This window comes from Hibiscus syriacus, unplaced genomic scaffold (assembly GCF_006381635.1).
Source record: "Hibiscus syriacus cultivar Baekdansim isolate YM2019G1 unplaced genomic scaffold, ASM638163v2 tig00110647_pilon, whole genome shotgun sequence".
In the NCBI taxonomy this organism is placed as follows: Eukaryota; Viridiplantae; Streptophyta; class Magnoliopsida; order Malvales; family Malvaceae; genus Hibiscus; species Hibiscus syriacus.
The window spans coordinates 1,105,155-1,177,243 of NW_024062811.1; the positions used below are offsets into that span (position 1 = coordinate 1,105,155).

The 72,089-nt window shown below is 33.8% G+C and overlaps 6 protein-coding genes, 1 long non-coding RNA gene and 1 pseudogene across 10 annotated transcripts; 2 read left to right on the forward strand and 6 right to left on the reverse strand.

The window, feature by feature from the left end:
• The first annotated feature begins 957 nt into the window (after positions 1-957).
• LOC120137079 (protein DETOXIFICATION 40-like) lies at positions 958-3,792 on the forward strand. The gene is made up of 7 exons (XM_039152935.1): positions 958-1,497; positions 1,579-2,210; positions 2,648-2,704; positions 2,807-3,045; positions 3,119-3,237; positions 3,303-3,389; positions 3,483-3,792. Exons 1-7 carry the CDS (start codon positions 1,138-1,140, stop codon positions 3,549-3,551), a joined length of 1,563 nt encoding a protein of 520 aa, XP_039008866.1. The 5' UTR covers positions 958-1,137; the 3' UTR covers positions 3,552-3,792.
• A 13,121-nt stretch (positions 3,793-16,913) lies between these two features.
• LOC120137089 lies at positions 16,914-17,349 on the reverse strand. Its single transcript, XM_039152941.1, has one exon. The coding sequence runs from the start codon at positions 17,261-17,263 to the stop codon at positions 16,925-16,927; it is 339 nt and encodes a 112-aa protein (XP_039008872.1). The 5' UTR covers positions 17,264-17,349; the 3' UTR covers positions 16,914-16,924.
• Positions 17,350-18,971: 1,622 nt separating this feature from the next.
• Positions 18,972-21,378, reverse strand: LOC120137095 (annotated as a pseudogene).
• A 1,933-nt stretch (positions 21,379-23,311) lies between these two features.
• On the reverse strand, positions 23,312-40,279 carry LOC120137096 (derlin-2.2-like). Its single transcript, XM_039152947.1, has 8 exons — positions 40,020-40,279; positions 39,467-39,566; positions 38,811-39,025; positions 38,628-38,711; positions 38,369-38,422; positions 37,783-37,968; positions 23,784-23,787; positions 23,312-23,323 (listed from the first exon to the last, which is right to left on the reverse strand). The coding sequence occupies exons 1-6, from the start codon at positions 40,116-40,118 to the stop codon at positions 37,786-37,788; spliced, it is 735 nt and encodes a 244-aa protein (XP_039008878.1). The 5' UTR covers positions 40,119-40,279; the 3' UTR covers positions 23,312-23,323; positions 23,784-23,787; positions 37,783-37,785.
• Positions 25,271-26,047, reverse strand: LOC120137097 (ARM REPEAT PROTEIN INTERACTING WITH ABF2-like). Its single transcript, XM_039152948.1, has 4 exons — positions 25,969-26,047; positions 25,636-25,764; positions 25,474-25,542; positions 25,271-25,331 (listed from the first exon to the last, which is right to left on the reverse strand). The coding sequence occupies exons 1-4, from the start codon at positions 26,032-26,034 to the stop codon at positions 25,278-25,280; spliced, it is 318 nt and encodes a 105-aa protein (XP_039008879.1). The 5' UTR covers positions 26,035-26,047; the 3' UTR covers positions 25,271-25,277.
• Positions 30,830-31,915, forward strand: LOC120137099. Its single transcript, XR_005517406.1, has 3 exons — positions 30,830-31,097; positions 31,293-31,369; positions 31,596-31,915. It is a non-coding gene; the product is annotated as an uncharacterized LOC120137099 (long non-coding RNA).
• Positions 40,280-43,044: 2,765 nt separating the features above from the next.
• LOC120137072 (tobamovirus multiplication protein 1) lies at positions 43,045-46,682 on the reverse strand. The gene is made up of 11 exons (XM_039152930.1): positions 46,401-46,682; positions 45,912-46,002; positions 45,753-45,805; positions 45,337-45,429; positions 45,170-45,241; positions 44,893-44,965; positions 44,708-44,753; positions 44,556-44,619; positions 44,319-44,372; positions 43,371-43,448; positions 43,045-43,285 (listed from the first exon to the last, which is right to left on the reverse strand). The coding sequence occupies exons 1-11, from the start codon at positions 46,551-46,553 to the stop codon at positions 43,193-43,195; spliced, it is 870 nt and encodes a 289-aa protein (XP_039008861.1). The 5' UTR covers positions 46,554-46,682; the 3' UTR covers positions 43,045-43,192.
• A 3,778-nt stretch (positions 46,683-50,460) lies between these two features.
• LOC120137034 (CRIB domain-containing protein RIC10-like) lies at positions 50,461-52,683 on the reverse strand. Of its 4 annotated transcripts, none has more exons than XM_039152908.1 (6): positions 52,285-52,683; positions 51,864-52,016; positions 51,629-51,726; positions 51,440-51,524; positions 50,828-51,010; positions 50,461-50,792 (listed from the first exon to the last, which is right to left on the reverse strand). In XM_039152908.1, exons 2-5 carry the CDS (start codon positions 51,919-51,921, stop codon positions 50,886-50,888), a joined length of 366 nt encoding a protein of 121 aa, XP_039008839.1. In that variant the 5' UTR covers positions 51,922-52,016; positions 52,285-52,683; the 3' UTR covers positions 50,461-50,792; positions 50,828-50,885. The 4 variants fall into 4 exon arrangements, with proteins under 4 accessions (XP_039008839.1, XP_039008838.1, XP_039008835.1 ...); XM_039152907.1 differs by having other exon boundaries at positions 51,864-52,019; XM_039152904.1 differs by having other exon boundaries at positions 52,281-52,683.
• Between the last annotated feature and the right edge of the window lie 19,406 nt (positions 52,684-72,089).

Sequence of the window (72,089 nt, forward strand, 5' to 3'; positions counted from 1 at the left end):
GATACAGAAATCAAAGTATTTTCAGAAGCACATACAATTACACATAGTCATAGTACATGAAACATGTTATTCAAACACCTCATAGGTAATTCAGAAAACAACACCATAATATCAATCAATATTTATTTAATTTTCGATTTAATAAAAGATTATTAAACAAAATTTAAAACAATTGTAATACGATAAGACACGCACCTATTTAGCAAAAAAAATCGTTATTACGGTGTTGTTTATGAGTTACCAATTCAGGAAAAAAAACTATTAAACATAATTTAAAAAATATTAATGGATAATATTTATTTAAAAAAATTTAATCATTAACCAGACACGTTCTTTTATCATAATTATTCAAATGTAATATCTCAGTAAAAAAAAATAGTACTACGTTTTACAGCTGCAGACTAATCAACTTGAGAAGGGTTTTCGGTACAAAATACCTTCCAACTGCTTTTTTTATATGTAAAACGTATCTGGCCGATCATTGTTTCTAAAAGTGATGTTATGTCGGTTGATGATCTGCAAAAATAAATGGTATAACCGTACATATATTTTTGGATGGTGTGGTAAGCAAGACAAAAGCCGCGGGGAAAGGGAAATTGCGAACTAATTACCGTATTCCTTTCCTGGGCAAATTTGAACAATTAACTGTTCGGACGATTTCTGCCTTCCTCTGATCGTCATATTTATGATATGATTAAAAATTATGTAAACCAGTAATATATATATATATATATATATATATATATATATATATATATATAGATGTATAAGAAAATATCAAAGTTAGTTATGATTATATTATTACTATATAATTATAAAAAATTATGCTAATTAATTAAGTTTTTTCAAGCTACCAATTAACCGTATATGTACAGTAGTAACATGGGTTGCGGAAGAAAGTGGGATTCGTTTTTGGAAGTATTATTATCTCATTAATATTCATTCATCCAGCCATAAAACGATCAGGAAAGAATCCTGACAATGGCAACTGGCATCCACCATACATCACTTCATTGCAAACAAAACCCTATATGAATATCAACAACAATAATCTCTAATTCCATACAATTTCCCTGAAGATCAATTAATATTTTCTCTGAATACAATCAACCAAACTTATAACTGATAGGAAAAACCATGGATTCCCAACAGGAGCTTAATCAGCCAATCCTGAATAATTCCACGCATGATGATGATCATCAGCAACAGCCGACCTCACACAGCTCATCAGGAACTTGTCATGGCCATGAAGTCGATCCCAGGCTCGAGGAAGTTTTGTCAGACACGGAGCTGCCTTTCTTCAAGCGTCTCCGATTGGCTTCGTTGATTGAAATGAAGTTGCTTTTCAGCCTGGCGGCACCGGCGGTCTTCGTGTATTTGATCAATAACGCCATGTCCTTATCCACTCGTGTCTTTTGTGGTCATCTAGGCAATCTTGAGCTCGCCGCTGCCTCGCTTGGCAACAGCGGTATTCAACTCCTTGCTTATGGCCTCATGGTACTAAAATTTAACCTACTCTATTCTTGACATGGACCCGTCACTTTATCTAACTAGGCTAGGGTAACTAACGTTTTGCAGCTAGGAATGGGGAGTGCTGTAGAGACCCTATGCGGACAAGCTTATGGGGCGCTTAGATACGACATGTTAGGGGTTTATCTTCAGAGATCAACCATTGTCCTTACGTTGACAGGGATTCCACTGATGTTGGTCTATGTGTTTTCTAAGCCAATCTTGATCTTGCTAGGCGAACCTGCGGAAGTTGCGTCTGCGGCTGCCGTTTTTGTCTATGGTTTGATCCCACAAATCTTTTCTTACGCTGTGAACTTTCCCATACAAAAGTTTCTTCAATCCCAAAGTATTGTGATTCCGAGTGCATACATATCAGCTGCCACACTTGTGGTGCACCTTTTGCTAAGTTGGTTGGCAGTATACAAGATTGGTATGGGGTTGATAGGTGCTTCTCTGGTGCTCAGCTTGTCGTGGTGGATAATTGTGGTGGCCCAGATGGTGTATATCAAGACGAGCGACAAGTGTAAGCTTACATGGTCTGGGCTGAGTTTGAAGGCCTTTTCTGGGCTGTGGGACTTCTTGAAACTATCGGCTGCTTCCGCCGTCATGCTGTGCTTGGAGACTTGGTACTTTCAGATACTTGTTTTGATCGCTGGTTTGTTGGAGAATCCTGAGCTTGCACTGGACTCCCTTTCTATTTGGTAAGATACCTGGAAAGTCTATTCCTTGATATTACCAAAATGATCGTATCATTCAGAAAATCCAGTGACTCCAATTACACAGACATTATAGCTAGTGATAACGGTTCATTTGTCTTTTACTTCAACTTGTTAACCACAGTCGTTATAGCTAGTAATTTTCTTTTAGTTTAGCTTGTTAATCAAGTTTCCAAATAAAGAACATAATGAAACAACAGTACATGAAGTAAGGAAGTGGAACGCCTTCTCACCGAAGAGTGAAAAAGAAGGAATAGTAGAAGCGTAAACCTAAACATTTTTACCGCCAAAGGATTATATGGTATTTTCTCTGTTACACTAAATTCCATGAAATTTATTACGTCGTGAAACACAGCCTAATCATTTTTCCACTTTTCCTATCGCTTCTACGTTTTTAATTTGGTCATTTGCTATGGGTGCAGCATGGCTATAAATGGGTTGATGTTCATGATTTCAGTTGGGTTCAATGCAGCTGCAAGGTTCGTCACGCTTTTACAACCCCATTAGAAAAATAACAATCAATAAGTAGTCCCTTTAATATCACTCAAATATTGCAAGTGTTTCTGTTGCCGTTAAAACAGTGTTAGGGTCAGCAACGAGCTGGGAGCGGAACATCCCAAGTCGGCGGCATTCACGGTTACGGTTGTGACTTTGGTTTCCTTCATCATTGCTGTTGTGGAAGCTATCATCGTTTTAGCTCTACGAGATGTTATAAGCTATGCATTTACCGAAGGCGAGACGGTGGCCAATGCAGTGTCGGAGCTCTGCCCATTCTTGGCTGTTACTCTTATTCTTAATGGGATTCAACCTGTTTTGTCTGGTAAGAAAATCCCCATGCTTCAGATTCGAGGTTACAAGTTTGGGAAAATGAAACGAGAATCTGATGTATGCAGGGGTGGCTGTTGGATGTGGATGGCAAGCATTTGTAGCCTATGTAAACGTGGGATGCTATTACGTTGTTGGGATCCCAGTGGGATGTGTTCTTGGCTTTAAGTACAACCTGGGTGCAAAGGTAAAGTCTTGCTTGAATTAAGGCACTCGGTAAATAAAATAATCTTTTTCTGCGTCTTTGAGCAGGGAATATGGTCCGGGATGATAGGAGGAACAATGATGCAAACCCTCATCTTATTATGGGTTACATTCACAACAGATTGGAATAGAGAGGCAAGTCCTTTCGAAACATTCGAATTCGATCGTCTAAATTTGTTTACAAACTATGTCCCCTCGTAATTGATGAACCACCTACCGAAATTTCAGGTGGAGAATGCCAGGTGGCGGCTAGACATATGGGAAGACAAGAAGCCACCTCATCAAGCTTTGCAATAACTCTCCACCCACCACAAACTATATTGACAACCAATAGGCGTCCCCCACAATTGGGACGACCCCATAAATACAATTAAACCTACCAAGACATGGTGCTCCTACTACCATCAAATGGTTTGTTTACCAGCTACGAGCAGTTCTGATGATTTTTTTTTCATGTGCCATATAACCTTTTGAAATAAGGTAAAATAAACTATGTTCCCTGTTCGGTTTTTCTGTATAAACTTCTTCCTGCTATTTGGAATTTGGATGCAAATTACTTAACAAAACAGTCCAAGTGGCATGCGTAGTCATGTAAACCAACTCAACTTTTAGTTAATCGTTTTACGGAAAGTTTGTTTATGTTCGTTTATTTATTAAACGAACGAACATGAGCAAGATGTTATTTTCGTTTAATTAAATGAACGAACACGAACAAAAGGTTCGTTTGTTCATTTACGTTAGTCAATGTTAGAGAACCGTTTGTTTATCTTCGTTCATTTATGTTCGTTTGTTTATGTTCTTCAGACTCGTTTAAAATATAAAGACTTAATAAATTTTAACCTTAAAGTCATTAATATTTTAAAACTCAATTAATTTTAAACCTAAATAAAAAAATACTCAAATCAATTAAAGAAAATATAAATCTTAAAATTATTTGAAAAGAAACAAAATTCTTCTCAAATATAAACTCAATTAATTTTATATTCATTGTTTGTATTTGTATATCATTCAAACAAATGAACATGAACATACATGAACAAATTAAATTTCTTAATGAATGAATACAAACAAGAAATTTTGTTCGTTTAGTTGTTCATGTTCATTCATTTGTTCGGTTAAATTTAAATGAAAGAACATGAACATATCATCGTTCATATTCATTCGGTTATTTACATGACTAGGCATCCGGATTTTAACTTTTTCCATTTTTTTTTTGGAACTCACAAATTAATTAAAACTAATTTTAACAATAGTTAATGCAATTTAAAAATAAAATTAATTAACTAAAATTTTAATGTTTAATATATATATCTCTAATCCAATATCCAATAATGTTCAAGCCCACAAATTTTAATACCCAAATTTAAGATTTCAAACCCAACAGAATCAACTGAAAGGGAAAAAATATATAATTTGGAACTTATTTTGTTTTTATCGGGATAAGAATGAAATTTCTTTCCATCCAAAGCAATTTAACTGCTACAATGTACAGCAACCGTAAAGAACAACTAAAACAGCTCTTAAAAAACAATTAAAGGATACAAGAGAACTATCTACAATCAGTAACTCTCTAATCTACACAAAGATACATAGTTCCATGATCCACTGGATTAATAATTTTCCCAAGTAATTTGATTTGCACAACTTCTTTAACTTCCTTCCCCATATCATTTACAGAGAAAACAACACCATAAAAATCCCATCAGATCATCAACAAAGTAAAGATGATTTAGTTTTTACCTTTGCACATTTAGCATGAAATTTAAAAATCCCTTGAACGACAACACAATAAAACAACTTCGAGAGAAAATCCATCACTATGGCAAATAGGTATGGAGAGAGTGGATCTCCCTACCTAATGACCGTGGCACCTTTAAAGTATTTTACAATCATCCAATGAGTGAAATTGAAAACCTAGAAGTGATACATGGCTCAATCCACTGAATCATCTTACTAGGAAATCCCGTTACAATAAGTATATTGAGAATAAAAGATCTACTGATCGAATCGAAAACTTTTTGTCAATCTACTTTAAGAGTACACTTAGGGAATAATTGTTTTTTAAAATATTTTAAGTAGTTCATGAGCTAACAAATAATTATTGGTGATTTTTCCCCTGAATAAAAGTTGAATGACTTGGAGAAACTAAGTCTAACAGAAACCAAGTAATCATTCTTACCATCATCTTTGTTACACATTCATAGATTGTGGAGTTGCACGAAATTGGCTGAAAATCTTTGAGTTTATCAGGATTTTGACACTTGAAACCAAGAATTAAATGCAGGAAGGATGTTGGATGTTCTGAAGAAATATTGGATGGCAATAGTCATACTATCTGCAACAATACTCCAAGCAGCCTTGAAGAACCCTGCAGTAAATTCATCAGGCTTAGTGGCAGAAGCGGAACGATTTGGGAGGATCATGACCAATGAATTTGGGAATATTATCATTAAACTCCTTGAACTTTTAAAACTTTTATTTGATCCCTAAAATTGTTTTTAATTTTATCTTCTTAAAATGGTTAAAACTTCACATCAATAGATATATACTTATATCCCTTATTATCAAATATATGTATATATATAATTAATTAAATTAACATTTTTCATAATATAACTTAGTTTTCTATCTATAGAAATCACACACATATAAATTTAAAGTTATTATTAAACTATTAATTTATCCGACAAGTAAAACTCCACGCCTAATAACAAATTAATAAATAGGCTTAAGTATACAAAAGGTGCCCAATTTATGTCAGTTTTTTTAATTTAGTGTCTAACGTTTATTTAGTTCCAGTATGATGGCTAACGTTTCATTCTATTTCTTAAAATAGGTAAAGTCGTGACGGACAGTTAAGTTTGACCGTTAACCTATTAAAAATGTCACCTAACATATTTTTTAATATTAAAAAAAAGGCTCGTCGTGCTATGAACATCGTTGCTCTCCCTTCTTCCTCCTTAATGAGGTTGCTGAGCTCAATTATTCAAAATGTCAAAATGGGAACGAGTTGTGCATGAAGGCAGAAAGTAGTGAGAGTGGTTCTAGGAATGAAAAGAAATGATGGTGACAGTACACCAAACAGGAAAAGTATGGATCATTTGATTGGTGGCATTGTGGACATCCAATGTATTGATGGGAACCAGAAATTAAAGTAAGCACAAGAAAAAGTCTTCATCTCAAAATGAATTGGATGGCCTTGATTCGTCGAGAAGGGATTCTGGAACTGGACGAATTTTGATACCGGCAACTTCTAGTTCTTCAAAGGTTTCCGGTTCTCGTAAAACCAGAGGAAATTTTGAAGAAGCAAGGGGTTCACCGGTTGAATCAGTGTCTTCATCACCAATGAGGACTTCATATCCAGAAAAGCTTGCATCAACTACTGGTTCAGGGAAGGATGCTGAAAATTGTGGCATTCCTTCAAGTGGCAAGTGGCAATCTTGGAAGATGTAGGAATGGAGAAGCCACTTTTGAGCTTGCTCAATCTGGTGTAGAAACGAAAGAGAAAGTGTCAGTTGATTTTAACCCTGGATCCCATAAATCTTCTGCCTTGGCTTATGGGGATAAAGATTCTCTTTGCAAAATCAGCATTAGGAGTAAACCTTCTTCTTGGTTGGGGAATAGCCATGTGCTCAATGTTGATTCCCATTCTGCTGAAAATGCGAAGCATACTGTAGAACGTTCCCATAGTGAGGATAGATTGAACAAGGAGTGTGGTGGCAATGCATTATCTTCTCATAAATATAAGAAGGTTTCTACTTCACAGACAAAAGACAATAAAAGAAGTTCTGCTGCAGATAAGATGAAACGTAGCGAGGACGAGAAGAACTATTCTGGTAGGTGGAATCCTTCAGGACAACCATCAAGTGGTAGTAGAATGGGGACACAGTCGAATAAAAAGCATGATGAATTCGATGAAAAATCTGCTGCTCCATGCAGAAGGGGAACAATGTCCCTGAGCAAATGTGATCCAGGATTTTGGCGGTCAAACTAAAGTAATGCGAGTAGAGGTAAGAAGAGGAATGCCAAAATCATCCTTGCATTCTGAAACTGAAAGTTGGCGAGAGAAAAAAGGTCATCGAACAGTACCAGAAGCAGAACAGGGAGTTGTCAGGTGGGAACTGGGTTTTGAAGAATTGAGCTCAACAACCTCATTAAGGGGGAAGAAGGGAGAGCAACGATGACTAGAGCACGGCGAGATTTTTTTAATATTAAAAAAATATGTGAGGAGGCATTTTTAATGAATTAATGGCCGTCAAGGTTTGACCTAGTTTGAGTAACGGAATGAAATGCTAGGCACTAAACTAGAACAAAATAAACGTTAGACACTAAACTAGAAAAACGTAAATATATCGAATACATTTTGTATACTTAAGCCTAATAAATATAATTGATATACACACACAAACTTAGGCAAAATTAGCACAATAATGTTGACGTCAAAAATAATTTAAAATATATGTGGTAAAAAATTATTTAGTGATCTATAGTATTTGCTACAATGATTTAGAACTTGTCACTCTTTCATGACATTCGTGACAAATTTAATAAAAAAATATATTTTATGGTTTCATCTATGAAATTTGTCGTACTCTTGTGACGAATTATAATAAAAATATAATTAATTGAAACTCGTGATCTCTCAAATGTAAATTATTACAACAAATATCATAGATCCCTAAATAATTTTTCACTCGCCGCAATTTCCTAATTTTTTGTCCTCCCACAATATTTTTCTAATTTTTCCTAAAATCTTAACCTTTTTTTCTACGTTATTATTTCAATATTATTTATTATTAATTCGCAAATCCTGACTCCCTTTATTTTCCTATTTCTATAATTTATTCAATAAAAATAAAAGAATAAAGTTTAATTCAGTAGCAAGCACTTCATTATAAGCCCAACAACAACATCAGTCAGGTGTACCTAAGAGAAAACCAAATCACTTGTTCAGTAATTGGATCGTAAGAATCCAACTTCTCACTATGGATTTAATAGAAGAGAAAATAACCTCAGTGACCAAAAATCCCATATAATATATGATTTTAACCAATTTTTTTCGGATTTGCCAAAATGACCAACAAAATCGCAATGCGATCGCTAATTCGCAACGCGATCTCCATTATCGCAAATTCGCGTTGTATTTTCGCAATGCGATAGTTGAAAATCGCGTTGCGATGGTCTACAATATCGTTGCGATTTTCCCAATTCGCAATGCGAATAAGTAAATCGCAACGCGAATTGGGAAAATCGCAATGCGAATAAGTAAATCGCAACGCGAATTGGGAAAATCGCAATGCGATACTTACTATCGCAATGCGATAATACAAAATCGCAACGAGATACTTACTTTCGCAACGCGATACTGACTTTCGCAATGCGATTTACATAATCGCAATGCGATTTTCAAAGCGCCATTAGTATCCTGGCCAAGTATTTTATTTTTAAATTCCAAACATGAATATTAATATATTGGAACACTGAACTGTCCACAGTATATCCCGTAATCGCAACTCATAACCTAAAACCTAAAATCACAACTCAGTCCCATCTCCATCTCTCACTCTCTCACCCATCTCTGACGAAATCCGTCCCCATCTCCGGCGAAATCCGTCTATCTAAATCTCTCAGAGCCACCCTTACAATCAGAAATGGAAAATCAACCAAATCAACCAACGAGGGTTAGTTTTTTTAATTATTTTCTTTTTGAAATTTTTGCATTATTATTAGGTTTTTCATATTGAAATTGATGATAAGTTTACTGGTAATTTCAATAATAGATTAACCATTTCACTTAGATTGCTTATTAAATCAACCAAGAATCGCAACGCGAAATGCAAATCGCAACGCGATTTTAGTTTCGCGTTGCGATTCTCTCGTTGCGATAGTCATTTTCGTGTTGCGATTACTTCACAGTGTTGCATATTTAAGTTTGAAGAATAAACTACTACTATTTATGTTTATTATTGTTTTTGGTATATCTTCACAGTGTAGTTTTTGGTATATCTAATTTAGTATGTTTATTGTTTTTGTAGAACTTTTATTCGGCTCAATTGACCTTGAGAAATAAAGTCAGCCTGGCCAAAACAATTGCGTCGAAGCTTTCACCTGCACAAAGAAATGTTTGAGGATACATGCTTCGGGCCATGGCTGAAAGTACAACATCCCGGTGGAGATGCGATGTTGACACACCTGTTTCTTCAAACCATGACTAGAGATCTACCAGAGACTATACAACGTTGTGATGAAGAGATATGGTTTGATTTTCCACCGGCGTATACGTGTTTTGGGCGGGAGGAGTTTTGCTTAATCACCGGTCTACGCTTCGGACACGATGATGTAGGTCGGTACACTAGACACATTACCCGCCCATCATGGCTATCCCGGGTTTTTCCTGAGCTGGAGAGGCCGAGTCTACACGTAGAAGACCTGACAAGATTTTTGAATAATAAAGATGGTTTTACTCGGATGGATGATGTCGACGTTGTCCGAGTATGCCTTCTAATTCTTTTGCATGCCGGCTTTTTAGGCAGAGAGGCCAGACAACCTATTCCAAATGATCTAATCAAATTGGTAGAAGACCTAAATGCGTGGAACCTGTTTCCGTGGGGCTCGTATTTATGGAAAGCTACATGGAATAAGTTATCGTCTGCCTTGGATGATCGAAAAAGTTTGCATGGCGATGGTTCCAAATACACTTTGACAGGCTTTATTTGGGCCTTTAAGGTAAGAATTTTTATATAATGTTTCCAAAATTATAAGTAATTATTTAACAATTACTAATGTTTGTTATTATATTGTTTGTAGATTTGGATATTTGAGGCCTTTCCCGCCATGAAGACATATGCAATAAAAACTTCAAATAATATTCCCAGGGCTATTTCCTGGAAGAGGAAACGAACCTTGCAATGGGAAGATTTACTACGGTATACGACAATAAATAATGTAAGTTAACATAAATACTACCATATGTTTATAAACAAGTTATTACTAGTACACATTTAACTTTGTTTGAGCTTTTATTTGTTAGGAGGCCAACACTCCTCTACAGAGGCTGACACCCACGGAAGCTGAGCTTGACACTGATTGGTGGCAAGCTAGTAAGCGTTTTTTTTGATGGAACGGTTGATGAGCAGCCTCCACTTCGGGAGCCATCACCTCGCCCAGAGCTATCACCCCACCCAGAGCCATCATCTGATCGACCCGGCTATACACCTCCACAACGACAGCCATCACCTATTCTGTCACATCATCGAGCCTCTTCTCCACCATCACCGCAAGATAGGCGACCGGCAAAGATGCCACGACGTTTATCTCCCTGTTCTCCACCTCCACCTCAACGGGATGAGTTAGGGGTTACGTGATGAGGTCAATGCCTTGCGTGAGGAGGTCGGTACTTTACGCAAAGACGATGGTGCATGGCGTGTTGAGGTGTCTACATTACGCGGTGAGGTAGCCGCTCTACGTGAGATGGTAGCATCGTTGCAGAATGAGGTTCATACTCTACGCAACGAGGTAAGTTTAAGATTTTTCATACTCGTAATTCATTCGGTTGCTGCCAATCTGTTTTTGTTAGTATTTGTTTTTGGTTTTGTTTTTGTCTTTTGGTTGAAGTAATGCAATCCATTCAAGTTTCAATTTGCAGAAGAAGAATAGTTTACTTTCGCAACACGAAATGACTATCGCAACGCGGAAATGGCTATCGCAATGCGAAATGAAAATCGCAACGACAAAATCGCAACGCGAAATGAAATCGCAACGACAAAATCGCAACGCGAAATGAAAATCGCAATGCGATTTGTGTTTCGCGTTGCGATTTTGTCGTTGCGATTTCATTTCGCGTTGCGATTTTGTCGTTGCGATTTTCATTTCGCATTGCGATAGCCATTTCCGTGTTGCGATAGTCATTTCGCGTTGCGAATTTAAGTTTCGTGTTGCGAAAGTAAACTATTCTTCTTCTGGAATGTTTATATATGTTGTCCTTTTAAATGTTTATATAAGTGCTTACTTCTGGAATGTTATCTGAGCATTTTGTGAACTATGATAGAATAATGATTTGGGTGAATACAATGCTAGTTTGAAACATATTTGTCTTTGTTTAATATCATGTCTATTTATTTACTGATTTATGTATTAATTTTTTTTAGCGGCCCGATAAGGTGGATGCTTTACGTCGGGTTTTCCTTGCACGACGGAGTTCACGCATCAGACGGCGTGGACGTGCTATTACGTCTCCGTTCACCCCAATGGTGCGAAGACTCCGCAAGAAGAAGCCCGACTCACCGGTCATCCCTCAAGAGTCCCCTCCAATCGTTCAAGAGGCCCCTATTCTCACTCAAGATTCCCCCTCCACCGTTCAAGTGGCCACTGTCATCGTTGAAGAGGTCCCTCCCACCATTCCAGAGCCCGATTCATATGGGGTAATATATCGAAGTATTGAGAAACCCCCATCGGTTCCGGACATGATGGATGAGAGTTGGCTCTCGTATGAGTTACCGGCTAGTACCCTTCCGGTATCTGAAGTGGAGAGGAGACAACTACCGGAAACAATTGTGGATAATACCCTTTGGGCTAAGACCGCAGTTGATTTTTATCTACATGAGCGGAGCCAAGGGTGTTACACTGACATCAGCAAACTCAACGATGAAATGTTTTTGTTGCTTGATCGGTCTTGGTGGGGTGTGCTATTAGGGGTTGAAGACAGTGGCTATTTGGATGGGGAGGTAAGACTATATTTGTCTTATATATGATTTTGATTAATTTGTTTAAAAATTAATGTAATTCACTAATATATGTATTTTTTTTATAAAACAGCATATCGATGCGTGGGTGTCACGTCTACTAATAATAAGGAAGCTTAGGAAAAATAAAAAAAATTTGCTATATACAATAATGCCGACGGCTTTTCACGCAGTTCACTTGAAGAATCAACGAGATGAATCATTTTTGTTGGGCAATGGACAAGCTAAACTTTATCCTGCATGGTGGGAGGTCGATAAGGTTAGTGTTTATTTTTTAAATTTTTTAAAGGTGTTAATAAATAAGTGCGCAAATAAATGAATTATTACTTATGATTTCAGGTGTTTATCCCTGTTTTGGAACGTCGTCACTGGCTTCTCGTCCAACTTCAGCTCCCATCCCTGAAGATAATAGTGTATGACAGCATGATCAATTACATATCACTGTCTGATTTGAGAGATATTTTCAAGGGATGGAGCTCTCATTTGGCTAAATTCTTGGATGGGATTAAGTATTGGACTCATTCTGGACACAAGAAGCCAAAGAAGTTCAATGTCACAGTTGTCAGAGACGAGACCGCGCCACAGCAATCGCCGGGAGTCAGAGGGGATTGTGGTCCTCTCGTATGCCTTTGCTTGGCGCGTTTGACGACGGGAAGCACAGAGTTTTTACCTCCCACCGATAGAGATAAAGCTGCAGTAGGCTTGTGGTTTTGGCATTATATGGCTAGAGCAATATATTCGAGACGCTGCCTACCTGCATCCGCGTTATGAAAGTGTCCATTGTTAATTGGTAAGTCAAATGCAAGTTTTGTTAACATATATACTCCTTTTGGTTTGAAAATGTTTGGTTAAGTACCTAGAATTCAATAATAATTGTTAAAAGTTTATACATGTTAATCCTCGTTGCCTTTTTCATTTCGCATTGCGATTCTATCGTTGCGATTTGCATTTCGCATTGCGATGGTCAAATGATTGCCTTTCGCAACGCGATTCTGACTCGCAATGCGAGTTTCAAAGTTCGCAACAGGTTTTAGTTTCGCAAGCCAAATTTTGCGGTCATCAAAGGCATACGACAACTTAGTCCAGGTAGCTTTCCATATATACGAACCCCACGGAAACAGATTCCATGCATTTAGGTCCTCTACCAATAATATTAGCTCCTGAGGAATAGGTTGTCTGGCCTCTCTGCCTAGAAAGCCGGCATACAAAAGTAGTAGAAGGCATACTCGGACAACATCGACGTCATTCATCCGAGTAAAACCATCTTTCTTATTAAATAATTTCTTCATGTCGTCGACGTGTAAGTTCGACTTCTCTATTGACTCATCAGGAAAAACCCTGGATAACCATGATGGGCGGGTGATATGACGAGTGTACCGGCCTACATCATCGTGTCTGAATCGTAGACCAGTGATTAAGCAGAACTCCTTCCGCCCAAAACAAGTATACGCCGGTGGAAAATGAAACCATATCTCTTCCTCACCACGTTGTATACTGTCGGGTAGATCGCTAGTCATGGTCTGAAGCCACAAATGGGTCAAACTAGCATCTCCACCCGGATGCTGTACTCTAAGCCATGGCCCGAAGCAGGTTTCTTCAAACAATTTTCTTTGTGCAGGTGAAAGCTTCGAAGCAATGTAGTGGCTAGGCTAACTTTATTCCTTAATGTCAATGAAGCCGAAAAAAATTTCTACAAAAAACAATAACATATCAAGTTAGATATACCAAAAATTACACTGTCAAGATATACCAAAAACAAAACAATAAACATAAATAGTAGTTTATTCTTGAAACTAAAATTTACAACACTGTTTTTGTCTTTTGGTTGAAATGAAAATCGCAACGAGATAATGAGAATCGCAATGCGAAATGACTATCGCGACCAGACAATCGCAACGCGAAATGAAAATCGCAACCGCGAAATAAAAATCGCAACGCGAAATGAAAATCGCAACGCGAAATGAAAATCGCAATGCGATTTTGGTTTCGCGTTGCGATAGTTATTTCCGCGTTGCGATTTTCATTCTCGAAACTATTCTTTCTTCTGCATTACTTCAACCAAAAGACAAAGCAAAGACAATACTAACTTCACAGGCTAAACAGTTTAGCAGTATTGGCAGCAATCGAATGAATTTAATAAGAAATCTAAGTGAAATGGTTAATCTATTATTGAAATTACCAGTAAACTTATCATCAATCTCAATATGAAAAACCTAAAATAATGCAAAAATTTCAAAATAAAATAAAAAAAAACTAACCCTCGTAGGTTGATTTTCCATTTCTGAATGATTGTGAGGGATTTTTTGACTGTGAATGGTTGTGAGGGATTTCGCCGGCGATGGGGACGGAAATCTTCGGAGATGGGTACGGATTTCGCCGTAGAGAGTGAGAGATGGATGGGACTGAGTGTGTGTTTTTGGGTTTGAGGTTATGAGTTGCGATTACTGTGGACGGTTCATTTTCCGATTTATTAAGAAAAAATACGTGTTTGGAATTTGAAAAAAAAAATACGCGTTAATACGAATGGCGATTATGTAAATCGCGTTGCGAAAGTCAGTATCGCGTTGCGAAAGTAAGTATCTCGTTGCGATTTTGTATTATCGCATTGCGATAGTAAGTATCGCATTGCGATTTTCCCAATTCGCGTTGCGATTTACTTATTCGCATTGCGATTTTCCCAATTCGCGTTGCGATTTACTTATTCGCATTGCGAATTGGTAAAATCGCAACGATACTGTAGACCATCGCAACGAGATTTTCAACTATCGCATTGCGAAAATGCAACGCGAATTTGCGATAATGGAGATCGCGTTGCGAATTAGCGATCGCATTGCGATTTTGTTGGTCATTTTGGCAAATCCGGAAAAAGTTGGTTAAAATCGTATATTATATGAGATTTTTGGTCACTGAGGTTATTTTCTCTTAATAGAATGCTTATGCTTCTTGATAGCCATCATATTTCCTTTACATAATCAATTTATTCTAGCCTTTTACTTAAACCTATATTATGATCAATTTATTCTGACATTTTCAAGTTCAAATTTCTTCTTTTACACTCGAATAGGATATCAGTAGAAAGATTCCTTGATTGAGGTCCTAAAGAACAAATTTGTTGAGCATAAAAAACAGTTGACTAAGCGTACTCAAATGATTCCACATTATTCTTCTTTCAATTACGTATTCGCTTAAAGAGATTATATAGTTGATAGAAATAAAATGGGATCACTTATTTATGTGAAATGATTCGATTCATTCCCTAGATAGATGACCATTTACATCATGATATATTTATATATATAATGAAACTTAAAAAAAAAAAATAGAGAATTTAGGTGAAAGGATAAACCTAATTGAGAAACATACGGTCAAATTTATTAAAAATAGACTTCAAATTAAATAGATCGGAGAAACAATAAAATTAGGGATTAAACCATAAACAATCAAATTACTTGATTAAATATCAAAATGATGTCATTTTATTTTCTATTATTCGAACTTTACAAAATTTAAATCGATTCGAATTCAAAATTAACTCGAATAACTCAAAATTTTAAAAATAATATTTTTTGGGTAAAGTACAAAAATGATATGTCGGTTATATGATACTACTTTATTGAGTCCCTTGACTATTAAAAGTTACAATGGTCACTCAACTATTCGTTATATTTCAAACTCGTCCTATTCCACTAAAAATATTCATGATCGTTTGAGTCAGACGTTAACATTTTGACGGAGATATGATAGTCGTTTAAGATTATGAGATCATATTTTATCATATCTAAGGCATAAGGTTAGCATACAGTTTAGACTGCTGTCAAATTTTTAACGAAAAATGACGAGTTTGGAACATAATGAATAGTCGGGTGAACATTTTGTAACTTTTAATAATCAAGGGACACAACAAAGTAACTCCCTATACTTAGAGGATCATTTTGCAACTTTTAATAGTCAAAAGACTTAATAAAACAATATCATATTGTCGGAGGACCATTTGTGTACTTTATCCTATTTTTTTTAATTAAATTCTACTCACCCATCACGTAATCGACAAACTACGAGAAGCGAAAAACATGGGAATGCCGAAGCCTAATGACTTGAGAAACGTGAGTTTGACATAGACTAACGTGATCCCGTGGTTTTAATAGGTGTGCAGTGCATGAAGAATGATGAGAGCAAGAGAATTAAGTCATCATTTTGATTATTGTTACATTAAATACATATTCACGGAATCACACAATACCAGATTCCGATGAGCCACTCAAGAACCCAAATAGGCAACAAAAAATACTTTAACTTTTTTAATAGCATTAATAGGCCAGGTGGTTGCAGTTGGGTTGACCACAAGCCGATTGGGCACCGTCATCGAGCCGACCAATAATTAAATTACAGTTCATCAGGACAGTCCGGCATGATGTGAAAAAGTAGGGAACTTGTCTGGTTTTTAGATCTTTGAAACACTCTCTTAGGTACCAATAGTTTCCAAAGCTTTGAATGTGCCTGCTTGCTTTATTGCCAACATTTCAGTAAATAAGAGAAAATGCTGAAAGTTGAAACCCATGTGAGTAGAGACTCAAATCTCAGCTTGGGTCAATCATAAATTGCGCTCGGATCTTTATCATTTCTAAGCACATAGCTGGAATTAGGACCACAAAATGATAACCCTCACCTTTTTATTTATTTATTTTGGTGTTCATCAGAAAATTAGAAGCATATCAATGGAACACGCTCTTATTTTGAAATCTAGACAAGCACAACTTAATTATAACCCGAATTGCAAACAAAGGAAAACCTCTTTGGTAGTCCAGGCTTTGAGTTAATCTCAAACTTTATCCTCATAAATTAATCTGCAAGCTACAAAACAGTTGCTTAAAACTCTGGTTTTGATCGAGATATGAAAGGAAAATGTATATACAATAGCAACCTATGTTTTCAAGTGAAGAATGGACGAGGAAGGGTAGCAATGGTGCCATGATGGGTAGCACGTTTAAACAATCGTCGCCATGTCTTCAACTGATTCATAAGCTGCTTGTAAACACCGATTCTTTCTGCCGAAATACTAACCACCGCACTCTTCCTTAGCTTCTTCAATTTCCCCCCGATCTTCACCTTCAGCCTACACAATCTGATTCGTATAAACGATGGTTTTCTCCTACAATCCGCTTGCTCCATCACTTTGTAGATCAAGAACTGAGCTCGTCGATGAATTAACTCCTCCGGGTCTTCCTTATCCACCTTTGAGTATCCATTTGATCTCCTCAAAATCCCCATTTTGTTTTGTTTTGTTTCTCCGGAGAGAATTCTACTATAAGAAGGGGAGTTAAAGAGAGCAAGATGAGACTTTAGATTGAAGCAATATTTATAGGGGGGATGTATGTATCAAAGCAATTGAACAAGTCATATGGTGATGACGCTGTACATGTGAATCAATATTAATTTCTTAAATATAACAATCATAATGGAGAAAATATATGTTTTTAATTAGCTGGCCTTTTCGTAGTGAGAAAACTGACCTGATCTGTTCTGCTCAGGAAACAGCATGCCACTACTTAATTACCAAGCTTTTAAATGAATGCAGGTTAGTTCAGATTTCACCAAATCAGGTTTAGTTTGGTTTCTTGGTTTAGTTTAAAAACAAGAAATAAATGAGTTCAGCAAATGCATGGATTATGGCGAAGTTTTATGTCCTAAGTCAGGCACGTTAAGTATATTTAAATCGTTGACAATTATAGAATCCAATGAGGTGATATCATCAATGAATCCATGGCATTTAGACCTAATGAGAACTTCAATGTTTTCCTCTCACGAATGTAATTACCGTAAAAACAGGATTATGCTGTCGTAAATCAAGGTAAAAACAAGTTCATCACATAGTGATTCCGATTATTTATGTAATTTACATTAGCGACTCTGATCATGATCCTGGATGAAAAGAAACAAGTGGTTGAATTGAATATTTGTTGAAGCTGGATCACTCCAGCTATTGATGAGACACCACATCTGGAAGTAATACAGTAGAAGAGTGTAAAAATTTGAGTTTCAGTGTTTTATTGGTTGGGTTGGGACAGACAGAAAAGAGATGTGTGAAAGTCAAAGGTAGCCAATCTAAAACAGACCAAGTTTCCACCGGCATGACATGTCTTGAAGCATCTTTGATAACCATTAATTATTGTCCTATTTTATATTATCAAAAGGCATTTCCCTTTTGCAAGTCATCCTACCAACGATGGATTGTATTTTGCTCATAACCCATCGACTAAAGTATATATTGAAAAAAAAAAGGGACAAATTATTTCTGATTTTCTTTGAAAACTAAGAAAGTGATCAGTAGGGGAAAGAGAAAGGCATCTGCTAGTCTCTATACAATGCTCATTAATTAAGACTTATACCTGTCTTCTAAGTTCAATTTTTAGTTTTAACGTTTTTACTATTTTTTAATAAATTTAATCCTTCACTTCATCATGTTAACATCGTTAGTCTGTAAATATTTTTCATAAATATATCAAGTGGACCAATCAAATTTTATGTATTGACCCATTTATTAATAAGAAACGCAGCTCCCTTTTCTCTTGTTTGTTGCACAGATGCCGGATTACGGCTGAAGGGGTAATTAGATATAAGTTCAACTAACTTCGATGTTTTTATTAATAATCTGGACTGATTATAGGAAAACATTTATTTATAACGTTTTAAATCAATCGACAATGCATATACATCCAGCAAACGTAGATGCTCAAACTCAAGACCTTTAAGAAGAAAAACATTCCTTTTTACCACCGCTATTGCAAATTAAACTTACACCGACAGTGAACAAAAATAATAAACTCATAAAAGAACGTGATTAATGAATTCCAAGAGAAAATTAATGATCTTATTTTTCTGCACAGCAATACACAAAATTGGACATCTAATAGATCAAGTATAAAGTATACACAGACGTATACATATTCCGAGAAATATGTATTTCTTAGTGTTCATAAAAGAAAAATACATCTAAGCTAACTGGTCATTTGTAAAAAGGACTCCTAAGAACTTGAACATTATTGAATTCATTGACAAAATTATTCCACCATCCAACATTGGCATCAATTGAGCAAAACCTGCATCATGCTTAACCCACGGATCCCTCGAGCTTCAAACTCATGAGTTGGTTCACCTCAGCACCATACTCATCTGGAAGCTCATTGAAAACGTCACGGCAAAACCCAGAAATCATGGCAGCCATGGCCTTCTCCTACTCTATTCCCCTCTGTTGAAAGTAAAATAACTGATCTTCACCGATTTTGGAGGTGCTTGCTTCATGTTCAACGCGAGCTGATGGATTGTTAACCTGTTAAATAACAGCAATCCAATCATAAGCAACAAAATGGAGCTCCTAGCTTCTTGATGCAACAACTAACAACGGTCAATCATACATAGTAATGTAAGGTAACTATTACAAACAAGCATCAAGCAGAATTGTGCCAAAACAAGAATGAGAATAAAATTCTATCCCGACTGGTATTCCATAGGTGGTCGAATAAAGTATCTCATATTAGTAAACATGACTGTGAGAGAAAACTTGCTTATGGATTGATATTATGGAGCATGAACGGTATAGGAGTGAACATTATTTCAACTAAGAGCAAGGACAGTTAGACACAGATGACAGGAAGTTGGATAGACAGGAAAACACATGTATGCCAAAATATCAATCCAAAAGCTTAAAGTTTTTTTTTTTTTGCAGAAGTATATTACCACAGGTAAACAGGAAAGCAAATAAAAGAGAGGGGAGTCACCTACTAACCCCAAATGATACAATCATAAAAAGGATGTAATAAAAACTTGTACGGACACATAATTTAACATAATATACGGGGAAAATGGCAGAAAATCAATATACACACCTAAATGTAAGGATAGGTGTTTGCAGCAGCATTATCACCAATAAGCATTGAATCACATTGCGCGGAATTTTTAGCATTCTCTGCCTTTGATTGAACCTGAACCAGCCCCCGATAACAGTTTCTTGAATTTTCAGCAGAAATACCCTTCGAGATAATCCTACTTCTTGTATTCTTCCCCTTGTGTATCATTTTTGTACCTGTGTCCGCCTGCTGATAGTTATTTGTGAGTGCCACTGAGTAAAACTCGCCCACAGTGTCATCACCCTCCAAAACAACACTTGGGTACTTACAAGTTATGGCAGACCCTGTCTCCACCTGGGTCCAAGATATCTTTGATTGATCTCCAGCACAAAGTCCACGCTTAGTAAAAAAATTATAAATCCCACCTTTTCCTTCCTCATCACCGGCATACCAATTCTGCATGGTGGAGTATTTAATCTCTGCACCCTCAGCACAATGCAACTCAAAAACAGCAGAATGAAGCTGATTCCTATCATAAGATGGTGCCGTACATCCTTCTAAATACTCCACAGAACTTCCCTCATCAGCAACAATCAAAGTCCTCTCAAACTGTCCAGTTTCCAATTCATTAATCTGGGAATAAGTTGAAATCGACATAGGGCATTTTGTATCCTTTGGAATATAACTGAATGACCCATCACTAAAGACAGCATTATTCAAAGCTGCATAATAGTTATCATTACTAGGCACAACTCTCCCCAAATATTTCCTAACTAATTCAGGGTACTCCCTAATTGCCTCCGATATCGAACAAAAATGACCTCAGACTTTTCTAAAGTCTTCCTATGAGTAGTAGCAATTGAAACACTATCAAGAACCGCATCGAGACATTAGCCAATCGATTACGTTCATTCAAAGGGACACCCAATCTATCAAAGTACTTTAGAAGTTCAGGATCAGCCTCATCTAAGCTATTCAAAGTTGGCTTATTTTTGGGTGCAGAGTAATATCAAATATCCTGGAAATTAATAGGCGAGTAACGATTATCAGACCATTTGGGTTCTTTCATTTTCAAATATTTATCATAAGCATTCAATCTAGACCCCAGTATCCAATCAGGTTCTTTCTTCAGAGAATAAATTAAACGAATTGTCTCTTCAGAAAGCCCTTTGGGTATCGCAAACGGTGCGATGTCCACAGTGAAGCCATTTTTTTATCATAATCACGGTTTCGAAGAATTTTCCGGATTTGTCATCGTAGGACTTACCTGACGAAGAGCTGGGATCCGACGTGAGGGTTTGAGGATCGAAACCAACATCTGCTCTGACCTTGAATAGACTTGAGTTGGGATATTTTGGGATTATGGGTTTCACGAAATCGAGCTTCAGGTATAACACTTTAGGGAGCTTGATTGTATCTGGGGTAGGCTGCGGTGAGAAGCTCGAGATGCCATTGGCCAGCAAGGAAGACATGTTTACGACTGTGGCTTCAGGTTAGAGAAAGAGCACCAGAAAACAAAACAATAATTTAAGGAAAGAAAAAATAGGGTAAAGTATAGTCATGTTCACTTAACTTTTCTGAAGCTTGCATTTAGATCTTAATTTTTAAAATTTATAATATAATCCTCTAACATTTAGTCTATTTACAATGTGGTCCCCAACGTAACCGGCCGATTGACGCTGTTAGAAGAAGATGACATGGTAGTCATCCAACATTTAGTCCGTTTGCAATATGATCACTGAATTTTTCAAGCACTTGCATTTAGATCCCCTACTTTAAAAAGTTGCAACATAGTCCTCAATTTCATTCTAAACCCTGAATTTCAAAATAATTCAATTATATTTTAAACCTTAAATTCTAAAATACTTCAATTTAGGGTTTAGAATGTAATTGAAGTATTTTGGAATTTGGGGTTTAGAATGTGATTAAAGTGTTTTGGAATTTTGAACATGAATTTGTTAGTTGACATTGTTTACTTCAATATAAATTTGAGGTTTTTTTGCATACACATCCAACGGCTGTCACACTTTGAACATGAAAAGTGCACCTATCACGTTTAATTTCAGATCCTTGACATGCAGTTCCAGAAACATAAAAATCTCAACCAAAAACACACGATGCGAGCTGAAAATGGGAAAGTACAAAAGAGGAAAAACTTACTTCCGAATAGCCCAAAAGAGAAAATAAATACCTTCTTGCAAGTGAGGGGAGAGGCTAAGAAATAAATGCAATCAGTGTTGTGTTTCAGCAATTCTTTCTCCATTTTTTCTTTGTAAATAAAAAACTGAAAGACAGAGCACTGTTTAGGTTTACAATTTTACATCGCGGAAAACTGAAGAACAAAAACCAAACGAGAGTGCATGTGAGCGAAAGAGACTGACAGGTGAAGGCGCTGTTTGGGATTTCATTATATTTAATCATCTGTTGGAAAATCTTTAACCACAAGGATTAAACGAAGAAATTATTATATGTCATTTATATAAAATAATTCTATTTTTGTTGGTGACTTTTAACAATGATACTTAGTTCATCTTAGTAGTATTTGTCAACTCTGTATTTCTAACCCCATTTTTTTCTCACAAGCATTTCATCGAACATCTATGCTTCACCTATGATGACATGTATCTAACATTATACCTTGAATCGTTGATGGTCCCTATAGTCCCTTGGTCGGGTCTTCTCTCAATGGACTCATATTCAAGTCAACACCTCAACAAAATTCAAAGTTAGATTAGAATTTCTCATGCATCCCCTACTGAAAAGTTACGTTGGAAATGAGAAGAGAGAAGCGAAAAAGGAAATTTGAGATCGAAAAGGAATTTGGGGTTTAGAATGAAATTGAGAAATGTGTTGCAAGTTTTAAAAGTTGGGGGACCTAAATGCAAGCGCCTGAAAAGTTTAGTGACCATATTACAAACTTACTAAATGTTGGAGGACCGCCATGTCATCTTCTTCTAACGGCAGTGTAACGGCGTCAAACGACAAGTTACGTCGGGAACCATATTACAAACGGACTAAATGTTAGAGGATTGTATTATAAGTTTTAAAAGTTGGGGGACCTAAATGCAAGTGTTAGAAAAGTTCTATGACCATTACTATACTTTACCCTAAAAATAAACGTAAAATTAGAAATGGATTTTCATGGCTTCTAATTTTTCTTGATACCATAGTGTTTAGGGCTGTAAAAAGCTGACTCGACCTGCAAAACTGACTGAAACCGACTCGAGTCAAAACTGTTTTTGACCTGCACTGTTGCGATCCGAAACCGACTCGAGTCGGAACTAGTGTTGACCTGAACCCGATTTGGACCTGGAAATTGATGATCTGAATCTGACCTGAACCCGAATTGAACCGAAAATATGATACCCGAACCCGAACTGCATCCGACTGATATGAACCCGAACCCAAGATTGACCTGGTAAATAACTGGTATTACCTGACCTGTTTTCAACCTGACCTGTTATGAACCTGACTTGTTTTCTGACTTGTTTTTAACCTGACCTGTTTTTAACTTGATCTGTAAATGATCCGACTTGTTAATGACCTGATATTATATTTACTTGACTTATATATTACCATGGACGAAATAATAAGATTTTAATAAAATTATGAGTTTCTTAACTTAGGATGTAATTAAAAAATTAATATGATTAATTTTTTAATGTTATAATAAAATATTTATTATGATAATTAAATTAACAAATAAACCTATTATATAAAATTATTTAATAAAATTAATAAAATTATTTAAAAGTAAATTAGATACTAATTACAACCCTCAACCTCGAGTTGAACAAACATTTCCTTTCCTTTTCTTTTTTGGGTAAACTACTTCAATGGTCACTAATGTTTGGGTAAGTTTTTGTTTTTACTATTGATGTTTCAAAAGTCACAAATTGGTCACTAAATTATCGTTTGTTACAAATTGCTCACTTGCCGTTAACGAGCGTGACGAAAAACACACGTGGTCTGTTAAAAGCTGTTAAAAGGCTTCCTGGATGGTATAATTATACAAATAGTCCATTTTATTTATATATTCTTTCAATTTGATCCTAGTTTTAATAAATTAAAATATATTTATTTTTAATTCTTATAAATAATGATATATTTTTATACAAAATAATTAAATGTTTAAGTCCAACGGCTTTAAAAAATGAAATAAAAAATGTAAAATTAGTTATAAAAACAAATTATAACAAATAGGGTATTTTTAAACACCCTATTCTTTGTTATATCTTACCATTTTTCTATAATGACTAATGAGTTAATTAGGATCATAATTATCATTCTATTCTTGATTTGTTAACTATTAAAAGAGGTAACTTTTTAATGAAAATTTTACTTCAATAACTTTTAGTTTTATGGAGTACATAATTTACAATACTTCAACAATATACATGTATGAAAAATACCTGTAAAATGTATTTCTTTTTGTAAAATGGAAACTGTAATTTAAAAGAAAAAAAAAAGGCCTTCGATATTTTCACTCAATCTTCCAGGCAATAAGGAACAGGTTGAATTCCGATGTAGTGTCGACGCCTAGTGTAGAATAATACTTACTTTCACTGTCGTTGTCTCCTCTGTAGCCACTTCCTTCTTTGTCACTCTCCGATTCGGCCATCACCAGCTTGAATATAAACACACCGTGGCCGGTACCAAGGTTGCTGAACAACCAGTCATGGACATCCCACATGACTTGAACCGGTTGCTTATCAACCAGAATAGTCTGGTTCCCTCTGAATTTCCATTGCAAATTCTTGACATGAACCAAAACTACACCATCCATGCTGATCCACATTTCAGGGTCCTTTTTTCCAGATATTGAACTCTCAACAACGATGTCATATTCTCTGTTTTTTTTATCGAATCTAGCTTGGGTCGCGTACAAATTCAGCCAGATCGACTTCAAAACTGGATTTAAAAACTATAACTAGTCACGTACTGCCAGTGATTAGTTCATGCCACCAATAAGGGAAAAACAATTGGTACAATATGCATGCACATCCATAATTTCTATGTTACTAAAAGATTTTCAATCAAATGCAATAATCTTCTCACCGAAGATCAGGAGCCATGAACAAACCTTAGGGGTTGGTGATAGCGGGGCAGCACCACAGATGAGAGTGAAATACCCTTTGTTGCCAACTTATACATGGCCTCTGAACCAGCTTGTTGCTGCTTGAAACTCTTAGACTCAAGAAGGTCCAGAAGCAGCTCCAGTCCTGGAGGGAATTGTTGAGCACCATCAATTAGGAAATGTAACCCAAAAATAGAAACAACTAAAGGATATCATTGTGAATGAAAAAAACAATGTCACAACATATAATGTCTATACAGTCTCGTGACTTTTTGCTACTACAAAAACTATTGGTTTAACCTAACTGCAAATGCAAAGTATAAAAGAGCCAAAAGCTAGCAAAAATAAACTCACTTTTCCATTAATTTTTTTCCTCCAATCTCTTCAATGTCTTTGCTACACAATCTTTAGTTGGCTGCAATATTACAAGGTATACTAAATGAATATCAAACTAGGAAAATACACAAGTCTTCTGACTATAAATTCTTAGGGTAAGCAAAAAGAATTAAATAAATTAATTTGAAACAACATGGTAAAAGCAGAATCCTAAAGCATACCTGAAAAATGAACTCTCCTTCCAGGAGTTTCTGAACAACTCCAGTCCTGATAAGATCTACAACATTATCCTAAAGAATAGAATAGTTGTAAGCACCTCTAGACTCACTTTATAAAAACTGCAGTTCAAGTTTAAAACAATACAGTGAAACAATGCCCTCTACCTCATTATCAGCAAGGCCATATAGGGAAAATGCAGAATTATGTTGCAGTGGTCCACTTTTTGAGTCAAGAAGATTTAGTAGTGGCGTGATTCCACCATTTAGTATAATTCCAGCTTGATTGTGTGTGTCCTGCAAAATAAAAAACATTAATTGATAAAGCACAACCCTAAAAATCCATTAAACATCTAGGAAAGAAATTAAAACAAGTAATTCAGCATAAATACATATGAACTCATCAACTTCCTTAAGCCCTGTCACAAACATGAGACTTACAGTTGTTTCAAATACCATGCAGATAATTTAAACCTTGAAAGACTGCAAATAAATACAAACCTGGGCCAACCGTCCAAGTGCAAATGCAGACATTTCCTTGAGTTGCACATCTGAAGATGTAAGCATTTCTATTAAAGGGGGAACATCTCCTCTTTGGACAATTGTGTACCTGTAGAATTCCATCTTCAATAACTTTTAACAGAAAGATATATTTGCATACTGATAAGTTGCAGCTATGCATACTGATAAGGTCCCTCGGTGGCAATCTTATACAGACCGTAAAGCTGCAACTGCACCTCGTTAGGAACCTTCTGCGATAATCGATCCGCCGCAACCGCCGCCACGAACGCCGTTGCATCACTAAACGCATCATCCAGCTCCGTACACTCTACCCCTTCCCATTCGTCGTCATCATCATCCTCGCCAAGGCCATCACCGCCGCTGTCGTTCCTAAGACTCCCCAATTCGGCGAGCACCAAATCCGATAGTAGAAAACCCGCATTTTTTGGCGCCACAGTTTAAAAGAATGACCAATGGGACCAGTTTTCAGCTCGTTCATTTTAAAAGAAGAAAAAAAAGAGCAAGGGAGCCCGCTTGTTTTTGGCGCCACAGTTGTAGCCTTATGGCTTAAGCGAGGGAGAAAACCCGCGTGTTTTTTAATTTCATTTTACATTGTATTTTTGTCTCTTAGTTTTAAATTTATTCAATTTACTTCAAAATTAATGATTTAATATATTAATTTAAGCTTCATATTTCAACTTTTTTAATTTAATCCAAATTTAATGTTATAATTTATTAATTTAAGCTTCATATTTAAAATTTGTTCAATTTGATCCTTATATATTTTTCAATTCTTTCAATTAATATATATGTTTATATTAATAAATTAATATATAATATATAAATACTATATAGTTTATATATACTAATGAACTAAATAATATATAGTTTGTATACACCATATACTATATAGGTTATATATACTAATGAACTATATAATATATAGTTTATATATACTATATAATTTATATATAGTAATGAACTATATAATATATAGTTTATATATACTAATGAACTATATATATTATATAGTTTATATATACTAATAAACTATATAATGTATATTTTAGGATTTAGGGTTTAAAGTTTTTATATATAGTTCATATGTAAATTATATTATATAGTATATATAGTTTATATATATATTATATAGTATATAAATATCAACTATAATATATATATATAGGTCACATGTAAACTATATAGTATATAAATATCAACTATAGTTTATATATATAGTTCATATGTAAACTATAGTTCATATGTAAATATTAACTATAGTTTATATGTAAACTATAGTTAGTATATAAACATAGTTTATATGTAAACTATAGTTCATATATATAGTATATAAATATAAACTATAGTTTATATAAATAGTATAAAATATAGTATATAAATATAAATTATAGTATGTAGTTTATATAAATATAAATATAAACTCTACATCATAAACCCTAACCCTAAACTCTACACCCTAAACATTAGACCCTAAACCCTAAGCCATATATACTATATATATATAAACTATATAATTTTTATATATATATATATATAATATAATTTATACAATATATATTATTTATAATTATACATAATATATAAATATAAATTGTATAGTTTATATATAATTCATATATAATTTATATATAAACTATGTAGTTTCTATATGGTTCAATAGTTCATATATAAACTATATAGTATTATAGTTTATACATGGTATATATAGTTTATACTTTATACATAATATATATATAAACTATATAGTTTATATATATAATACATATACTTTATATATAAACTATATAGTTTATATTATATATATATATATATCTAAGTTGTTTTAATTTTTTTCTCAACTTATTACTTATTTATATTTAGTAATTGGCTCATAACTTTTTAAATGAGTATAATTTAGTACATTTTGTATTAATTTCAACCTCAAAATTTAAAATTATTTCGATTTGATTATTTTTGTGTTGTTTAATATATTTAAATTTTTATTTGTAATTTCATATTTGTTCAATTTAGTCCTCCAAATTTTATTTGCACATGAAATTGACCCATACTTATTACTTATTTCTATTTTTAAATTGGCCCATAACTTTTTAAATGGGTATAATTTAGTACTTTTTTGTATTAATTTTAACCTCAAAATTTAAAATTATTTCGATTTGATCCTTTTTGTGTAGTTTAATATATTTAAATTTTTATTTGTAATTTCATATTTGTTCAATTTAGTCCTCCAAATTTTATTTGCATCTGAAATTGACTCATACTTATTACTTATTTCTATTTTTAAATTGACCCATAACTTTTTAAATGGGTATAATTTAGTACTTTTTTGTATTAATTTCAACATCACAATTTAAAATTATTTTAATTTGATCCCTCATCAATGTGTGTTGTTTAATTTATTTAAAATTTTATTTGTAATTTCATATTTGTTCAATTTAGTCATCCAAATTTTATTTGTATATGAAATTGATCTATACTTATTACTTAATTCTTGTTTTTTTAATTGGCCCATAACTTTTTAAATGGATATAATTTAGTATTTTTTGTATTAATTTCAACCTCGCAATTTAAAATTATTTCGATTTGACCCCTCATCAATGTGTGTTGTTTAATTTATTTAAATTTTTATTTGTAATTTCATATTTGTTCAATTTAATTATTAAATTTGTATTTGTCATAAAATTGAACCATGATTATTTATATTCTTAGTAATTTACTCTAAATCATATACAATTACAAATTGCAATTAAACGTTCGCGAAAGACGAAAATAATTAATCCAAAAATAAAAATTAACCCTATTTGATCTATCTGTATCTGATAGAGATCCGACTTGAATTTTATCTGCCAATGATGTGACCTGATCTGAACGAGATCCGCCTGAATTCCATCCGAACCTAAATTAACCTGCTTTTTAACTGCTTCAGACCTGAATTGTTTTGATCTGAACTGGCAACGATCCGAACTGAAAATGACCTGACCTGAACCCGATCTGGATCTGGTGTCAAATCAACCTGAAAATAACCCGAACTAATTTAACTTGACCTGAACCCGATATGAATCTGATGTCAAATTTACCTAACTTGACATGTATCCGATTTTACCCGACCTACCATGATCCGACTGAAACCTAAACGATTACCCAATTTTACAGCCCTAATAGTGTTAGATGGTCTCGTGGACAAACAAGCACTCACCACTAATTTATTGTAGAACCGGCTTACTTTTTGTCTAATATAAATATTGACACCGTCTCATAAAATAAATAGCGCTTGTGGCCCAATAGATAAGGCGCCTGACTTCTGAACAGGCATATGTGGGTTCGAGTCTCACCAGGTGTGAGCAATGGAATACTTGAAAATAAAGTACATCCCAAACCATACATCATTGCTTTTGTTGTGATCAAAGGTTTTTGTGGGCCAATGAAATATTGGAAGCTAGTATATGTCGTAACCGGTTTTAGGGCGGAATAATTGTTTAATTATTTTTAAACGGTTACGACTTTAATTTGGAAAAATGAGTGATTTTGAATTGATTTTGATAGAAATTGAAAAGAGTCGTCATCAACTTTTGGATTAGGTAGGTCGAATACCTAAAAACGTCTTTTAAAAATAATTTTAAGAAAAATCGTTTTTTAAAACAAAAGCTGGTATGCGTTTACCAAAGATTCGATTAAAAACATATTCGAGAGTTGGTTACGTATGGGGAAGGATTAGCACCCACAACACCCAAAATTGATATCGTGTCTCTTAATCATTGTCGTAATAGTGGAAATCCTGAATCGAATATAAAATTAAATTATAATCAATTTATTGAAATTAATTAATTTCCTTTGAATTGATTAGTTCTTGAAATATATTTGAATAAATAACATAAAATATTGACAACTAGATATTTTACAAATAAATCAGATTAAATAACATGGAATAAACATTTATAATATATGTAAATATAAAAGGATAAAAATAAATTTAATATATTTATGTATATAAGTATATATGATACAACATGTGTATGCAATGAAAATAAAAATAAATAAATTAGTATATACACAAACATAATATGTACACGAGGGTAACGTGCATAAAAAATTAAAATAAAACCTAGGCCTATATGCACTAAATTACATATTTACACACTACCAAGTAACCAGATTTTATGAACACACAAAAATATAATAAAAACCAATTATTAGTAACCTTTACATGTTAACACATTATTGACGAAACTAGATAAGGGATAAGGATCAAAATAAACTAAACAACTAACATTCAAACTAAATCCTAAATGAGACTTTAAATAGCGACCAAGATTTTAAGATAATAATAAAGGTAAAGTCAAACTTCCCAACAAACACACGAAAGACTAAAACAATTAAACACCAATAAGAATAATTAAACGAATAATACGTAAACAATTAAGCATACAAATTCAAAGATGTAAACGGGATTGACTATCAGACATGAAACAAATGCAAACATAAAACACATTTGGTATATTTCCTAAAAATAAGCATTCAAATAAAAGAAAACAGTGGTTAAATTTGATGAAAAATAAAAGGGAGAGCATAATCGAAATTGAGATGTAGTTAAAGGGACTCGAGTAAAATTTTCCCAATAAAGACCATGAGCTGTAAGGAACCAACATGAAATACGCGTAAACTTAAGAGTTAAAAAACAAAAATTCCAGAAATCCAATGGAGGACCAGAATACAACTTATTGAAACTTAAAGGGATCACTCGTTGAATTGTCCCTAACTCTCGAAACGCCGCCGTTTTCATCATCCCCTACACCCTGATTTGAGTAAGAAAGAAACCCTTACCCTCATTTGATTAACTCACAGCCGCAATCCCTCTCTCAAGCCTCCTCTCTCGGTCGAAAACTCAAGCCCCTCTAATCTCCGACCGCTGCTTAACCAGTGGCCCTCTCATGCTCCGATCAGCACCTAGCACAACTGAAAAGGGCTAAATGGACACCCAAATCGACCTAAGAACCATCTATTTCCCTCCTAATAACCTGTTTGAAACCCTTCTCTAAATTTACTCTGCAATTAATCCTAATCTAAGAGCTACCTACCCACTGACCACCGATGAAGACTTGAAACAGAGCTAGGTAAAATGAAACTAATTTCCTCTTCTATTTCTATATTGCTTTTTTTTTTAGTTTTTGAAATAATACATGCACATTCAAATAAACATAAAAAATAAAGAAGAAATCTAAAGAAAACCATAGGAAACGTCTTTTTCTTGTAGTGCTTTTTTCGAACAGAATATGGAAGAGCTTACAATATTTTCTTTTTTTCATCAGGGAAACCCATGTTACAATGCTTGAACCGAATTCCCCAGGGAAAGAACTTCACCCCGTTACAATGAATCCTTAAAAATGTAATGCTCTACTCTCTCTTATCGATGATTTTTCCTCTGTGTTACTATTTTTTCTGGTTCCCCTTCTTTGCGTTCGAGACTCCCCTCATTTATAGTTGCATTTGGTCATTTTTTAATGGTATTTTGAGTGGGTTTACCACTAGAATAATGATAAGATCTCAGTATCTCACCGAATAGGTTAGTGGATTTTGTGATTTGGTCTGATTTTTTAATGATTTGGTTGAAGTTGGCGTAGGCAATGACGAACGTGGCCTCGGTGATCTGCGGTGAAGAAGCGCTCGACAGTGGTTTGGCTGGAGCGTGCACTGTTGCGGCTAGATGATCACGGGCGGCAGCAGCTTGTTTCAACTGTTGGGGTGGCAGCTTGATGGTTTTAGGGTTTCAAAAACCCTAATTTCAGATGGGTTACACTGGGCCAGTTCGGGTACCCTCGGGTCGGATCTGGATCCGGGTCATAAACGTGGGTTAGAACCTTGTAGTGGACTATTGGTTGGCCTTTTATTTAATTTGTAATTGGGCTTGGCCTGCACTTGAACTTTATTTGTAATCTGGACTTGGGCTATTTGGTTTGTAATGGTCCTGCAAATATTATAATATAATTCGAATAATAATAATAATAATAATAATATTTATAATATTAATAATAATAATAATAATAAAGGTACAAAAAATTAGTGTCTACAGTATCATTAAAATTTTTCAATTGCTTTTTATGTTTCCAATACTTAAATTAGAATTGAAAGAAAAGGTCGTTGTGACGAGTCCGATTGTTTTTATGTTTAATATTATATTTAAATATGAAATTCGTAATGATGACATATGGAGAAAAAATAGCGAACCATGAGAAATACACATTAAGAAGTAAAATTATAACACAATTAATACATTACTTTAAGGACGTAAATATGATAAATCTTACACACATTTAACAATAAATCAAATCAGAAATTCAAAAACATTTGTTGCATTTTTTATTATGATGTTCCACTCTTCGTAATTAGTAGACTCGTAAGAAATAAAATTAAAATTTTCAATTCTTTATATTTTTTCTTGTTGTCGTTCAAGTATAAATTGGAACCATGTTTCTAGGTCTCCATCATCTATGTTTGTTGCTTCGTCATTTGTTTGAGTTGTTGGGACGTTCGAGCTGAAAGCACCATCCTCAACCGTACGAGCAAGGTCGAGATCATTGAACTCTACAAAAAATTGACATTAGGAAAAGAATAGTTGAAGTATTCTCAATCATATCAGCAAGGTCGATATCATCACTAAGATGAAACCTCGTGTATGATAGTGGAATTCTATAATATAACAAGGATATTATTCTATTGTTTTGCTAGTTGAACCCTTCTTTGTATATTGAACTTCAACTCATCTAGTTGATTTTTTTAAACATATGATTAAAGATTTGCAATCATAAAAAATAGTTGCCATGGTCGCAAAAAACTCAAGATTGGAAGTGAAAAACTAAGGGTTTTCTAGACCGGTAAAATATTCACCGGACACGTATTTATAGGAAAATAGTTTGTGAGCTGAAAATTTTATGGCATGATGTATTATATTAGATAGCTATTGAAATGCAGGTTGTACCTGATATGAAGTGATATAACAGTACTGAAAATTTTCAAAAATGAGTTGACATTTCACTAAAAAGTTACTGAAGAGGATTAATGGGGCACTAAAAAGTTTTTAGAGAGTATTAATGGTATGTTTTGACATTTTTCGGGCATGGTGCATTATTAGAGATGACATTTCACTGAAAAGTTACTGAAGATGATTATGAGGCACTAAAAAGTTGTTGACCTTTTCTGGTATCCTATATTAATAATGGCCCGTTCTGAAGAGTATTAATGGCTCGTTTTGACATTTTCGGGCATGGTGCATTATTAGAGATGACATTCACTAAAAAGTTACTGAAGATGATTGATGGGACACTGAAAAATTGCTGGCATTTTCTGGCATCATGCATTATTAATGGTCCATTCTGAAGAGTATTAATGGCTCGTTTTGACATTTTCGGGCATGATACATTATTAAATTGGCTTACTTTATCTGTATCTTCAGCAAAAACCTTTATCTAAAAACCTTTTATGAAGATATGGCTAACAAATTATTCATTTTCGTTTACTCAAATAGCGAAGTAACTGAAAATGAGTTCGATGTTGTGTTTCTGTCACAGAAGCCTATAAACATGATGTTACCTGTCGATGTATCGCATCGACAAATGAAAAAAAATTGAGAGCAAACTTGGAGCTTCTATCTCATGTTTGAGCTATCGACACCTAATTTCAGAGAATCTGATCAAATATGGAGCAATCCAGTTTGACGACGATGATGATGTAGCTTTTATGGTTGGCCTACATCAATCTTCAAATAATCAATTGGTTGAGTTATACGTTGAAACTGCATATTTTCTTACATTCTCAACTGCTGAACATGAAGAAGTAGGAACATCAGAAGATCTAGATGACCTTTTCGGGCGACTCGGTGAAACCCTTGGTGATTTTAGCAAGGATGATGAAACTTTTGTTCCACTGATGCTAGACGATGACACACCAATAATTGATTCTTCTGATATCGTCGAGGCTAATTCAGAGGGCTAAGGTTTTGATATATAGGGTGATATCTGAGAGGCAACAGCTGCTCGTGGTCATGTACACTCAAATTCTCAGCGAGGTTGGGCACATTCAACAACACCCAGTTAACCCGAGATGCCACAACCCAAAATTTTTCACTATCATCATCCAGTTGCAATGCATGATATAAGTTATGGTGTCATGAAGAATCCTGAGATTCATGACATGCCGGAGATATGAGCAACCCACTAGGGTACATCAGAAGAATGATCAACAAAGTTGGAAGTTGGGTCGCAGTTTGAAACTAAGAAAGATGCCCAACAAGCAGTTAAAGAGTTTTGTCTAAAAACTCATATGTAATTCATTGTTGCTGAGTTTGATCAGAAGACAAACCTTATCGGGTGTATAAACAACAATTTCAAATGTAAGTATATGATACGTGTGTCATACCTACAGTGGAAGATGTTGTAGGAAGTCATAAGGTTCTACAACCAACACAGTTTCACATTGACGTCCTTGACACAAGACCACAAACACTTGAATTCTGATGTCATATGTGCATACATTAAACTTTTGGTGGAGAAAAATGCAACGATCCTAGTTTCAATGATAATAACATCAATTCAGAGGTTATATTACGTCTTACTACAAGGCATAGATGGCGAAAAAGAAAGCTATGACACTTTTGTATGGTGAATGGGATCAGTCGTACAATGAACTTCCACATTTGTTGCACGCAATGAAATTCATCATCCCATGAACCATTTTTTGCTCTTATACTTATCCTGCGACCATGTTTGATGGACATGTTATCCCAGGGAAGAGAATTTTTGAAGGCTTGTTCTGGGCTTTCGAGTCATCCATTGAAGGTTTTCATTACGACAAATAAATGGTTTAAGTGAATGGTACTTTTTTGTATGGCGTATACAAACACGTCCTGATGATAGCTGTTGCACAAGATGGTGACAAAAACATTGTCCCAATTGCTTTTGTCATTGTTAAAAATGAGTCAGAAGAAACATGAAATTTTTTCCTATTAAACTTTCCCTCTCATGTTGTCACTCAAGATGGGGTTTATATGATCTCTGATTGTTCACCTGGGTTGTTGGCCATGATTAATAGAATGGAAAGTAAGGGGTACCTCACCATGCATTCCCAACATATTGCATCCGTCATATTGCGTCAAATGTCATGACAAGGTTTAAAAATAAGAAAATCAAGAAAGAGATTATCAACATGGGTAACTTATTATTTTTTCCCTTCATTTATGTTCTTTATTTATTATTATACTTAAATCTAACTTTTTCAGGATACGCTTTACTTCAACCGAACTTCCGAGCAAGGTTGGAAAATATGAGGAAATACGGACAAGAGGTTTATAACTTTGCAACTGAAATACCTCAAGAAAGATGGTCATAGACATATGATGATCAAGGTCAACGTTAAGGTCATATGACAACAAATCTTGCTAAATGTACCAATTCAGTACTTAAAGGGACTAGACATCTTCCGATGACAAGTATTGTTTGGGAGACTTACTTTAGATTGGGTAAACTATGGGTAGACAAATTTTCCCAAGTGAAGGCAATGATTAACGAAGGCAGAAATTGGGCTCCAGAATTGGAGAAAGCAATGAACAAAAGTCAAACACATGCAACATCAATGTATCTTCATAATTTCGCCAGATCGATTCTGATTACATTGTCCAAGCACTTGTTCGACCACAAAAGGGTGAAAATTCTGCCACCTACACTGGTAATTTGAATAGAATATGGTGTGATTGTGGTCGATTTCAAACCTTTAGATACCCATGCGCTAACATGGTAGTTGCATGTATGCATGTCAACGTATACCCATACTCATAAGTTGATGATTGTTGTAGCGTGTATACTATGTGAAACATATATAGTTGTGAATTTAAGTATCTCCTAAATGTTGCATATTGGCCACCAACTATTTCTGAGGAATGGTTGCCCAATCCACAATTACGAAGGAAGTTAAAGAGTCATCCTGAATCTAGTCGAATTCATACTGATATGGATGATCTACAACGAAAGCAAGGTCTATCAAAGCTTTGTGGCCACTGTAGAGGTGAAGGCCGCAATAGGAAGAAATATCCACATCTTCCAAAATATTGATCGAGCCGATAAACCTTCATATTTGTATAGTTTCAAATGTTGTCTGTTGCACTTGTTTTGGATAATTTATCAATATCAATAACCATATACTTAACTAAACTCAAAATCATGCACATATTTAACTAAACTCATATTCATACATATATTTAAAATATTTTTCAACAAAATAAACAACTTTTCCTCATCTTTTTCCTTTAGATAAGTCATTTGTTGCGTATGTTTTCTAAGTCCCCCTCCCCTTCCCCCTCCTCCGTTTTTATCTCCTTATATTGATTAAGAATCGACTTTATTGACTCTTTCACCCATTCCTCATTTGAAGACAAGCTTGAATCTAAAGCATCAATATCAGGGTAATTAGAAGCAAAATGATCTTTCGAAAATTGCCTAAAATATTCTTCCCACAACTGCATGATTTTGTTCCCATATAACTATATCAATTATCCCAACTCCTTTATAGATGAAATATTCTTAAAATGACCGTTGGAACTCGTCACGCCCACAGGACGAGTTCCAACGGCTATAAAATAGATATAATTCAACGGAACTCTTCACCTCGAAGTGACGAATTCTAACGTTTTTTTTCAATTTTAATTTTAAGTATATTACTGGAAAATTTAATAATATTTTAAAACAATTCATCACCTCGAGGTGACGAGTTCCATAAAAATAATAAAATAATACATTCGTAATAAGTAAATAATATCTCATGGAACTCGTCACTTTGAGGTGACGAGTTCTCCCTGAATTGTAGTAAATGTTGTAGATCCCTAATTAAAAATTAAAGTGCCCTGAAACTAGGAATGGGCATAGGTCGGGTTGAGTCGGGTTTTTGGTCCACCCATCCCGACCCGAAAATAAGGAGTCCTCTACTCGAAACCCGACCCCACCAAAACAAATTTCACCCGACTCGATATATAACTTAAAAACCCGACCTGACCCGAAATAATAAAAAAATTATTTTTATTCAATTAAAACAATGACTTAATTGAAAAAATTAATATATAAAGGGGTATTATTATAATTATTCCTAAATATATAAGATAAAATTATATATTTTACGGGTCGGGTCAGGTATTTTCCATCCTAAACCCGACCTCGACCCGAACATCACATTTAAAAAAACCCAACCCAAACCCGATTTTTTTTAAAAAACCCGACCCGATTGGTTGGGTCGGAACCCTTCGGGTTCGGGTCCCATGCCCATCGCTACCTAAAACACTACATTTTTATTTTTAATACTGGTAATGTGCCAAAAAAGCCATGATTCGATCTTATTAGATTGCAAGCCATTATTGTGGGCTGCGATTGGTCTGGGAATCGGACCTGGGGAATATTTTTATACCAAAGATTGAATTAGGTGTAGTCCATGGCTGTAATAGAAAACTTTTAAATATCGCAAATCTCAACCCTCGAAGTAATCTACATGGGATATAAACGAAGAGAAAGGGCATTCTATATCAACAAAAAGCACTCGGTCAAGTATTAATTACCAATTTTCATACCCAATTCTGCATATAAAGCGCAAGCAGCAACATCAGATATACACCCCTCTAATTATACCAAAAGATGTATTGTCCATAATCAGCAATTTAGCATGTTAAAGCTACATGTTTAAGAAATAGGCCAACCAAGCATTTTCTTTAGGCCTTTCCTCTCAGAGATCCATTTCAACCAAAATTGCTCTAGCTTTACAAGGGAAAGACTAATCTCTATGCAGTTCATCCGCAGGTGGTGGAGCAAATCTAATATTCGCTGGCCGTGCTACCACCACAGCTTCATCTGCAAACATTGCTTTAATAAAGGATGGAGTTTTTAGGGGCCGACGACCGGTCATTCGCGGATATACATCTTCGAGAAAATAGTAGGCGTGACCAGCTATCATTCCCTAGATAAACCAAATACCGAATTTCATAAAAACAAAAGCTACAAAAGTATCAATGAAAACCGTTAACCATCAATAAGCAAAAGTTGAATATGGAAGCAGTGAGGATCTAAGAAAAGTGACAACAGAACAGGTGGAAGTTTATAGGGGCACAAGATAATTATACGGCAGTCTGACGGTCCACCAAATTTACTCTCCCCCCCCCATAACTCCACTTTCCTTTTTCTAAGACACAACAAAGCTTTTCCAACGGCGAGAAAAGATGAAAAAAGGTTTATCATACAAATATAGCTCAGTCCACTCGGCTGAACATGCTACAATGGATTTTGGAGAAACACAAAAAAGTAATGCAACACTATCCAAATGTTTCAACATTAAAGCAGGCTCTATAAGGGAAACGTACCAGGAGATCCACCCAAGCACTAGCACCAACAAGGACAGAGAATCCCAAAAGCACCTGAAAGAAAGGGAAAAGAAGCAATTACATTCTTTTACTAGAAGTAGGATCAAGATCACACAAGGGAAGTAAAACTTTAGTGCAATGGGAAATCCACAAAAGCAACCTTTTTTTCTTGGTTGAAACATGAAATTGGTTTGAAATAGAAACTAGATACTTGAAGAACAGTAAGAGAAAAAAGGATAGAATGAATAGAGGCACTCACCCAGGGTAAGTAAGCTGCTGTAAAGGTAAACAGACCCAGGAAACTCATATGTATAAAAGGATTCTGTTTGCTCCACACATAAACCTACAACATGTAGTACAATAAAATGGATTCCAAAATGGATACCAGCATATGCTACTGGTAAACCATATTTTGCAGGTAAATGAAGGCAGACATACTTACCATCATGAATGTCAATGAATTGCTTAGAAATATGATATTGGCAAATGATGCCGACAGATAAGGTATCATTCCTCCAATAAGAACTATGCCGGTTAAGACAGATGCTCCAAACAAGAGCATGTAAAAGAAATCTGCAGTCCTTCCCCTGAAAGAGTTCTCTTCAAGGAGCTTGCAGTACCGAGCAAGAAAGAACATGTGAAACATGAAATCCAAATCTGGCATTACCAAAGAATACAGTGTTAAAGATTTAAAATAATTTGAGAACATACCGATTTCAATCATATTCAAAGTTATCACCCATACATGCCTAGAACACTATCAATTTCAAAGATGTTTAAGGTCATTGGTGGAATAAACTAAGGAGAAAGGAAACAGAAAGGGCAGGAAGAGGTGCATAGACTATGGACTCAGTTCTTCTTTAAAAACAATTTTATACCTCATTTCACTTTTACCTACTCAAAATTATCTAAAACACAGCTGCATTTGCATACTTTTCACTAAAATTGAAGGCAGACATAAAAGAAATAACACTCTTTTGTTCCATTGGGAATACATCTTTAGCAATAACATGCACAACATTCTACACAACATTGTTCTGAAGGCATGATAAACCAGATATTTCACGACACTCAGACATAAAAGCACATGAAATTTACCCATCTTGCGGAAGTACAGAAAGTTAGTAATGAGGCGCCAGAGCTGGTACTGCTTAACCACGAGCTTGGGGTTCAAGTACAGATGATAAGGTGATATTATCTGCAAAGATTCAGAAAAATAAATTATATTAGCATAACAATCTGAAATATATCATAAATTCTTTTTAAATGGACATGGAAAACTAATAATACCCAATTGTCTATTATACTCCAAAAAGATCAGATAAGAGGAACAAACTACTACTTAGTTTTGCCAGCTCAAATTTCCAACTAAGTTTCTCAAGAAATAAAATTTCGAAACATGAATAATAAAATGAAAAACCGTGTGGCAAATCACAACAGGGTCGCCAAATTTACAAAATTGAGACGAGCACAAATCAAATCTGCAGAAAATATTCATATCCCTTTGCATATAAATGAAAAGGGAAGCAGTAATTAATCAATGGAAATTAAAGGCACAATTTCAATCCTATTGCTCAGATAGAGAAAAACAACATCAAAACAAAAACAAAAGCAATAAAAACATATTCTAATAAAAGAAAAAGAGACATACTTCGAGAGAACAACCGATAGTGGTAACTACGGCAGCTGTAAGGTACGAACGGGTGATGATAGGCATCTGCTTATACCATTCTTCAACAGCTTGAGCCATTTTCTTTTTCTTCTTCTTTTTAACACAGAAAGTTCTCTTTAATTCTAACAATAACAAAATTGAAACAAGATAAATTAAAGGCCAATTCGATGATATCTCCAATTCGATTTTCTGGGATTTGGGGTTCTTCAGGATTGAAACAGAGATTAAAGAACACCCAAAACGAAGAAACGCGAGGTGGAACAAAAAGTATAATGGACAATAATTGGTTTCGCTGTATACTTCGCGTCTTGTTTAATGACAAATCCTGACGAATCAGAGAGCGTGTGGTTGTCACGGGCCAATCACATTGCATTCGATGCCCAATAAATAGTAAACCATGGCATAATCCTGAATATTTAAGTAAAAAAGAGTTATGTGCAAACCATGGCTAAATTATTTATTTGCAAAGAAAAGGGTCTAATTAAACATATTTCTAATTAGTAATTAAAAAAATATTTCCCCTTTTTAATGTTTCTTTTTACACATTTAATTCTTTCTAAGAAAGATTAATATACTTATATTTAAAATATTATATATACATTAATAATTTATTTATTAAAAAAATTATATTAAATAAAATTTGAGATACTAGAAAAATGTATAATCTAATATTATAATTGTTCATTTTCTCTCTTAAATCATGTGATCAAAGTTTGATCTTTATTCATAGAAATAGAGTTCATTTTGAACCATAAAATGATCTCAATATTTAAGGAAAATGTTGTTATCTCTAAAATATTTAGATTTAAACAGCTGCGTCTATAAAATTATTATTTGATATATTGACAACAAATTTTTTAACTACAATATATATATATATATATATATATATATATAATTTTAAAATACCAATATGTTCAAATTTCTTAATTCCACTTGTAAAATTTAAAAAATAATAATACAATCAATGAATTAAATATTTAATGATGTGTTGCTCAAGGATGGTTCGGCAGTCTCAATTGCTGTTGAAATTCCCTGCATGCTGCAGCGTTGTGTTGGTTGTCACGTTTTTGGTCATTCAGAAAACTAATGTGATCAGAAAATGGTTGTTTGAACTAAGCAATGGGAAGTTTACTGAGGTTGGAAAAAAAGCTCTGAAGAGGTTGGTGCGGTGGATCGGGTCAATAGGATGGTTTCCCTTGGAAAGACTGTTGATGTTGCTAATAAGAGTAATGCCAAGTCTACTGTGTCTTCTCAGGTTGAGAGAGAAGGCTCGCCTAGGAAAACTCATAGGGTAAAACTGTTTTAATCAGTTGTGAGAGAAAATATGAGCTATTGAATGATGAATCTAAGAAAGATGACAGGGTGGATGTTGCTAGAATTTGATTCAGAGTCTGAAACAGAATAAAAACAGGGCAGGGACGGGAGAAAAGAATATTGTGGGTGCTACCACAGGTGGAGGTACGTATGGCTTCTAGCTCATCTTCATGAAGTTGCTTGTCTGGATTCTGGAATTTTAGAGGGTTGAATCATCACCTAAAGCAAGCTAATGTAATTGGTAGATGTAGGTCTAATATGTTTTTTTTTTATATATATAGAAACTAAGGGTTAAAGAGAATAAGGAAGAAGAAATTTGGATTAAATGGTTTAGGGGATAGAATGGTGTTCATAACCATGGTTTTGCTGTAAATGGTAGGCTGTGGCTGTTGTGGATAAATTATTATTATTTTTTTGTACAGGTTAGGGTGGTTGGTACAGCTGATCAAAGCATTACTTGCTTAGTTAGTTATAACAACCAGCAATTTTATATTCTTGGATTTTATTGGTGGCAATTGTGGGATTGAGACAAGGGGATTATTGTCTCATCTGTTAGCTCTTAAAAAGGTAATTGGTGATGTGCCTTGGCTTCTTGTAGGTGATTACAATATCATTTCGCATCATTCTGAAAGTTCTAACTGTTCTGGTTTGCGTTCTCTTTCTGTTGATATGGAAGATTTTCAAAGATGCGTTGACTGTATCCAAGTCTCGGATCACGCATGCAGTGGACCTGTATTTGCATGGAGAAACCATCATTTTGGAGATTCCTTATCAACTCCTTGGCTGAATAAATGAGTTCATAATTTCTCCAAGATTTTCTATTTCTATAAATGTAGGCTTGTGAGGTTTGTTAAAGGAGGAAGAGGAATGAAACAGGGGACCCCCTAACCGTGTGTTATCCATGAATGTTCTGTCCAGATTATTGGATATTTCTGCTGAAAAGAGAGTATTTAGATATCATCCAATATGCCACAAAGTTGAGCCATCTCATCTTCTAATGGATTACGATTTGCTTATTTCTATTAAGAACACCTTCGACTTCAGTGACGGATACATGGATGATAATGGAACACTAAATGATAAGGTGGGGGGATTAGAGATGATTTTTTATGCTTGTATACTCAACATATAGGTTGTATTCACAATTGTCTCATGTAGCAGTGTTTTTTGCTTTACTGGATTAAATGAAATCATTTATCCATAAAAATATTGACTAAAATAAATAAGCCTGTCAAAACCTATTTCTATACTTCCAGGGAATCAGCAGAAAACTCATACTTGAACAAAAGAAAGCCAGAATTATTCGTTTCTTTTCCTAGACTTTAAGTCGACAAATAGGATCCGAGCACGAATATTAGCACTAAAAAAGGGCTGTAATTTCAGAAGATTGTAGTAACTGAAGATGAAATTTTAGATTTTCAACTCTCCCTTCAACAAGCTTCTACTAATAAGGCAACAATGATGTTTGGCCCATGCCAAGTTATACTTTAAACAAAGGCATGACATATGCTTGCCCGAGACAAAGCTTGATCATGTTCATTTTCTAATAAACAAACTGATGAAACAACTTCTAATTGTGGAAAGTGTCAGATAAACCAACTCTTCGATCACATAATGAATGAAGAAATCAACAATGATCTCCCCTAAAGAAAGCTGCAAACTGCTATGTCACATACAAATTAAAAAATTTTGCATGCATCGTGAACCATTCCAGTTCTACTTTTGGTTCTGCTTACATCACTCAACTGGAAAAGTCACTAACCCTCTGAAACATGCCAAAACCATCTCTTTGTGTTCTCCTGGAGGAAAAACAATCCTACGAACAAAGCATTCTCCTAACGGATTGGGTGATATTGAGCGGATACCCTCTTTGGAGGCAACTTACGCAAGATGTACAGAACTAGAGCTGAAGGTAGGATCTCAACCAACTGCAATTTTATCAACAAAAATGCATGTTTAGGAAGATGCAAGTGTGAGAACAGAACTACAGAGTAAACTGGAATCGTGAAATACCATGTAATAGATCAAGTTCAAAACTGGATGATCCAAAACATCAAGTGACACATCCACATCAAAGGCAGATAAAATAATCTGCATTTAGAGAAATTAGGAGGAAAAGAAAAGCACATAAAGCAGTAGGAAAATGTCTACCAAATAAATGAACAAATCAGTGGCACAATGTTATTTTTTTCCAAATGATTGATGGAAAGTGTTTTTGTTCCTCAATTGTTGTCAAGCTAAAAGAGTCTAGGCCAAAGATCACCATCTTACATAACTTGTTTTATGAGAAACAGAAATTACTCGTAGCATTCAACATTGTGATCAATTACTATAGCCAGGACAATCTATGTCAAAACCAGAGAAGAAAGAACTCTGGTGAAGCCTGGCCTCATGCCTCTCCTCTCTCTCTCTCTCTCTCTCTCTCAAAGGGCAAATCCACATCTTTTTACTTACATCAGATATTCAATCGTTCACACCTATTCCTGGGAGTACTTAGTGAAATGGAAACTATATGTGTGTCTTATACATATCATTAGCAACAATGTCTAAAAAAACTCCAGGAAAGTTCAAGCTTTCAATTTAAAAGAAAAATAAATGGAATAAACACATCATGAAGTGTGGAATTTTTCCTTGGAAAGTATTGTTTAAAGTCTTTTACCTCATTTTAATCTTTTTTCCCCCTAAAAAAAAAGGCTAAAAAATACATCTCTCAGAGGTTCCCTCACAGGTGAAGCATGTGGAGTGTCTAAATGCATGCATGCTTGAGAGCTCAGATTATTAGTTTGCCCAATATGCAAAATCAAATGGACTGTCATCTGTTGAGAACAGACACTGCTGTATGAGTTACATACAAGAGACATATCAAACATGTAGTAGTTTAAAGAGCAACATTTTCCGCCAAGCAATAAATCGTATAGCTTGAAAACATGTCACAAAGTTTGGTCAAGAAATAAAACGTACCACAAAGCACCTAATAAGGAAGCAGGTGAAACAAATGGCTGTAACAGATCCGACCTACAAACAGAAGCGACATCAATCAAATAAACAATAGTAATGTTGATAACATCGCACAATAATGATGTCATGCTAAAAGCCATGTGATTAGCACATAGAAATGCATGTTAAACTTTTTAGTTATGTCATACTTTTACCGAAAACGAATTTCTATTTAAAAGAACCATATAGGAAGGAAAATACCTCATGAAGCTTCTTCCTTCTTCCTTTTGATTCAATAGGGAATCGTCTTAGCATGAAAAATAATCTGGAAAGAGTTGAGTAGTAGTATTTGGTCATTTTAGAAATTCAAACTCCAATTATTCACAAATATTGTGTTAACAAACCATAATTACCTTCCTCCATACAACAAGAATCCTAATGCGGCTATAAATGACACCACTGGAGAAAACAATAACGAATAAGTGTCAAGAGTTAAAGAAATAAGACTTAAAAGAACATAAGATTTCCATTAAGAAGAATGAACAATACCCAGAGATAAACCTTGCGAACTTTTTTGATGAATCACTGTAACACTTACCTGCAATAAATATTTTTCCAATGAATTCCACCACACTGTTGTCATCTATCCAGAGGTATACCCAGACACAGACCTGAAGTCAAAACATCATTTTTAACTTTACTAGCACATTTAAGTATGTGTTAGAGGCAGAGCTATACTGGCAGGAACCTTGGAGATAAAAACTCAACAGAGAAATAAGTTAGCATATATAATTATTTCCTTCACACATTAACCTAGTATTAACGACAGTTATTTGCAAAGTAAACAGCACAAGAGAAGGCAAGTTGGAACACACCTGTATAATGTAAATAACAGCATTGATTGACACATAAAAAATTCTCAGTTTATCCGTTGGTAAGCTTCTTGCCTGCTCATCATGGCAAGGCAAAATGTCACCGTTCCTCACGGACAAGCCAAATTTGACATCATTTCACAAGAAAACAATTAAGAAAATGTTCTTGCCTGATGGTAAATCTCCGCCCAAAACAGGACAAGTAATGTGTATGTGGAGAAAAATAGAAGGCCGGGAAGATCCAACAGTATAAGTGTGAGTACCTAGTTCAAGAAGTTACAGCCCACATTAGTATCAACACTTGTCTGGATTAGATAATAATAACTTAGTTATACAGTCCTTATTCTCTCAGAATAGCATCCTCCATTATTTCCCTTATGCAACCCAAGAAACCTTAATTTCTATGAGGAATTCAAACAAGAAAGACCTAGATTATGAAGCAGAAAGAGTGGAACGAATTTGCTAATCACGCCCAACTATGAAATGTAATCTTATCGGTTATCTCATTTCAAAAACAATGTAAGCTTTGTTTCAGACAAGTGCTAGACCATCTGAACCCATATCTTTGATCCTATAGCAAACTAACCTTGGGATGCAATAGAAATACTTGTTTGTGAAATCCAAAAACGATTGCACGCACTGCAACAACAAAATGTTCACGAACGAATAATCAAACTAAAACCCTAAATCCTAACAAAGATGTAATAGAAAACACTGCATATGTTTTGAGGACTTTGAATATAACCTCCATTAACAATGAAGTTCATGAGATGGAAAACTTTCTGTGTCGTCCAACCATATTCCGGAACTCTCAATTCAATCCTTATCAATTGTATCTGCACATTACAAACACCAAAAATTACATACGAACTAATCCCGTAGCCTAACACTGAACAATTTTCTAGAAACTGAAATCATTAACAATAAAACATGGAGTGAAATAAACATTTAAAAAAAAAAGCTTTGATTGTATATAAATTATTTACCCAAGGGCATTTAAGTCAAAATAAATTAACAAATAGTTGCAGGAGAAAATAGAGAGTCCATACTACTCACTAGGTAACCAAACTAAGTCAGTCCGAATCCAAATTTTACTGGAAAGTATTAACATAAAAATAAAAATAAACAAACAAATCTTCTAATCAGCACTGATCGAAGCAGAAAACGAAAATAAAAAAAATCGAACAATCAAATAAAAACTCAAAAAAATTGAAGGGAAGAAGAGAAAAATGACCAGGGCAACGAAGGAAACTAGGGCATAAGCGGCGCAGAGAGTGTAGAAGATGCCATCCTGCCACTTAGTGGACTCATTGACCTCGTCCCACCAATCGGACAGCAGAACAGGAAGCTCCAAAGGCATCAGTGGCATTTGTATCATTCTAACCATTTTTCTTATTTCCCTGAGCTTTACCGGGAAAGTCAAAATCCCTCGGGCAGACAGAAGTGGAAGAAAACAAAACAAAATAGCTGAAAGAGAGGAGAAATTTTGAAAAGCCGAGGACGCGAAAGAAAATAATACAACCGTGTGAGCCGTGTGAGTGACACGTATAGGAAGAAAAAGAAATTTTCTCTCTCTTCTGCACCAGACGGTCCGAAACGATGGACCTAATATCTAAGTTGGGTAATTAAGTAGAGGAAAGCCCTTTTGTTTTGTTTTCTTTTCTGTGCCGCTCCTTCCCCTTCTCGACTCCACCTAAGCTTCTACGAGTTCGTGGTAGTTGTAAACTTGTAATTTCAAATTTTCCTTTTTCTTTTGTTTCTTTTTCTTCTTTCCTGACGTATTTATGCTTCAAATGGGGCAAGCCAAAATAAATAAATAAAACAAATCAATGATTCAGTTGAAAGTGATTTCAATATGAATTAACATAATAGTTCAGAATCTATATAATAAAAATTTTAGTATTTAAAATTAATAAAATATTAAACAAACTTATTCTATTACCTAAATTTAAAATGTCTAAAATTATTTCTTGTTTTTTTTTGTATTTTTCTATACTAGGTTAGTTTTGGAATTTTTTTATATAAATCTTAAATTTAATTTTAGTTATAGAAAGAAAAGAAAAATTTCAAGAGAATGAATTAGAATGTTTTTAGTGGATTTAAAACCTATGGCCTAAGAGAATATGAGACAACATGAATGAATAGTTTGATCAATCGACCAAATACGTTTATTCGATTAAATTCAGAGAATAAATGTCAGTAAAATAATAATTAAAATAATTTCTATTGAATATAAAATAATAAAATCAATAACAATTCAAGCTCGTAATCAATCAATGTTATTTTAAAGTTTAATATGTATATCATTCTCATTCTAATCATACCTAATAGAAATTCAAATTATGTTACTATACAGATACATTAATAAACAATTTTGTTATATTAAAAATTAATTTTTTTAATAGATAAATTGAATATCGAATATCTATGTGTTGTGCAAGTGAGATTTTTTTAATAAAAAATCATTGAAATAATTTTTATGACAATATTTATAACTTTTCATAAATTGCAAATAATATAAATTAGTATGATTTTTTTTAACAGGAGAAAAAATTACGTGGAAAAACCTCTGCACGTTAATGAATAGTTTATTTTAGATATTATTTCCTTTCCTATTAAAAATATACTTTCATTTTTATTTTTTTTATAGTTTTTTTCCTGAATAATGAATTAACTTATTATTACAATAAATTAATTAAAAAATTGAAAATTGAACCTTAACTTTTTCTTTTGTTTTACACTGCTATTAGGAGTGTTTTGGCAATTTGGTATAATTGTTCATATAATTAGTATTTAATAGCATGGATAATTTAAATTATTAAATTCCAGATCATATATAATAATTTATTAGTAAAAGTGGCATGAATTATTTTATCTTTCATAGTTAAGGAGATCGTTGTTTTTAAATGTCGCAGGTTTAAGCACAATTAGCTCAAATAAAGTGATTGAATATTCATTGTGAAATAATTAAAATTATTTAATAAAATATATATTAATTTATAATTACATTAGTTTAATAAAAAAATAAAAGAGGTAAATTACACCAATCATGTGAAGTGAGTGAAGAAGAGGATCACATCCACATGTGTCGCATATGCTACATGTCGTACCGAGCAATTGGGACCCACAATCATGAGGGAGTTACTAAATGAACATCTGCCTCGATGATGACGTGTCCATGGCCCATGGTCGGTTTAGGCGGTGCCTCTTATGGAATTTTCCATTATAATAAACAAAAAACAAAGCTCTATTACGATTGATTTTTATCATATCTCCTTGACGTCTGTTCTTTTAATAACTTTTCGTTTTATATTAGATTAATTATAAATAGGATGAGATGTAGAAGAAGCAATTGCATAATAATTCGTGGTCGTAATAAAATAATGATCGTGCATAAACTAATAACAAAATCATATATCGCAGAATCTCTTAGGAATTCAACATGATTGTCGGTAGGAAAAGGAAAAAAAAAACCGATGGTCGTTATTTTATGAAGCCCTAGGCTTAATAAGCAGTAAATGGCTCCTTAACATCGAGTCGAGGTTAGCCAACTTAGAGGCTGGTTCCAACGTGGATTAAACATGAAAGTCATTCACATAGTTGCTAAGGATCTTTTTAATTAATTAGTTCATATCTGCAACTCACATTGCACAACACATATTTAGCCGGAGTTCGCTGCCGCCTCTTTACTTCTTCCTTTCCAGCCAATAATCAGTAACCAAAAACTGAGTCTTCAAAGCATACCAGCCGCAATCTGCTTTCCCTATTTAACCACGAAATGTTCAAAAGCTACTTTGTCCCTCCAACTCAAAACATGGTGAAATACTCAATTTCCTTCTCCAGAAGTGATCCTATAATTCCCCTTGTTCATATTATAACAGGAGCAGTTGCAGTTAGACCCAGTCAAGAGTTGGATTTTCTATATTCCATCTCAACTTGCTAGGTTGGAGAAACTACAGACAATATAGAAGAAAGTTGTGCAACATTTGCTAGTCGCCCCTTGGGATTTTCCACCCTATTAAAGACTACTTTTTAGATAGATAATTGCACAGAAGACAGGTATTGTATCTTGTGGATATTACATTGCTCGTGGTTGATTATAGACTTTTTTCTTATTATTTTATTTCCATTTTTGTTGGTATGATAAGTAGTATCTAGGTACTTACTTGACGTGTTGTATTTGCTAGGACCAAGGAGTACTGTTCTATCTCAGAGCTTCAACTCACTATATTCTATGAATTTATGTTTTTCCAAAACTAATAGATTAACTAATTAACAATGTACGAGTGTGTATAAGATTTAATTTAGCAAATGAATATTTGTTCACTTTGTTTATAGATTAACTCTAATATTCTGGTTTTAGAACAACAAGAGGAAAAGGTAAAGAAACTATATATTGCCCTCACAGCTGCTCCTGTACCAATTGGAATAATAACACACTATATGAGCACTGAATCAGAGTATGTCCTACTTTTCTGAGAAACCGCTTGAAATTTGTAGTCTTTCCTTGCAGCCAATAACGGCAGTAGCAAATTAGTAATAGCAGCATAGGCCATGTCCAATGAGCTAGCGCAAAAGCAACTTCCATCTATATTGGAACGGTTTAAGGCTCTATTGAAGCAACGGAAAGATGAGCTTGAGATTTCTGGTAGCAGTGGTGATGATCAGTTGGTGGCAACTCCGAGTACGTAAGAAATTGTTCAGCTTTACGAGTCAGTATTATCGACTTTCAATTCGAAGCCGGTAATTACTGATCTCACGATCATTCATGTGAACAGCGGAAGCATGACGAAGGCATTGCCAATATCCTGTGAACGAATTGTTGAGGTTATTTATTTATTTTTTTGTTTTCGTTGCAGCTGCCAAGGTATTTGAACATTTTAAAAGAGTAATTCCTATTTTATTGTTTTCGGGTTCCAGTAGAGCAGAAACTTCATTCGTTTTAATTAGATAGCATTGTCAAAAAACATTGGCCCAGAATATGTTAGGTATTTCTCTTCCTGTCTGGATGAATTCCTACAATATATAATTTTTGTTTTTGTTTCACATTGTGATATTCTGCAGGGTCACATGGCAGTTTCAATTTGCAGATGCTGTTTCCGGTTACAAAATGTCTCTTAGGCTCAACGGGAAAAGGGCTTAGCCTTGTACCATGAGTCTGAACTCAGCAAAAGAAAATATCATTGAATTCCCCAGATAAAAATCTTCGATTGCTGCCATTTGATTAACCCGAATTTAAACATCTTTCCTTTATATGCAGTTAGTGTCAAAATTTCACTGCATCATTTTCACAGACCAAGAAGAAAATTCTATTGTCCAAAGGTAACTACTTCCAAATAAACCTGTATTTGTAGTCAATAATAAATTGTCCTTTCACCCATAACATGAAAAAGAATAAGATTCCTATACAAACTTGTCGAATTCAATAATCTGAATTACCAAAACTTTCCACCGACATAACTTGGTACAACACGTCTAGTAGCACCGTTACTCATTGTAAACCAGAAACTTTCTTCTGCCATTAGATCAGTCGCTTCCTTAGAATTGGATCGTTTCTTCCACCCATTTGTAGATTAAATATGATTTTCTAATTTACACTAGCTTTTGGTTCAAACTCCAGCACTTTCTGATCTTCATGAAGATCTGACCATTGAAAGGAACTTCTATATCGATCCTCGATGAGTGGAAACCGAAAGTCAAATCTTGTTACATAAATGTATCACCTGGGAGAGCAGGTTGTCTTCTTTTTTCGCTTTTGTTTCTTAGGAATATTTGGGAGATCCGTGCAAGACAGGTTCCTCATCATCTCTGTTTCAGGTTGGCATCCCATGGATTGCTCAAAATCTGTAATTAAATAATGGAAGGTCTCATCAGAATATAGAAGACAACCATTAGAATTATTGCAGGGGACCACCAGAATGATTTTGTAGTTAGCACTAGTATCATATAGGGTTCCCCTTGATATGGCAGTTTTTGACCCGTGACAGAAGAGCCAGATGACCATATAATCTAAAAAGCTTTCTACATGTCTTGGGAACTTGGCTTAAATAAAATTGACATATATAATCCATTTCCCCTTGTCAATGTGACCCGTGAAATGTCCCTATTTTCTATTGTCTTACTCTTATTTAAGAATTGTCCACATGGTACCTGACAATGCATATTCTTGACTATTATTTTATTTCATTAAAATCATGCACGCATATTATCATTCTATCAAATATTCATCATATCAAAGAAAGGTAAATTGAGAAAAGAAAAAAAAAAACATGCCTTGAGAAGACCATGTAGGTATAGATTCTCTGGTGTTATCAATGGATGTTGCTGTGAAATCAGGATCTGTCTTGAATTCATTCATCTGCATGAAGTTTCGGGGCAAAGCAACAATTAGGAGATAAACACAAGGGACTCGTTTGAATGTTGAATCTAAATATTGAAGCAGACTAGAGATAGATAACATACCCAACTAGGTGCAGAGCCAGAAGGGCCATCCCAACCAATGTGAGCCACATGTTTAACATTTGTCGGATACCCAATTTCCATCTCTCGTTCCTTAACAACTACAACAACAAAACCCTTTCCTAGATCAGTTCCAAAGCAATCAGAACCCCAAGAAACATGCTCAAATACATACATACATGCTTACATATTTCATACATTTCTGGAATGTATAGAGGAAGAGACAGAAAGGACTCACCAAAGATTTGGGAAATGAACTTGAAACCTTTGTAGATCCCTTTCATCTTGGTAACCATGATGATGAACTAGGAACACAATTGAGCAGTCGGTTCAAAGAATGATTGAATGTTACAGGAACCTCTACATAAATGAGAAGATATTGTACATTTTCCTGCTGGAAAAGTAGCTGTAGTTAAGATGAGTTTTGTTGCTTTAACACCCCTTTTTCTTATATAATCACCAAAAACTCGAAAAACAAGACAAAAGGATAAAAGGTTGCAGCTACTTATCAGAGGAGTAATTACATGTGATCAGGAACTCTATTATTACCCGTGAAACTCGTTTGGTATATATACTTGGAAATAAAGTAAATTATGATGATAAATAGATGAAAGCTAGATCTTTTAGGTGTAAAAAATAAACAACTTTAATGTACCTACAAAATTCCCTCCACCTCCTCCAAGCATTGATGCAAGGTTCCATGCTTCATCTTGTTTGCCATCGCTTTTTTTAACAAATGGATAAATTAATTTGAAAAAGAAAAAGAGCAAAAAACACAAGACAGATGGAAACAAGCTCTTTTAAACGAAACAAGGAAGAGAAAAGTGAAGATGGCGGCTTCAAAAGAATGAAATAACGAGGGTTCTAAAGGGAATATTGGAAGAGACGGTGGAGGAGGGACACGAAATGAAAGTAATAAGATCCTCCCCAAGCGAAAGGTGAGATGAAAGACAAACAAAACAACAAAGAATCAAGTTAGGATATTAAAAAGTCGGGTGGTGGCTTTGTTAGTTTGGTCGAGAAGCACAAGATTGAGACTTGGGACAATATTTGTTGTTGGGAGTTGCAGAATGAATAGAATTCCTCTTCCCGTATAAAGGTTCTTCTGGGGTCTCACCACTAGTATATTAACAACTGATTTAATCTATTAAACATGAAATGACCATCCAGTTCAGTCGATAGAGTATAAGGTTTTTATATTTGGGGTCGAGTCTTATGGAGGACATTTCATAATTCGGAGGTATTCTACAGAAGCTGCTCTCAAACTGGCGTTGGGATAATCTACTATTCTACCTTTCTCTTATCCCATTACATATGAGAATAAGGGTCAGTTAATTTTTTTATTTTTGATTTAATCTATTAAACCTTCTAATATATTTCTGCCGTCAAATAACCTATCGTTAACTTAGAAAAATAAATAATTTTTTTCTGCAAATCTTTAATCAACATCTTCCATATCCAAATACAAATCTCGATTCTCTTTTAATCTTCTCTCAATCCTTTCTCCTTTTCTACAATTTTTGAGTTTTCGATCAATTCTCTTCTTTGGGACTTAATGACATCTTCCTATGGCTGTTATTTCACTGAATTTACTACCCATCGAAATTTGATTTCAGCCAACTGACGAGGAATTTGCTACTTACAGTCGGAGATAAACGGAAAAAAAAGGGATAGAGTCGAAATGATACTTGAAATCGATTTCTGGAAATGTGAGCAGTTGTTTGCAATTTCATGGAAACACTAGATTAAAATTACAATTTTTATTCAATAAACAATAGAATCAAGTTTGGTCGTTTTGCAGACTTGAATCTTTCCTTGAGAAGATGTCGTCCTAATACTTTCGAAAATCATGTTGCTCGAGAAAGGCCTATCCTTTGACATCTTAATTTATCAGCCTTTACAAAGTTGGTTTCTGTTGTATTTTTCAATTTAGTCTCAAGAAAGGATTCCAAAAACTTCCATCAACATTCCTTATAATGTCTTTTTCTTAACAAGATTAATAGTTATCAAGTTCAAAAGGTGGAAGTTGATGGGGTTCATGTAATGTTTAAGCCGAAGAATGAAGGGAATATTCAAGAGTGAAATTGATGGTGTTTATAATAGTGAGTTTTAAGATTCGGAATCATTATTGAGGAGCTTAGAGCCTACTAAGAGAATTGCATATACAGTCATATGTCCCAATGATATGAAGATTCCATATGAAAAGATGCTGAAAAATAATGTGGTGTTTGGGTCTCCTGATAAGTGGTCTAGTAGCCTTCCGATAACACGCATCAATAATAAGCTTTGGCGAGCATGTATTCGTTTGGGTACTTCCAATTCAGCAGGCAAAAGAAGAACCACTTTGGGTATCGGCTATTTATAGAAGATCAAAGTTCACATCTACGGACATCGATCTTAAGTATCACTTTGACCCATTTATCCATTTGTTTCGTTTATCTCCGACCGTAAGTAGCAAACTCCTCGTCAGTTGAGCGAAATCAAATTTCGATGGGTAGTAAATTCAGTGAAATAACAACCACGGTGCTCTTAAGTTGCGGGCAAAAAACCAGAAGAGAGTGGAGAAGGACAAAGATATATGTCTCATAATGTTTTTTTTTTGTTTAATCATCCGAACAAATTGTAAACTTTCCCGTTCTTGTTTTTCATCTTATTACTGCTATGCTAATTCTTCGAGGATTCAAAAAGGGAGAAATCAAAAGTCAAACACCAAAGAATCATTCCATTTTATCTAGTTCATTAACAGAAACGTATCTTTTCATAACTGTCAGGCAACTATCTATGATGGATATTTCGTGACACCCACACCACATGGATAACCATACCTTTTAAATATTTCTTGCATTTAGTCTGATTTTCAACAATGTCTTCCTCAGTTTGCTAAAAAAAAAGTTTATTTTTCTGAGGGGTCTTATTTGTAATATTCAATCTGCTTCTGAACAACATCATCTTGAAATTTGATACAGCTAAATTTTCTAAGTATGTTTTTGGATTAAGTGACTGGATTGTCACGACAATTAAATGACACATATCATTATCTTGTTTTTTTTAACTTTTATTTTTTTTAAAAAAATAAAAAATATTTAAAAGCACATATATTTTTAAAAAAAAATCTCCTCCCTCCTCTCCTTCGCCGTCGCCTCCCTCTCAATATCTCAGATTATTGGGATTAAATCCCAACTAAATCTTATAGCCATTAAATTTAGGATTGGAGATTTAGGGGTTTGGGGGCAAAGGCAACAACAAAGACCAGTTAATGGGTGAGTGAGGACAAGTAGATGACCCTTCGACGACGGAGATGATGACTGGAGATAGTCGACAACGTCCGAAAACGAATTTGAAATTAAGAATTTTAAAGGTTTATGTTTTTTTTTATAATTCTAAAGAAATATGAGATTTTAAATAAATTATAAATTATAAATTTATACTTTAAATTTTATAAGTTTGACATGTGTCAGATTGTTGTACTTTTTAACGATGATTACAATTCAAACACCTAAAAATATAATATTGAAAATATTAAACACTTAAAAGTGTATAAGAGAAAATATTAAACACATTTTTAATTAAAAAAAACTTTAGATATATAAAATTAATTTTAAGTATAATTTAAACACATAATTTTAAATTAAGTATTCTTTAAAGGCCACCTCATTAGATTTCAATCAGTCTAAGACCCCTCTTGTAGAAGCTCAACAGTGAATTTTTCTCTCTTCGGCACTAGTAATGACATGAAAGCCTGGCCATTTTTTTCGATGTAGTATTGCATCACGATGGTTCATGAATAATGGAGACTTTAACGGACTCAAGATGTGATATCATATTAAGTGTATGTTTGATTCACGGAATGTAAAATTATCAGTGGGGATAAAAGATTACCAGGTAATAGGATTACTGAGAATGTTACACTACTGTGTTTGGTTGGTTTGGCAGGAATGTAAGATTACAGTATTTGGTTGAAGGAATAAAAGATTACTAGAATGTATATTTTACCAAATTGTCCTTGTTCTATATTTTTTTAACAAGTAAAATTCTAAATATTTAAATAAAAATTATTTATATAAAAATTCTATCTGTTGATAATATATTACTTGAGTATTTAAATATATAATGTATTATTTTAATTTTAATTAATATTAAATTTTACATAATTTATGTAAAAATATATTAAAATTTTACATCAACATTTAACTAAATGTTTACGTTGTGGAAATTAGATTCGGTTCATACGTGACGCATTCAATGAGAGGTTTCTTGTATATTTCAATCGACAAGGTTTACATTCTTATATATAAAATAATTTATCATAGATATTCATAATAATAAAAAGTTGTAAATTATTTTTGTTATCTAAGATATAATATTTATTATATCTTCTATGTATAATAATTTATTTATTCATCTTTTATATTTATACTTAATTCTACATACTTTATCATTATTATTTATCTCATGAATTTATATTACGATCTTTCTTGCAAAATCAAATCCTTTGCAAGCAGATAAGGAGGCATTTCACCATCCATTACAAATCTCAAAGTTGGTGGAAAAATCAAGTTGCCCCTTGCTTCAAAATTGGTTCGCACTCTACTAACAATGCTTTCTAATCACAGCTGGCTTTATCTTAAGATTCATTCTACTGTCTTAAAATTTGAGTAAAAGTGTAAAGAACCAGTCACTGGGAAAACGGAAGCAGAACAAAGGGGAGAGCTAGAATATCCCTCATAGTGTAAAGGCCCACAGAACTCTCCTAAAGACTCAAAAAGCACAATCAATCTTATGTGATTTAATCATCCCAATAAAGGATTCTTACAAATATTTTTATTGAATATGTCTCATATGATAAAAACCAAATGGATCGGCTAAACATTGAAGCATAAAACATATAATGGAAATCAATGTTTGGAATTTGTTCTATTTGTAACAATCATTCAAGAAGAGAATTCCATAAAATATTATACCGAAGAATAGCTATAGGAAACATGAAGTTAGTGTATTCAGTCAAAGATTTTAGATGCTTGAGTGGTTATTATATGCCAACTTATGAACGTATTTAAACAAGGCATGCAGAGAAGAACAATAGTTAAAAAGGTGGGTTTTAAAAAACTAAGGAGCACATCTTGGAGGGAATATGCAATAGAATATACCAGCTCCGGCAGTGCAGGTGTGAGAATCTCTCCTTGGTAAAACCTGAAGGTAGAGATAAAAGATAATACCAGCTCCAAAGCCTGGCGCATGAATTGAAGTTTTGCATTTCAGTAGTTATGGTAGTTTGGCATACTCCTTTATAATCAACAATGTCACCATACAAATAAACAAATCAAATAAATTCCCTGATAATTAAACCCTCATTCACTAATATTCCCCATACCAAGATTCCACCTCTGAACCCCAAGCAAGGCAGCAGGCATCCAACTTCCACTGTACCATATATCAAATACTTCCAATATCCATTACCGATAAGTTACGACACACATGAAAGCAATAACTGTTAACTATCAAAGACAAGGTTTTTACTACATAACAAAAACTATCAAAAGTAATTAACATATTCGAAAACAAGCACATTACTTACAAGTCATATACTACATAACAAAAAGAAGTATAACATTAACCATAAAAAGTTTGTACGATGTTCAGACTTACAAAAGATAATAGTCATGACATTCTAAACGTAATCATATATGTTGGCTATATTAAATACACATAAAATTCTTCAAGTCAAAAGATTGACATATACTTGGCTAAGCTACACAAAAAAGTTGAGACCATATTCTAAAGTCATAATCAAAAAGAGATCGACATAATTGTAGAAGGACGACAGTCAAAATGATGGTCTAAATTGACGGCATTCAACCATTGCTTAATAACATAATCTTGCTTGAATTCTTTTGGAAAAGAAAAGAAGAAATCTACCTTGTGCGCATCTTTGCTAATATACTCTCTTGCAGTAAGCATTTCATCAGTGGACAGGCCTTCAATTTTCATGATTTCAGTGAAAATCAACATTCTTCGATCATTTCATTCTACCTCATTTTTCAATAAAGAAGTAATATCCTTAATTTCTTTGGCAGTTTCTCGGTATGGAGCACCAAACTTACTTATCTCCTGTACAAGCTCAGTTAACCCATCATCACTTCGAGACCTTTTCTTGCTAGCTACTTTTTTCATTGTAGGGATAGAGGCAACAACATCAGATGTTTGACAAGTTGAAGCCCAACATCCTCTCTTGATTTAGAATCTCTTACTCCCTCTTCTTCAAGTAATGCATCTATAAATGCATTGTCTTCAACATCAATATGTTCTACTGCATTAGCTGCTGCCTCAGCTGCTGTTCCTGTAGCTCTTTCTTTTCCAAATATATGAACGAAGTCATCAAAGAATGAAAATGACTTGTTTCTCAATCCAGTAGCAGTTGGATGACTCTACAATATAATAAAATCAGATATTTAATAAATCTTACAAACCTAAGTAGATAACAAAGAGTACACAAAGACTTAACCTTTCTAGATGTCCGTTTCCCCCCTTTGAGATTCCATATTTGATGTTGACATATTGCTCTTCGAAACAATCTAAGAAGATGTATATAAAAAATGTATAACATACCATAAACCATGTCATCACTGTCAATACTAATCATAAATGAAATTTAAAATAGTAACATAATAGAAATCAAATGTAGTGAATGACATAAGTAATGAATGTCCATAACAAATAAAATTTGTATTTTATAGAAGAGAAATACATAAAATTTAATAAAGTTTATGCTATAAAATATAAAGATCTCAAATACATGAAAGTAATGACCACTAACATTAGATAAAATAGAAGGTGAAAGTCCATACATAACATAAAATAACATCTATCCTAAAGTACGTGACGCCAACCAACTAGTAAACATATCTTCTGCTAATTTGTCTCTCCACTCAGTCCAAGCACTGCTTGGCTCACAATGTCTGATCATTTCTACCTCATTAATCTCTTCAACATGCCTACTATCTTCAGTATAGTCAAATTCAATAGGATTGATTGGCATCTCAGATCTTATGAAATTATGGAGAAGACAACAAGAGGAAATGAGTCTACATTGTGTTTTCACTGGATAAAATGATTTTCCCCTTAAAATTGCCCATCTCGCTTTCAATATGCCAAAGCATATCTCAATGCAATTCCTAGCTTGAGAATGTTTCATGTTGAAATATTCTTGAGGGGTGGTTGGTTGATGTCCTTCTCTCCAATCATTCAAGTGGTATCTTTGACCTCTATATGGTGCAAGAAATCCCTCTTCATTCGTGTATCCAACATCACATAAGTAGTAACACCCTATATTATTTTAATTTAAAAAGTAAATTAATATACAAAACTTGTAAGAATTTTACATTCTTATATATATTAATGACCTAATAATTTACCTTGTGGAACATTTAAACAATTTCTTCTACTAATGGCATCTCTGAGTATTCTACCATCAGCTGCAGAACCTTCCCACCCAGGTAAAACATAAATGAATTGCATGTTTAGTGTGCAAACACCAAGTAAATTTGTCGTAATTTCATTTTTTCTTATTTTGTATCTAGGTGTATCGATTGCAACTACATTGACCTTAATATGTGTTCCATCTAGAGCACCCAAACATCCCTATATTCATCAATTAAAGTTAAATTACATTATTACTATCCATTTATGTATTAAGCATTACTATTTAACTTAAAAGAAAGTTCAGAATTATGATACAATACCTTAAACCATTTCCATCTATCGTCTGTTGAATTATCTTGTATCGGTTTTGGTTTTCTAAAAAGGATCGGATGCAGTTTAAAGACTGAAGCTAACACTCTATGGAAAACTCTACTAATTGTTTCACCAGATCTTACTTTTTGACGTTTTAAAACTCTAATCTTAATATGGTGGGATATAATATGAAGGAAAGTAATAACCATTTATTCTATAGATATATATCGACTTTGTTTTAACCCACCTTGACTTTGTAATAGGTGACACAATTTGAGAAATGCTCTCCCATCCATTCGAAAATTATCAACACATTGTCTATCACTTTCAAATACAATTTTATGTAAATTAAGTGATCTAATATTATGTCTATGAAGTCTTTCATGTGCATAAGTTATTTTAGGTCGATTTTTATATTTTCTAAGAATAACTGAAATAACCATAAGCATATGACACACAATTTCCATCATTTGTAGTTGTAAAATAAGTATTGTGGTGATATACGTCTTCTTTCGCATTGGTAAACGAGCCATAACTGTTATTATGAACAAACATTTTAATATTAGAAAATAATAATATTTAACAAGAACAATTGTTTGTCATCACAATAAAAATAATTGAACACTAATTTAATAGTTCTAAAGTAAGTAAAAACAGAAATTGTTGAAACACTTTAACAATAGCAAATGGTGAAACACTTTATGAAGCATGTATAAGCTCTATGAAGTATGTTAACGCTCCACTCTATGAAGCATGTGTAAGAATAAGTGATGAAGCATGGCTATTCCTATTATAGGTTATTGTTTCTAGTTTCCAGTTCATATAATAATTATGTTTGAACAAATGATCTATCCTTTCAACATAAGTACAATCCAAGTAGAAGACCCTAGATTGGAATGTGTTGCATTTACGTTATGGTTAATAGGACTGTTGGTTGCACTTTGTCATAGAATCAGATTAAGTTCTTCATTGTTGTGGGTATTAAAACACAAGCAATTGTTAACACCCATGTAATTGAGTACCAAGTTTCAAACCATATTGTAAACCCTCTATCACTACACTTTTATTTCAAGCTGCTGTAAACTTTATCATATATCAGTTAACTTCTATAGTTCTCCGTTATCTTTGTTTCTTCTTTAGTTTTGAAACTAAATTGTCTTTTTTGCTCAACATGGTGACTCAGTCCTAATACAAAATTTAAATGCATTTTGTTCACTGTGTTTTTTTGATCAGTTGTGTATTCATTAAGGATGGGAATGTCATTGTCTCAGGTAAAAATTGATCCACTGAGACACGAAATGTAAACAAATCTCATCCCTTTTTTTGATCAATTTGAAGTTTCCATGTTATGCCTCCTTGATCTATCTTGTATCATGTTGGTTGCACAAATCTCTATGAAGGTATTTAGTACTTAAAAAAGTGTCTCTCGTGTGCATACATTCTTATGCTTGTTTGTGCATAATTTTGGTCTTCATATGCTTTTCATCCTATTGTAAATTTGTAATAGTAATATGTTGGTTGTTGCAAGTGACTAACTTATTAATTGGCTAGAAACTGAAACAATTTAATTTTGTTGATTATTATTGTGGACAATTTGATCTAAAGATGTAGAAGTTATTAAGTATACTTGAAATTAGTTAGATTTTCATAAGCAAGCAACTTAACATTCTTAACCAAGTCTAACTAAGAAAAACCCATTGGTCTCCTTTTTAATCTTTCTCTATTTAACTTCCACCTGGTGTAAGCAGATGATCTACAGAGATGTAAAATGAAAAATGATCTTATCTTTTTTAGCCAAAAGTTGTACGCTATTTGTTTATGTTAGCCCATATTTAGTATCTTTAGCATTCAATTCTTTCTCCAGGATGCTTATGTCGGCCCCAAGAATATACAATATCCTCAAATATCATTTTCTAATTTAAAGTATTTGTTCCATAGAGGCATGCTTTACTTATCTATTCTGAGGATCAAACGTCTTGAAATCAACTATATCTGAATCAATTTAACTTAAATAAAGTTAGAAACTAGTCAGAAACATGATCAAACTAACACTTTTTGTTGAATTACGTACAATATTCCCGAAACATATCGAATTTCTAAACTGTAGGAAATATTGTAAGATTAGAAGTGTTGCAGGTATGATGGGGTTAGCATTTTCTTTGCCATTTTTCTTGTTATACTTGTTACAGGTATCAAGTTCGATAAGTCTCCATAAAAAGAATGCAATTAGTATCTAAGCTCTGTGTTCTACTGCAGCTTCCTGTAACTAAAGTTTGGCTTGAGCTGTATAATGTTTTAGTGATTTTATAAGCTATGTTATTGATATACTGTCGGATGATCTATATCTAACTAGTTTTTTTAAATTGCCAGCTACTAGTGATTATTGTCAGTCTCTTCAATTTCAAAATCTAAATGAGAAGTGTTGCACCAAATTCTGGCAGAATGGATCCAAGCAAAACAACAACTATAACTATATTTCCAATCAAAAATGGGTTCGACCAAGCAATACTAGATTATCAAAAATAGCAGAATGGATCCAAGCAAAACAACAACTATAAGGAAACTATCGATCGAGGTTAACTTAAATCGACTACACTAATTTCCAATCAAAAAGCAACCAAAACCTTAAGAACCCTAACCTGAAAGCATTTTTCTGGAAAAATGGGTTCGCCCAAACAGTACTAGATTAAGATAAACCCTTACCCGAAACCATTTTTCTAGAAAAATTAAACAAGTAAAAAATTGTAAAGATAACAACAATGATAACAATAACTCACGGGCTCGGAGACGAGTTTGATAGAAGGACTAATGGTGGTTTCACAAGACAAAAGCTGGCGGGGAGAAGAAGATATCGTAGAGGCAAGGTAAAGTTTCTTTCATTGTTGGGAAAATAAAAGAAATGGAGTGGAGAAGAAATCTTACCAGGAGAATCTCACTGGGAAAACGATGAATTTTTCGCAGAGGCAAGCTCACGGGGGAGAAGAAGATATCGCAAAGGCAAACGGGGAAAAAGGGTATTTTAGCCCTTAGCAGGAGAATAAAAGAATACCTAACACATATGTGGAAATAACATTCCCAGGAATAAATACACCAACATTTACTGTTGGTATTGAAATATTACCCTCACTTGGGAATATTACCTAACCAAACATGGGTATCCTTAATCAGGAAAAAAATATGCCTGCCAGGAATGATAAAATCCTTGATCCAAACGGGCTCTAAGTGTTTTTTTACCCAATAGGGCAAAAATTTAATTATTTAGCCTAATAGGGCATGTTGATATTAATTATAGATCTACCAAATTTGTTACAGTGAACCTGGAACTCGTCCCCTCCGTTGGAAATAATTTTTTAATGGTCCCAGATACGTGGACCCTATATGGGCCAATATTTTATTATTTTCAATAGAACTCGTCACCTTGAGGTGTCGAGTTTAATTAAAATTTAATTTTCTTAACCATTATTGTATAATTTGATTTTTTTTAAAACCCTCAATCTCGTCACATTAAAATGATGAGTTCGGTGGGATTTTTTAATTAACTAGTTGTTCATGAACGTTGCAGGACGGGTAGTTATAATACTCATTATGGAACTTGTCACTTTGATGTGATGAGTTCGATGGTTTTTTTTTTGAAATTACTAGCTGTAACGACAATTGGGTCTGGGTTTATAAATGTGAGTTTTGATTTTATGTTTTTTATTGTTTTTATTAAGAAAAAATCAAAAAATCCAAAATTTTTAAAAAATGTCAACCAATGAAGAAATGTTATGCCTTAATGATGTCTATATTTTTCTGCTCGATTTTAGACAGAATGTAAAACGAGACATTCGTCAAAGAACAATGGGTCTCCGAGATCCGCATCAGTGGATTATTATATATTTGCAACAATTCGAGCTCTATCCAACGATGTTTTTGCATGGTTTTAAGGTGAACTCAACATTGATTATGGCTTCCATTGAACGTTAGAGGAAGAAGACACATACTTTTCATTTTTCGAGTGGTAAAGCGATAATTACGTTGGAAGTTATCGCTTACTAACTCGGTGTTCCGGTTAACGGTGCGACAATAGTGAGGCACAATGATTTCAACCGATTCGATATTGTTCACCAAGTTCTAAGAAAGCTTCCACCATCAGATGTCTTAGATGGGTACCAAATACAGATCACCTGGTTAGAGTCCGAATTTAATGTGTCGAACGACTCTACTTTATTGAGCAAGAGGTGATGTTTGTCGCCCGAGCGTATCTGCTCCAATAGATTGGACGGATATTGTTACCAAATAAATCTGGTAATTTGGCACACATTCAATATCTTTTGATATTAGAGAATTTTAATGTGTGTCGCAACACTAGTAGAGGCTCGACGATTTTAGCTTTTTTATACCGGGAACTTTGTAAGGCTTTAATTGTCCAACGGGGTCAAAAAACAGAAGTAGTGGGTTGTTTAGTCCTACTGCAATCTTGGGTGTGGTATCAGTTCCTATTTTTTACTCCAATTACACCCGTCCCGGTTGAGTTTCCTCTCATCGCAAGGTAATTTTTTACCATTATTTTTTAGTAAATTTTTAAATTTAAATTTTGTGATTTTTTTAATTATGACTTTTTATATTATTTATATGGAGACATAAAATTATGGAAACTAAGTTGTCGAGTGTAACTAAAAGAGATATATGCATGAGAATCGATATCACCGGCCAACATGCGTTAAATATGATTTTTTTAAATTACTAAAATTTAATTAATTTTTTCACTTTATTATAGTAACTTTTATTATTAATGTGTATAGTTTTCTTGGATCCCGTATTATGATGATGACATCCAGAGGGTATTGCCATCAGAGTTTTTTGAAGGGTCAGAGTTGTGGTATGCCGTAACGCCTCTACTACACTTTGCAATTGTTGAGTTTTACGCGACAAATAGAGTGTTGTGAAAGTTTGGGGCTCATCAATAGATTATTATGCAAATTATGGATATGAACGTGCTCCATAGAATTGATATGTGTGGGAAGCATACCCATAATTGGTCAAGGAAACATACTCATTACATTGAGCAATGTAATCACTGTCAATTATCAGTCCCTATGCATTACGAGATTAGACTTGCCGACCTTGTTTTCGACTCCTTTCCCTACCTTCAAAATTATGAAGCAAATGAGAAACCATATTTAACGACACCACGAAAGAGGGAAGAATGGGAACAAGGAAAGGCTAAGAAGAAATCATCATCATCATCTTTGCCTTCGTCTTCTGCTTCTACTTCTTCCGATTATTTTGCATCTCAGACAAGTTTTGGTTTTTATCCTTCATATCATGCTTCAACGGGGACTCAACCGAATTGGTTGGAGGTTCATGGAATGAAATGCAAAACAATCAAGCATCTTCGACCGAATATGCGGATGGGGGTGAATGGGATCATATTATATATGGTCAAACAACATAGCCAAATCGAGTCAATGACAACAATGATGGCATCAAATACCATAAGCCCATCATCGTATTTCGAAGGTCCAACTCAAAGTGGAAATGAAGACGAAGAAGATCAAGGCGAACGATCCCGAGGTACTCGACAAACCTTGCGCCATTATCATTCGACAACTCCTCGGAATCGTCAAGAACTTAGAAAATATAAATAATTTTTTTATCCATTGTAATTGTTTGTAATAAATTAAGTTTTTATATTATTTTTTTTGTTTTTTGTTTTGATTTTTAAAAAAAATAAATCCGATGAAACTCGTCACCTCGACGTGACAAGTTTCAACGATCAATTTTTTTTAAATTTCAAAAGCTGCCCGTTAGATAACGAGTAGTTATTTCAAAAAGATATACAAACTCGTCACTTTGACGTGACGATTTTCAAATTATTCAATAACAATTTAAAAAATTAATTAGAGTCGTCATCTCGAGGTGACGAGTTATATTAAAAATAATAAAATATTAACCCACATAGGACCCATGCATATGGGACCATTTAAAAAAATCATTTTCAATGAAACTCGACACCTGGAGGTGACGAGTTTCAAGTATATTACAGTAAATGTCGTATATATCTAATTAAATATCAACGCCCTATTGGACTATATAATTAAATTTTTTGCCCTATTGGGGCAAAAAAACCATTATATTACAGTTTGGATAGACGTCCCGATGTTTTGGTTTTGGTTTTGGGCTATTCTATATTCGGCTGTGACCATATTTGATTCTGAGTTCAAAGGCTTTCCAGCCACGAGTTTGCAGTTCCGTTGCATTACCAAATATGAAGTTCTGTAGAATTGGCGATTCAAGTGGGAATAATTAAGAGTGTCTTGGTAAGCATAAATCTTGCAGCGATTTATAACCGATTGACCCGCTCTGACTCGGAGAGCCACAGCTTCTGCTTTTTTGGCCCAACCGCTGCATTGTTAAAAGCAAAATGTATAATAAGGATAATAACTTTATTCTAATCATTCAAAAAGTAGAAAATATCTTTATTGATGGATGTTGGATTGAAGGCTGTGGATCCATCCATCAATAACATTTAAGCTACCGGTGATAATTCATGTCGATCGTCACCGACAATCATCAAATTCTTGTTTTTTATTCAATCTCAACGTTTTCTTTACAAGGTTGTGCATGTGTTGGCCTATCATTATAGAAAATACGGTAGTAATGATCCGTAAATGACTGCAACCAAATCAATTTGTTCTTCCATGTTATTAATATTCTAAAGGTTAAAGGGCAGAGGTTTTTTTTTCTAGCAAAATGAAGGGTGCAATTGTAATTGGAGATGAAGAATGAGCAATTTTATCTAAAAATACCTAAAAAAATAAAAAAAATCCTAATTTAACTCTATTTTTCAAATATATATCGAACTAGCACCCTTTCTAACAAAGTAGAGGGGAGGTACATTGTGTGAAACGCTCTTTGTTGAGTTGGAATTAGATGTGTTTCTGGGGGAGGGGGTGCTTTTCAATAGAGTTGGCACCACGTCGGAAGGCGCGTTGCGGGAGCACACTTTTGTGGGATTTTCACACTAGCTGGGAGGTGCGTTGCAAGGGACGCGTCTTTCATCTTGCCCATACCTCCCACCCATGGTTTCCGCCTAAACTCCCTCCCATATATAAACCATTCCCCATCTTCAAACAAATCACACCAAAAATCTTATATTTCTCTCATCTTTCTTATTAGAATTTCCTTCAAGTAGGTTTGTCAAATTATTTTGAAGATATAAATTTTATTTTTTTAAATATATTTATTGAATATTTTTTATATTATTAATTATTTATAATTACTATTTTTTATTTTCTGTACTTATAAAATGAAAGGAGGGATGTTGTGATTGGATGTAAATCATATTTTGAGTCATTTTGCTGATATGGTAAAAATATTAAATTGTGTTATTTTAATTTTTTGAATATTTTATTAATTTAATTTTTTAATATTATTTCAAATTATAATTAGTAAAATATTTATTAATTAGGGAAACGATCGTATATTAGAAGTGTTTATTTGTAACACTAAGATGAGCATACCGCTTCGTATATGGAAATATTTATCGAGGCTAGATTTGGTTACATAGCCAAAATTATTGGAGGCTGTAAACTTGAACCCACCATTATTTCTGCACTAATAGAGAGGTGGAGACCAGAGACACATTTCATCTTTCATGTGGGTAGTGCACCATTACCCAGGAGGATGTTTCAATACATTTGAGGCTTCTGGTAGCTGGAACTGTTATTTGTGATATGATAGATTGTGATTAGTATTCTTTGTGCATGGAGTATCTTGGAGCTTTCCCGATTGAGTTCAATGGTGGCTGAATACCATTATCATGGATGAAATCCACTTTTGAAGAGTTGAACGAAAATTGTTCCAAGGATGAGGTAAAAGCATTTTCCCGGGCATACATATTATGAATCATAAGAGGGATCTTGATGCCCGACAAATCTCGTAACCAAGTTCATTGTATGTGGTTGTGTCACCTAACTGATTTTGAAGTAGCCGACACATTATGTTGGGGCTCCGCAGTTTTGGCATTTATGTTTAGATAAATGTGTTAGACAACGAATTATAATAAAACTACTATTGGCTTCTGTCTATTTCTTCTCCAATCATGGGTGTGATATTGCATGTCTTTTTTATGTTCAATCGTGAACGAGCCATTTGTCTTTCAGTTATTGTTGAGGTAATTTCAATACTAAATTCGTTTATAAATAATTTTTTGACTATATAATGAAATATATTTTTATATTAAATAGGTGGTCATCAACTAGAAAAAAATCATTGTGATATCCCTGATTAATTAAAAGATATCTGATACTCAGTGATAAAAAATCTAGTTTAAAGGTACACTTTTAAATTTTAATATTTTTATTTAATTATTTTTATATAATTAGAATCTAATTTTGATAAGAAATATATATTTTTTGTTTTAGTGGAAATGGTTACCTATTCGACCGATGAAATAAGTGCTTGCATCCCACCTCACTTGAGTGGGCTATTAGATATATGGGTGGCGGTTGTGTTTCTTATATGTTATGTTATTATTGAGTGACATTTGATTGATTGTGTGTTTCGTCAGTTTGGTTTCACACAATATATTCCTAGAGAACTTATGAATCTCGAAAATATACATAACATTGATAGACGAAAAAAATAGGTTAATTGGATGGTGAAACACATAAACTGGATAGTGATGTGGGAGAATCGGTATCAGCGTATGCCCCATCGGCAATATATGTATGAAACTGGCTCTTCGGTTACGGATGACTATATTGAGTGGTTCAACAAAAACAGAAAATCATTCTTACTCTATGAGGAAGCACAAGGGGGGACAATTCATTGTCGTCGTAGAAGTACATGTGCTTCCGGCTCATCCTTATCAACACCAACGAAATCATCACAACATCCACCATCACCACCGATTATGAGCACCTCGAGTTGCATCCCAAGCCAGCTAATACAGGTGCCAACGCCGCCAGTTCATATGCCACCATCACAAGGTTACATATTGAGCCCATAGGGTTACATGGTTTATCACTGAGTATAATACACTAGATTAATTAAAGGTACACATTCCAAGCCTACATGGTTTTATGACACCCCTTGGAGGATATTATACGCCTATGCCTATTGATCTAACATTTACTTCATATGTTTATTATCTGGCGGGTGGTGCTCCTCCATAAACACCTCCACCTTTTTATGGATCTAAGACATCGATGTCAGTTTTTTTCACAATTTTCGCAGTTCTCTTTGAGCGATGGGATAATTAATGATACACTTCAAGGCTAGTTATTCTATAGAGGTTCTTCATCGCCATCCATTCAAAATCAAGAAAATTTGGATGGTATCAATGATGATGATGATAATGAAGATGAGGAGAGTGAAGAGGAAGACTAATATATACGAAAAAACCCTTATCGAAATAGATAACCACCGTCATGTGGAACACATTCAAGAAGAAAACATCGTTAAATGCATATTAATTGTAATGTTTTTAATATTTCTTTATGTTTTATGTATTGTTTTTAATATTTGTTTATGTTTAACGGAATGTTATCTATTTTTATTTTGTTTTTATATATATTTTTACCTAAAAATCCTAAACCGCTGAACCATAACCCAAAACTAGTATTAAAAGATGTGTGCCCCACAATGCGCCTGTAAAGGCGCGTCCCTTGCAACGAACCTTTTACCGTGACGCCAAATTAATAGAAACTCATGGAAAGTGCTCTCTCTGCAACAAGTCTTTTCTCCACATCAACAAGGCGCGTTTCATGGAACCCCTCTTTTTTTCTATTAAAAAAGGAGTTAGTTTAGTACATATTCGAAAAATAATGTCAAAACTATATTTTTTTTTATTGTTTTAGGTGGTTTTGGGTAAAATTGCCTGAAGAATGGACACTGCTGCTGCTACCCGCAGGTGTACGCAAAGTTGGATCGGAGGGAAGAAAAGAGTTGGGTCACCACCACAATTCGGAGCCTTTTCAAATGGCTCACCAACTACCTTTTTCTTTTATTGTTTTTTTTTTTTTAATTTTTTCCCTGATAAATTAATCTTCTTTAGATGGATACCAAATGCTTTAAGAGGGTTTTATTAATACCATTTCTACACTTAGAGAGTGGACCAAATCTCCATAATCACCAAATTCAATGAGATTTATATCCCTATTATTTATAGGAGTGAAACTACAATCTTAAAAGAAATAGGACGACTATACCATTATTGCTACTTATTTTCCTGTCCTGGTTATGAAAATATATATGCAGAGAGAGTGGTCTCAGCTGGAACAACTTCCAATAACATAAAATCCCAAACACCTAATTTGGTTTGAGTTGGAATCGTAATCAACACGACGAACCTCTAAAGAAATATTCAGAAGAAAGGCTTTCCTTTTTGTCCTTCTGAAAAAAAAACAAGTGAAATCACATCGATTAATTTTTTTTATAATACATTATTAATATGATATACATATCACTAATTAAATTATTCTTATTAAACAGATATAAAAAATTCATAATCTATCCATAATTAATTATTTACTGTTATTTAATTTAAATTTAATAAAATTATAATTAAATCATATTTTTATTAAAAATTATAATTATTTTAATATAGAATTATCATTCCCGTTGCTCCAATTTTGTCTTGGTTTTCATGAACATGGTTCTTCATTCTTTCAGTACATGAATCTCCATTTCTGTCCCGAACCATTCCTTTTTTTTCTTCTTTTTTATGTTTTTTTTAAAGAAAACTTCACTCCAACACTTCCTTTCAACATAAATGATGCTCAAAAAATGATTCTTTCTAAATTTTAAGTTAATTTTCTGACTGAATACTCCATTGACACTACAACGGACAATCATTTTCAAGACGATCACGAAGCGAACTTTAAGATGTTTCTCAAGAAAAAGGTTTGTCGGTGATTAACAATGATGGCCGAGGATTGGTTGAGGTTAGTGATGAATTTGTGAATTTATATAAATTAAGTGTTTGAATCTTAAATAAATAATTTTAAATTAATTATCATTTTTATTAGAATTAAAATTAAATCTTAATAAAAGATTAATTGTTGATAGATCATTACAATTTTTAATATCTATTTAATAAGGACAATTTAGATAGAGAGACTCTAGCTTGTTATAGAATATGAGTGCGCTTGATTCAGAACACAAATTATAATCTTATATTTGATCGGCATTAATAAATACATACGAATACGACGGAAATGACATTCTTATTACTTTAACCAAAAAATCATTATTTATAATTGGTAGTGGTTTTTTTCGGTGAAAATTAAACCTAAATATATTATTTTAAAAAATGATTATTCAATAATGATATTTTTGTGAACCAAAAATTTTAAATGTATCATTCATGGTTGTTCACAATTGAGACGCTTTGGGCCTCAACCTAACTCCCAACTTTAATCAGCCTCATGTTTTGCACCCAACAAGTATCTGGTCAACAAAATCATTCTTTTTCCGCCTATCAACAAAAGGAAAAGGGTTAACTGTATGAATGATCACTTAAGTTTGTGTTTTATCAAATTTTACTGATTTAAAAAATATAAGATATGATCACTTTCGTTTTTATTTAATTAAGATATGATCACGTTCTTTTTTATTTAAATAAGATATGGTAATAACTGGTTAATTGTTGTTAACAATTAACAGAATATGTGATGTGATAGTTGATATAATCACACATTTAATCCATGCTATTTACATATTCTCTCATTTTATCATAATTTTAAATAAAATTTTAACCTAAAAATATATTTTTAAATGAAAATAAAAATAAAATATTTTTAAATTAAGTTAATAATAAAACATATTTAATAAGTTAATATAAAAAATATTTTTTAAGTTAATATATATATATATATATATATATATATAATATTATAAATTTAAGTATTTATACACTAAGAAATAAAATATATACACTAAGAAATAAAATATATACACTATGTTGTTTACTTTAGACCAAGCAATGGTCTTGGTAGGGGTGTTCAAACGGTTAATTTGGCTACCGACTAAACCGAATTACCATTAACCAAATTAACTGTATTTTTTTTAACCGTTAGTCAAACCGAACTTTTCTTTGAAAATATTAATCGAACCAAACAAAGTTCGGTTATTTATGTCCATTAACCGAATTAACCAAAAAATTTTATAATTTTTTATAATTAGATTAATTTAAATATAATATATGTATATTTTTTATTTGAGTTACAAATTAATTAGATATTGATAATTTAATGAATCTAGTGTGATTAAAAAATAATGGATTATTAATTTTTAATGGGTTTGAGCTTAAAATAGGTTTATAATATATAAATATTTAATAATTTTGGTTAATTCAACTAATTAACTGATTTTGAACCAAATTAACTGTTAACCGAATATTGAAAAAAATATTCGACCGAACTAATTCGTTGGCCGACCGAATTAACCATACTAATTCGATTCGGTCGATTAATTCCGTTAAAATCAAATAGTGAACACCCCTAGGTCTTGGCTTAATGGTTGGGTACACATTTAGTTTATTAAGTGACCAAGGTATGTATCTTTTTTGTCTCAATTTGCTTTCTTTTGTTTTCTTTCAACTAGAGGGTGATACATGCCACTCTTTAATTGATGGAAATATATATATTAAATTAAAATAAAATTAGTCCTCCAACCGAATAGTGACACGTGCCATCATTTGATTGGAGAATTAAATTTATTTTAATTTAGTAAAAATATGACTAAA

What these genes read in the sequence shown, in the direction of transcription:
- LOC120137096 (XM_039152947.1), bottom strand. Translation starts at nt 40,118, where the DNA reads ATGGCTCAAGCTGTTGAAGAATGGTATAAGCAGATGCCTATCATCACC. An exon ending in TCTGTACTTCCGCAAGATGG is followed by an intron (nt 39,026 to 39,466) that starts GTAAATTTCATG and finishes TGGTAATGCCAG; the next exon opens with ATTTGGATTTCATGTTTCAC. An exon ending in ATTCATTGACATTCATGATG is followed by an intron (nt 38,712 to 38,810) that starts GTAAGTATGTCT and finishes TACATGTTGTAG; the next exon opens with GTTTATGTGTGGAGCAAACA.
- LOC120137089 (XM_039152941.1), bottom strand. Translation starts at nt 17,263, where the DNA reads ATGGGGATTTTGAGGAGATCAAATGGATACTCAAAGGTGGATAAGGAA.
- LOC120137034 (XM_039152908.1), bottom strand. Translation starts at nt 51,921, where the DNA reads ATGGTTACCAAGATGAAAGGGATCTACAAAGGTTTCAAGTTCATTTCC. An exon ending in CTGGCTCTGCACCTAGTTGG is followed by an intron (nt 51,525 to 51,628) that starts GTATGTTATCTA and finishes AACTTCATGCAG; the next exon opens with ATGAATGAATTCAAGACAGA. An exon ending in ACCTACATGGTCTTCTCAAG is followed by an intron (nt 51,011 to 51,439) that starts GCATGTTTTTTT and finishes ATTTAATTACAG; the next exon opens with ATTTTGAGCAATCCATGGGA.
- LOC120137097 (XM_039152948.1), bottom strand. Translation starts at nt 26,034, where the DNA reads ATGCTTACATCTTCAGATGTGCAACTCAAGGAAATGTCTGCATTTGCA. An exon ending in CACTTGGACGGTTGGCCCAG is followed by an intron (nt 25,765 to 25,968) that starts GTTTGTATTTAT and finishes TTTATTTTGCAG; the next exon opens with GACACACACAATCAAGCTGG. An exon ending in ATGGCCTTGCTGATAATGAG is followed by an intron (nt 25,543 to 25,635) that starts GTAGAGGGCATT and finishes TCTATTCTTTAG; the next exon opens with GATAATGTTGTAGATCTTAT.
- LOC120137072 (XM_039152930.1), bottom strand. Translation starts at nt 46,553, where the DNA reads ATGGTTAGAATGATACAAATGCCACTGATGCCTTTGGAGCTTCCTGTT. An exon ending in GGGCGGAGATTTACCATCAG is followed by an intron (nt 45,242 to 45,336) that starts GCAAGAACATTT and finishes CATGATGAGCAG; the next exon opens with GCAAGAAGCTTACCAACGGA. An exon ending in GAAGGAAGAAGCTTCATGAG is followed by an intron (nt 44,373 to 44,555) that starts GTATTTTCCTTC and finishes TTCTGTTTGTAG; the next exon opens with GTCGGATCTGTTACAGCCAT.
- LOC120137079 (XM_039152935.1), top strand. Translation starts at nt 1,138, where the DNA reads ATGGATTCCCAACAGGAGCTTAATCAGCCAATCCTGAATAATTCCACG. An exon ending in GATTCAACCTGTTTTGTCTG is followed by an intron (nt 3,046 to 3,118) that starts GTAAGAAAATCC and finishes TGATGTATGCAG; the next exon opens with GGGTGGCTGTTGGATGTGGA. An exon ending in CAACAGATTGGAATAGAGAG is followed by an intron (nt 3,390 to 3,482) that starts GCAAGTCCTTTC and finishes CCGAAATTTCAG; the next exon opens with GTGGAGAATGCCAGGTGGCG.